Source organism: Falco biarmicus, chromosome 1 (genome assembly GCF_023638135.1).
Source record: "Falco biarmicus isolate bFalBia1 chromosome 1, bFalBia1.pri, whole genome shotgun sequence".
Taxonomy (NCBI): Eukaryota; Metazoa; Chordata; class Aves; order Falconiformes; family Falconidae; genus Falco; species Falco biarmicus.
Window position 1 is genome coordinate 120522165 of NC_079288.1, and position 72089 is coordinate 120594253.

General features: G+C 38.8%; 2 long non-coding RNA genes across 3 annotated transcripts; both read left to right on the forward strand.

Annotated features, from left to right (window-relative positions):
* Window positions 1–6251: 6251 nt before the first annotated feature.
* LOC130154035 (uncharacterized) lies at window positions 6252–11399 on the forward strand. Of its 2 annotated transcripts, none has more exons than XR_008823589.1 (4): window positions 6252–6698; window positions 7481–7544; window positions 9247–9376; window positions 10343–11399. It is a non-coding gene; the product is annotated as an uncharacterized LOC130154035 (long non-coding RNA). The 2 variants fall into 2 exon arrangements; XR_008823590.1 differs by lacking the exon at window positions 10343–11399 and adding an exon at window positions 9926–10207.
* A 221-nt stretch (window positions 11400–11620) lies between these two features.
* LOC130156959 (uncharacterized) lies at window positions 11621–27009 on the forward strand. The gene is made up of 3 exons (XR_008824660.1): window positions 11621–11701; window positions 20061–20260; window positions 24291–27009. It is a non-coding gene; the product is annotated as an uncharacterized LOC130156959 (long non-coding RNA).
* The last annotated feature ends 45080 nt before the right edge of the window (window positions 27010–72089 follow it).

A 72089-nucleotide genomic window follows, 5' to 3' on the forward strand; every position in this document is an offset into this window, starting at 1 on the left:
TCTTTTGATAATGTATATTAGAATTTATTTTGGAATGTAAAGGTGTTTGAATTTTATTGTGTGAAATGAAGGTTTATTTACTAGTCTGGCTAATGTTGACAATTTCAATAACTCAACATTTGAAATTTTAAAAATGGCTGAATAATGAAAGTTAAAATAGATCCAAATAAGGTTAGTTAGTACATATAATTATTCTTTTTTTTTCTTTTTCCTTTTTTTTTTTTTTTTTTTTAGTTAGCATATATTTTGTACAATCTCCAATGTATTTTCTCATTGACCTGGTGATGATCTGTGGCAAACTTGCACATCTTCAATAACTGGAGAACTCAGCAATACGAGGAGCTTCCAGATTCTAAAAGCAACTGATCCTATTAATTTAAATAAATTGGTTGTGGGGGTAATTGTTATCACAATTACACGTGCCGTAAGGATATTGTTTTCACAAATACTTACTGCCAGGTCAGTGAAACTACACTTAGTAAACTCTAGACACAGGGGACTCATCAAATTGTTCTTCATGAAAGGTCTTCATGTTGTTATTGGACAAGGCATAAATCTCTTGAGGAGGAAGCGTTGTTGATACTGAGAAAAGTACTTCATTCAGCATCATGTATGTAACATATGGTGCTGTGAGAAGTGTCTCTGTCAATATATTATTGAAGCGATACTATAAATAGTGCTGAAAATCATATGCAAAGATTCTTGAAATTAGGAGGATAAGAATCATCCTTTGCTGAATTACAGCTGAAGTAAAAACCACCAGAGGTCTTGTGTCTCCTGTACAATTGATCAAGTGATTGGCTAACTCTTAACTACAGTCTTTTGGGGACGATTCCTCATGTGACAAAATGAGGAACAAATGTGATACCTTATGTCTGTGCTGGAGACTGGAGACAAAGTCGCTCTTGGGTAGCAGTGAAGAAAAAGGATAAAAAGTTAGCTGAATCTCTTTGTAAACTGCCAAGCTTAAAGACTCAGGCTACAACTTGAGATGGGTTTTCTGTTAACCCAGCACATGATTTATTTACTGTAAACAATTCTGAAGCATGGGAAATGGTTTCAAGAGAACTGAACATGAGTTTTCTGGACAAATTGAAAAACCTTTTTGTAATGAAAGACCTGTGGATTGAAATTGTTGAAGGAGATTTTATTTCCAATTTAGGTATCTGGCTTGACAGGATCAGTTGACCTTTTCCGCAGTCCATTCCAAAAACATGAACCACTAAGCATATATACATTAATCAAGGCTTATGTGCTTAGTGGCTCATAAGACTGTAAAAGAAACATTTTTTTTTCCTTTTTGGATCCTGAAGCACAGAAAGCAGGCAAAGTGTGGTTTTGTCTCACCAGCCAACAGCTTTCTGTGTCCGAGTAATAGTTATCGTGAATTGGGTATAGCAAAACTGGGTAGCATCATTCTGTCTGTACAGGTCCAGGTGTCTACAGAAATATGACATATTGATCCATCATATAGTTCTTGAAGAAAGCATTGAGAACAGAAATGAAAGCTGTAGAATGTGGCACATGATTGAGGAAATGAAAGTTCAAATATCCTTGATGCCCTGCTTTCTTTAAAAAATGTCATCTGATAAAAGGACATAAAGGATGTTCTAAAAAAGTCAAGTATCACTTTTTTACAATTATGCACCCAAGTTGTGTAACTGGAGGAATAATGAATTTAACCAGTGGGCTAAATGACTAAATCAAGGAAATGAACATGGACATTTTGAAAGTGATCCGCTCAGTGACAAGCAGATTAAGAATGAGACATCGCTTCCTGTGGCACTGAAACTTGCAGTAAAGGAGTTTTTCCACAAGATACTAGGATTGCGGTCAGAAAATGATACAGTTGATTGTTAATACTGTTTGTCAGAGAATGAAACATTCATTCTTAGTCTATGCTGATGAAAGTAAGATAAAGCAATTTGCAGTTTATTATGATGGTGGTGGTGCTTTGTGTTTTTTGGTTTGTTTTGTTTGGGGTTTTTTGTTTTTTCTGGTTTGTTTTTGTTTGTTTGATTTTTTTTTAGTAAAAAGAAAATATCTTAATCCAGCAAGACTTTTTTTTTTTTTTTAATAAGAACTACAGAGGTCTGATAGTCAATCTAAATATCTAAATATCCATTATAAGAAGGCAGACACAGTGGTTTCTGAAACAGTTGATTAAAAATTTTAACATCTCTTCTGTTGGTACGACAGTCTCCTTTCTACATAGCTGTAGTATATATAAACAGGAATGTGGCTGAATATATTTCAGTATGAATCGTTTACTGTCATTATTAGGTAAAGTAGAATTTTTATTCTTCCCCTCTTTTTTCCTCTCTATTTTAAGTGCTTTCCTCTCCAGTTATTTTGTACTATATCTTGCACATAAAAACATCAACAGAAAAACTCCCAGAGCCATGTACTTGTGCACAATCTGTTCAGTGGAATAATAATTCTGTTCCTTCAATTTTCTTATCCTGCACTGCTTCATTTCTTCAAGGAAGTTTGTTCCCTAGCTCTAAAGAGAGGTTGGGAATGTATAGATAAAGCAACTTTGATGCTTGGACCTTTCTGCTTTGTCTTTAAGTAACTACTCCCTTAGAATTTTGAAAAGATTGCAGCTCAGTCTTGTTCTTAGTTTGTTTTTCTGCCTGGAAGTTCCTGCTTCTAGGTCTCACTCAGCAAAGTTATCGCAAAGAGAGGGAAGCACATTTTCTCTCAGTGATGTGCTGCCAAAATTGCTGCAGGAAATTTCCTCAAAACTTGTTTTTGTGATTCATGTGATATTTCTAAGGTACTTTTTTCTTCCATTTCCAGAGTCAACTACACACAACCAGTGTTATATACTTTGCATTATCCTGCCTAATTATTAGCAAGTGCATGTTGGTTTCTTTCTGCCTGTGGCTTTTCTAGCTGGACATTCCATGGGAGCTTTTTAGTTGTTTGGTTTGTTGTTTTTTTTCCCCAGCATTGGTAGCAGCCATAGGTAATTGTCTGACTGCATCTCCTGGCAGCAACATCTTGAAAACTGCTGAGCATTGTGAGGCGGTCAGTTATGTGAGCATGAATTTCTTCTTGGAAGTGTGCTGCATAGTTACGGACTGAGTGGATTTTATTTTATTTTTTTTAATAAATAATTTTTATTTATTTAAAATTAATTAAAAATAAATTTAAAAATATTTTATTTTCTTCCTGAGGTGAACCGGTCTTTCCTGACCTTTGGAGAACTGCTCTAGTCTAGGAACCAGATTCTCCATGGCTGGTATGCGTGGTGGGATGGGAAGTAGCAGCAAAGGGGGGTGAGGGAGAGGGTGATAGAAATACTTGGATTAACAAGGCTGAGACCTGAGCTTGTCTTTTTAATCCTCCTTGGCTAGTCTGTCTTCTTACTGATGTATGTACGAAGGCAATTTGGTGCAAGACCTGCAGCTTAGAGGAATTACGAACCGATTTGTGAAAGGCATGGACAGGCCAAAACTAAGTGACTGGCAGGTAATCCCGAGTTTTCTTCCCAGCAAGCTCCCGAGGCTCCGAGCTGAGGACAACGCACCAAAATTTGTCGGTGATGTACTTATCTGTATGGTTCAGTATATGTGATACATTTACTGGAATTTAAAGGAACAGAACTCCCTTTGTGTGTCAAATACAAGGCGTTTAGGACCTCAGGTCTACTCTAGGACTACTCTAGGAAAAATGGACCACTCCAGGAAAAATGCCTTGTAAAGTGTACACTGGCAGATGAACGTGGCTCTGAAAAAGGACCCAAACTGAAATTAAATGGAAGAGCTTGAGCTCCTCTGGCAGTGGGATGGAGCACAACCCCATGTAAGTACTGCCGTTTTGGACCTCTGTAAGACAGGTGGGTACTAACTGAGGATCAGTTCTGACTTCAGCTCCTTTGGTGATGCCAGCTGTTGCACAAATGCTAAAGCCCCGTGTAAGTATGGGGCAAAAAAGTCATAGATTCAGGTTTGAATTAAGGCTGTAATGGGATTTTAGCTGAATATAAAGATGAAGTCAAGTATTTGTACAGGAAGCTGGCCATTTACCTTCCCATGTTTATCCCTCATTACTGCCTGGTTGTATGCAGCAGACGTTGAGTTGGCAAACCATAGTTTTTCAGAAATTTTAAGTGAACTTACTTTGGCACTAAAATACCATATTGCTTCATTTTGCACGCTTGAGTTGTACAATTCCTGGCGGTAAAAATTGCACTTTGGGGTTTTTGTATTCATTCTACTTAAGACGCAGAAATCATAAGTGGTTATGTCTCTCCTGGCAAACTATAAGCCGAATGCCTGAATTTCCCCTTTCTCATACACCAACAGAAGGTCTCCACTGACCTCCTATTAATAGGATTCCCTTGATGTAAAAGTGGTGTGAAGGTGGATTGAATCTCAAGTGTCTTTGCGAGTTGAACTGAGATTCATCAGACTTGCATCTAATGAAGTACAATAATTATGTATATGTTTGGCAACATTTGTCTCCTGGTTAATATTTTTATGTTCAGATATTTTATTACTTACAGATGTTTTCTTACTGCTTATTTAGCAGATTTCCATTTTTAAGCAATTTCATGTAATTTTGCAAATATTTAGTAAACATTACGATACTGGGATTTTTCAAATGGTCCAAAATGGACTAGCTCGCTTAAGTTAAAATCTTATTGCACTGTAAAGTCTACTATTTCTTGTTTTTAATTAAAATAACATTCTTCAATTTAATGCAATTATGTATTTTCTTGTAGATACATAACACAGAAACAATGCTGGTAAGTTCTTCGCTTACATTACAGTTTACAAAGTTATTCCTAATACCTGAGGGTAAATATTTTAGCCTTGTGTTCAGAAAAATGAAATAGTAATCAGTAAATCTTATCCAAACATTTAGATTTGTCCGTTGTAATACCCTACAAAGTTTTACTAATGTCAGTGTATAAATGCAGGTTGCTAATTTATTAAGAACTGTGGCAGCCAGGTTCTTTAGGTGGTGCTTTCTGTCAAGAAACTTATATTCTGTCTATTTGAATGATTAAACTAGCACTAAACCCATATCTTTCTCTATCAAGCCTTTCAGGTTGACTGCATTTGGGATTCATTCCCAACCCTACCATTTTTTTTTTCACTTGAACATTAAAATGTCAGATAGAAAGAAAATAATTCACAGCTGTCTTGGGGCTTGATTCACCCGCCTCTGACATCAATTTTATGCCAGCATAACTCCATCAAAAAACCATGATATTACTCTGGTGCTATACTGGTTTAATAGAGTAGCAAATCGGGCCTTAGAGGGGCTTCTTGGTTACTTCTAATTTTCTGATTAAAGCAGAGTTATTGAAACTCATAAAATCCATGTAACATTGTTGCTCCACTGTGGGCTATCTGCATCAGAAACCTCACATCATTCTAGGGCTTAAGGAAGGTCCCAGCTGGCCTCAGCTCAGTGAAGGTACCTTCAGTCAAATGCTTCAGCCGGATTTTTAATTTTTGAGTTGCATATTATTTTAACTATGTTCCATAGCCTTGCAAAGACAGCGGTTCCAAATATTCCATGGATTTCGGATTCTTAGGCAAAGGTACCATGTCCAAATTCATGCTTCTCTTCCTAACCTCATCCTTCCTCTCCATGCAGCCAACAATACAGCAGATTGCTACCTAAAATATTTTCAGGATCGACTCTTTGGGCAGGAGAATGCATTATTCACCATCTATGGCCTGTCACTGGTAGTGTGGTTGTGTTGCCATAGTCTAAGGGCTTCCCCAGAGGAGTACTGGCATTCATTGGAACAAATTGGAACATCTGGAAGAAAAGAAAAAGGATATTTTTTTTTTTTTAATGGCACTGCTGCTATTCAGATTCTGCCCCTGAAATAGAAAAAATAAAATAAAAATCTCCCAAACTCTACTACCCTAAGCAGAACTTCCCTCTGTTAATGCATCACCTGCAGGGGTAGTCAGTCGTGCGGCATGAGCAGCGCCAGCCAGCTGACATTCCCTCCCCAGCGTGGGGCTGCAGGAGGGCATCCTGCTCTTCCCAAGCCCGGCTGAGTGCACGTAGGGCACTGGCTTTATCATCTGGGGGAATCAATGTAGCATGCACATTGCCACCATTAAGTAGTTCAGGATCATGACTCAGAAACTCCATAATAAGTTACACTGTTCAAAAATCATGCAACTGTTAAGAATTTTTTTTTTTTTTTTTGGGGGGGGGGGGAGGGGGAATTTTGTTTGCCCCTTTGCTGTGCTATTCTAGTCTTTGTTTTATTTTTTATTTTTTTCCTCTGCAGTCCCAAGGGTTAGAAATTTATTATTTATAAATAAATGAAAACTGAGTTTCCCACATCATATACAATTCTGAAAGCTGGACCTTAACACCACCGCCGAGATACTGGGAGACTCTAGGCTGGACCAGAAAAATTGGCAGCTCTCTGACATATTCATCTGGATTGTTTATGTTTTCCCCACTGGAAGCAAGAGCTTTCTTTGAAGGCATTGCATCACTTCTCTCCGGGAGGAACATTTAGTGATGGGCAGCTTCTTGCAAAACTAGCCGGAGAGTTTTCAACAATACGTAGCAGGGCTAAGCTTTCCAACACCGCATCCAAACCTCCTGTACGGCAAGGAAAGAAAAGAATGGATGTAAACAGAAGTGGAAAAACAATGAGAAGAATGATTGCACAAACTCTTTTCATGTCTTGAAAAAGGTCCAGTCAGGTCTGGTCTGACTCACTGTTCTTGTTTGTAATCGTGTGCGTGGCATTTGACAGAAGGAAGGGGGCTGAGGGCTCAGTTCTGTATGCGGGCAATCTGAGAAATGCTAATGACTTCAATTTCTATAGATTAGTGTAGTGAGAATAGAAATTGTTCTGTAGCCTTTGCCTGCAGGGGCATAGAGGTTGTCCGCTTCAGGAAAGTCAACCCAAAGTAACTCCTGAAGTGTGCAGTGTTTTTAGGATCAATCTTCTTATGCATAACTAAAATGGGTTTTCATTTGATTCTGCTTTATTCAATACATTCAGTCCAAGGGATAATCAGAGAGGTCTTGTATTTCCTAAGAGTCTAAAACCTAGAAGTGCGGAGACCTAGGAGATACTGAAAAAAAAAACGGTTTATGGGGTAAAAGAAAAAGAAGAAAGGAAAAAAGCTTATTTAATTTCAGAATAGTTCCTGGTATGCTTAGAGCGCTGAATGAAGATTTATGTTGGTCCCACTTGATCCAAACGAGTTGCCTCTCCTTAATAACAAAGCTTTCTTTGAGAATGTTTAATGCATATTGCTGCTGCCAGATACAACCTCCTACTTTTTCTGAGTTTTGAAATAGACTGGGCAATTCCTAAGCTTTCTTTGGCATGTGAAGATAATTCATGTGTTGGACTACAAACTGACTGCTCACCCAAAAGTGCAGGAGGCCCGGATGATATAGATTAGAAATAAACAAAAGGAACTGGAAAATTCTGTAGACGTAACATTTTAATAACATTGCTTCTGCATTGTAGGATGGAAAATATCTTGTGAAAAGGAATAGCCTGTGGAGGATTCTCTGCCCTCGACTATAAAAAGGTTAGTTTTCTTGTCCCCTTACACGTGTAGGCAGAAGATAACATAGAAAATGCTAATCCTAGTTGTAGCCTGCTGGGAGGGAATGAAAAAAGTGATACTTTAGTAATAAATCTGCGTAGTATACTCAAAGAGCAGTGGCACAGCAATGGCAGCAAATGCACAGGAGAGAGTGTTCAAGCTGCACTCTATCACACAGAAGCATCTCCAGAAAAAAACACACTCTGTCAGTTTGTTCCAAAACTCAGCATTCCTGCTGGAGTGTCAGGGGCTGCAGTGCCCCAGAAATACCCTTTAAAATCCCCAGACATAATTGCTGACCCTTGAAAACGTCATGCCAGCACTGATGTGAATGGAGGAGATTCCAGCAATATGCCTGTTTCCATGGAGTACGCCAAAGAACAATGGAACAGAAGACAAAACTTGGATGAAGATACCCCCAGGAAAGGTTTGTTTTTGTTTGAAAACTAAGACAAAATGTACATAAATGAATAAACTGAAACGGCTGTAAATAGCCTATGAAAACATGCTATAATAAAATTGTTTAGAATTCTTCTTCATTATCCCACTTCACATTTGAGAGGATGACTGAAAAGGAAGATCCCATGTTTTTTTAAGAAATCCACAGGCATTACAGCAAATGAGCGTGTTTTCCAGTTCAAATATTTTGAGTATTTTTTAATGTTTGTGCAGGCTCAAGATTTCTGAGCCCATATAATAATCTGTAAAAAATCCCACCATTTCTTGCTTTGCTGAGACTCACCACATGGCATACAGTTGAAAACACTTTGCTGTGGCATGTTTATTACATTGCAGAGTAGGCAGTACCTCTAGCCATATGTGGTTCCTTACAGCAACTGGGATGGGAGCAGATAAAATATGTCCTGCTTTCCCAAAGCAAATTGCATGGCTCTGTGGCTACCTGAAAGGAAAGACCACTTCCAGTTTAGCCACACAAACGTAATCTGCGTGTATTCTTAAATTTATGAGTGGCTACATTACTGTGCAATTAGCTTGGATTACCCGAATGTTGGATAAGAAGGGGAAAAAAAGCTTTACTTCTCATTATTTTTTCCCTCTGAGCGTATGTCTCCTTTACTCAGAGTTTCCTATACCTGATTCTTCAGTGTCTGTGACCACCAACAGAGTTTCCCCCACCCCTAGCAGTCTGGTTTAAATGCGTGTGCTGTATATTCTCGTGGTCCAGAGGGTTCTGGTAAAGACATTTATCTGTTGAATGACGTGCAGACTGCCAGATTCAACAGATGACAGCTTAAGCACAGCACTAGTGACCACCAATGGTGTGGGTTTTATTTCGGGTTCCTGCTCTTACTTTAAAAAAAATAAAATGTTGTTGTTATTGACTTTTTTCTCCCCACTTTTGCAAGCTGTTTCTTGTGAGCTCGTGAATCTTTCTGCTCTGTCCCATATTAAGGGCTGATCTTGATTCCACGTGCACTAATTTCGTGCTGCTCCTCCTCTTGCCTTCAGCAGTTGCTTGCGGTTTGTGCTCACATGAAATCAAAAGCAGGAGTTTGGGAGCAGATGTGAATAAACAGGCATGGGCACAAACACATGCCTTCTTGCTCCCTCCCTCTTGCTCACCTCCTGGCCATTTGCTAACCTCTGTTGCATTTAAGACACAGGGCTGTTCAGAAAACACACTGATCATGACTCCTTTTTGGTTTTCTCATCCTTTCTACAGGTGGAGATTTGCGGAAGGGGAAGGCAGACGCAGCAGGGGGACGCAGAAGAGGTAGGCTGGAAGGGCAGCCCTGGGTCACCCAGCCCGGACCCTCGGTAGCAGCAGCAGCCACGTCACGTAGGTGCAGTTGGTGAGTGTAACAAGCTGATAACTGCTTGGCAGCATCGTTCTCAGAAGAGTGCTGTCCTGTCCTGATGAAGTTGAATGCAGTCCAAGTTAACCTCTTTAGGGGTGGCACACTGTTCACGTGGGATGGCTTTGGAGACCCAGGAAATTAAAAAGTCAGGCGGATGCAAATGCGCATAGCGCAAATGCATCCTGCCACAATACTGCGTATCACCACAACAGTTCTTAACAGGGATTTTCTTAGCAAACAACATATGCAAAGATAATAACCTCCCTGCTGATACTGGCAGATATCCTCCTCCTTTCTGATGGACTCGGTTTCATTCACATGCACAACAGGGGGGGAAAGGATTATTTTAGCATACTTATTTTCTTTCCTGGTTCACATCATTCACTGAGTATGTACAAATAAGAGGGATGCCAAAATTGTTTACAAGAAGATCAGAGATTACTTGAGCCAAAAGTGTCAGTCCAAGTGCCCTCAAACTTTAGGGATTTCCTGATGTGGCTATGACTCCAAAAGCTGTGACTCAGCCCCATCTCTGCACTGCAGTGAACGTCAAAATTAATATTAAGGACAAAAGCCCATCCTAAGTTGTACTACGAGTTCCTGCTGAGCGCAGACATGAGGAACCACCCCGACTCCGTCAGCATAAAACTTTCAAGACACAGGTAATGTACGTCACAAATTTGAGCTGAGAATTTCACTTTTAAGTGTTTTTCCTTTGAAAATCTTACTAAGCTTCTATCTCCTTCCCCTCCCAGACCCTTCACCACCCACAAGCCAGTCACTTTGGTGGTCTTCAGAGGTCATCTGTTAGTCTTAGTATCATTCTAAAAGCGTAAGTGCTAAGCCAAAAAAATAACTTTAAACAGGTACTTAATATCAAAGATACAATTAACGTAATTAGAATGTAATTAGAATATAATTAGAAAGAATATTGACATCTATGTGTTTACTTCCCACTAGACACCTGAATCTTGACTACATATATAATAACAAAGAGATGCCTCCATAGAGATATGGAAATCTGACGTCTGAGGGAGGGAGCTCTGCCATAAAGCAATCAACAGGAGGTAGGTACATCATCAGCTCTGACACACCGGCGTGATCTAGGGATGCTTCTGTAAAACACTCAAGCCAGTGTCATCATCCAACATGAAGCGATGGATCAGGGAATATTGTAAAGACATTTCCAGTACTTCATGTTTCCCTTTTTGGTTTTTGTTTGTTTGGCTTTTTTTTTTTTTTTTTCCCCTCAGATTATATGTTATATGTTGATTGAAACCACTGAGTAGATAGATGAGTGGTAAGGAAGAATTTTCAAATCAATCAAAGTAAAAGAAAAGGTTTTGGTGATTTCTTATTATAGTTATCCTCAGTTGCATAATGTTGTATTTTTTTAAAGTATTCTTGAGACTAATACTTTCCTGCTCATGGAGCTGAGACCTTCACCTATGCCCTTATCATCTCTGGCTTCGATGATGGTCACATTTTCTTCTCTTATCTAACGCTCATTCAAATACAGCTGCCATAGATGATCTTCCTTCCTTGCCACTACAGTTAGGATTACCCCTCCACTGAATCATCATTTGCAGTGCTAAAGGAGCTTGCTTCTTGTCCTCAGCTTCAAAAGATGAACTCACCTTCACCTTTTCTTGATTTTTTTTTTTTGTCATCTCTCAACCTGTTGCTCTTTGCTCTCATAACATCTTTGCTACGGAGATATGTCTGTAACATTTTGAGGTGTGTTTTTGTCCAACGTTGTAGAGTGAGCATGCTATTGGAAACACTGTCTTTCAACAACCTGAAAATCTGCTTTGTCCTTATTTGGGTCCATTCTCAAGACTTATGTCCTATGTCTCTAGGTATCTCCCTTTAAGAAGAGAAAATGATTTGTGATTGGGAATTCGTTTTTACACTTATTTTTAAAACATGAAATATGGTGTGATGATGGTCATGATATACATGTGTCTTAGATTGATTCCACAATATTATTACTGTTTATTGCTTCTGTCATCCTCGATTTCCCCTTCTGTTGCAGCTTTCACTTGTTGAAGCTTGTCTTAATTTCAGACCCAGATCCTACAACTTACACATCTGCTTACCTTTAGTCATCTGTGTATTCCCATTGATTCCTGTGAGAATACACACATACTTTAAATTAAGCACATGTGCAAGATTTTTGGAATTAAATCATGGGAAATAAAGTCTACGTGTTGTTATTTTTCTCAGCTTCAACAGCTAGCAGCTTCTGCAGGTGGTCAAACCTGAAGAGATTTAAAAAACATTGTAACTGAAGAAAAGATGACAGCCGGCATGAAATCGGTAAGATTTGAGTAAAGGTCTTGACAATATTAAGATGAAATTTTTTTATAGCAATCACAGTGGTGTGAGCTTTCATGGCAAGGCTTGTTCCAAGACAGTAGAGCTGGAAATGGCCCAACATTTTATTCTTTTTTTTTTCTCGAGGCAATATTCAGATCATATACAGTTTTTCTCCTTTACATAAATTGGTGTTGTCAAAAGTGTGGGGCAGGAAGGATAGGGGAAATAGCACTTTCTAATTTTTGATGGGAAAAGATCCCCAGCGTAACTGGTGCTGGGTTGTTTGGCAATTGGAAAGGACTTTGTTTCCTGAAAAACAAACACCAAAAGGACAGCAGAAGTTTCTGAGAAAAAATCAGGTGGAAAATATCTGTACTGTGAAGATTGACTAAATTATTATATATTGTGTTTCTTATTTCTGTGTATTTTCTTCATATTTAAAATGTTACAACAAGGGCTGAAAACAACTCATATTTCAGTCTGCATTAAGCAGCATTATAATTGCACTTCAATTAAAAATAAAAAAAAAGAGAATTTGCAAGTTATGGTATTTTAAATTACATGCCACATGATATTTAAGTTTTTTTAATTAATTTTAACCATTAAAATCATTACCTTTATTTGAAGAAACTCCACCCCCACCCCCACCCCTCACCTTGGCTAATACAGGCTAGCAGTGTCAGAGTAAAATATGAGAGAAAATGAAAACTGTGGGAAGATCATGAAATGATAATTTAATTTTTATTTCACATTTCATTCTTCCAGAAGTGCCAGTTTCAAAAACATGGTCCAAGATGTGTGATAGTTAAATAAAATGTTTCATTCCTGCATACTTTAAACACCGGTCTTCAAATATTGTCATTCCCAAAAGACAGAAATTCTGGGCTACCACCGTCTGCAGGCCTGTGTCCAATGTTTGCGTTATTTACTCAGCTTGGAAAACCCCTCTGAAGGAGCAGGATCACAGGCGACTCAGATGATAGGGCCAGATGGGAGGATGGGAGGCTGAGCCCTGCACTCGGCTCATCCATCCCTTGCAGCTTTCCCCAGGTGACTGCTTGTTTGCTCAGCAGCCGGGGAAAGAGCCCCTGCAGCTCCAGGTCCCTGTTGGGAATAGAACCCCAAAAGACAGAGAGAGAGAGAGAGAGAGGAAGAGAAAAGCAGTGGGAGCAAAGAATGTAACCTAGTGTTTCCCATCATTATCTCCCGACAAGAGCCCTTCAGTCTCAGTCTTCTGGCTGCACAGAAGTGTATGAAGTGATCTCAGCCTTGGAAATCAGTAAATTAGATAAGCTAATTAATTTCTCTGCTTGCTTAGAATTATTTTTGCTGATGTGTGATTTTCTGGTTTTATTCTTATAATCTGTTGGTAACTTAAATTCTTTTATGTTTTACAAAAAATGTTTCTTCCTTGTCTACCTTTGAGCTGTTAGTATAAAGTAACTGCGTGTATGAAAGGAGCACAGAAGCCCACAGGGGTGAATGCACTGGAGACCCAGAGCCACAGTTTTTTCAAATTTCTGCCTTCTGATCTCTGACATCTTGCAGGCAGGGCAACAGTGATTAGCACGATCTATTCCCCCTTCAGAGAATATGTATATTTGCCGTACAATAGCGCACATTTTTTTCATTATTCTATGAATATGACACTATCTGCAAACCATCCTTGTTGTCTCTGACATGTGCTAAATATTGACAGAGAAACAAAAAAATATGCACGCTGAAACAAGCTGACCTATAGTACAAGAAGAGTAAATAAGTTAATGTCCTTGGAGATCTCTTTTAGTATTACTAATTGTTTTTTAAACACCACAAGTCTCTTCTCAGTTGAAAGTGACATGTGCTTGGCCCAAACGGTAAATTTCTAAGAAGGTAGAGCAGGCTGGCTGTGTTGTTAGTAGCTCTGGTTTTACTGGAGCTGATGGGTTTTGGAGTGCTTCTACCCCACAGCACTCACCTATATCATGTACCCGGGGAGAGCAGTTACTTGACTACGTACAGAGGTATTAGGTAGTACCTGAGAGTATTCAGCTGGTTTGGACCGTGTCTGGAGTCTACCTCTTCATAAAACTAATCCATATCAAGGCCCAAGACTCTTCCTCTGTTGCTTATCCAGAAACAGTCCATGAGTCAAGAAGTTGAGAACAACCAAGAGTACGACAGTGCAGGTAAAAGGGCACGTGATACACACGGAGGCTGTATGGGAAATAGTCGTGGGAATTGTAAGGCTTGACAGAAAAAAACCCGCCTTGCCCCAAGTTAGGAGTGCTTGGGAGGCTTACTTAACCTTCACCCTAGCCATTTGCACACAATTTTATGTTATTATTTCAACATTGAACTGAAATTCCAATTTGCCATAGCAACCCAGGCTTCAAATGGGGCATACGTTGCTTTCCAAAATTACAGCACCTCCTTAAAAAGGAGTGCTCTGTGTATTCTGAACTCTTGCAAAATGTTAGTAACAAAACATGACTTTAATAAACAACACATTTTTTCCCAATTTTTAGAGTACATTTAATAAGGAGAGTGCATTTGTGAAAAAAATCATATATATTTATAAATATATAGATAAATAAAATGAGCTATTTCAGCTTAATTCATTTCTGAGAAAATAGTAAGATAGGGGACATATGTCTGGCAATGGTAAGACCAAGGCCCTGTGGGACATTTGCATGTTGTGGGTGAGGGTTTCTGTGCCGCTGCACGGTTGTTTCACTGTAAGAAAAACAAAATAGTGACAGGTCATGCATTCATTCATGCATTTTACTCTTTCCACTTAATCAGTCCTTTTGCCAGAAAAATAATGGAGCATCCAGCAGATGACATAACTGTACATAAATAAATATTTATTCAAATCCCCTACTTGCAGTCACTTCCCACTAACAAAATACCAGAGTCAGCTGGCTTTCTGGAAAGCAGAATGTATCCAAAAGTTTTGCTAGGTTATGCAGAATTATGCTCGTTTAACTGAGCCTTTGAAAGTCTCATATGGTTGTAAATGTGTATGTGTACCTGTGTGTGTATTCATATTATGTGACACAAAACAGCGGACTTGCACATCCATTTAATTTTTTTCCTGTTATTCTCAGGTAGACATTACTAACAAGACTTATCCTAAGCATAAGTACACATAGGGGTTTCTATTGTGGACATCAATTTTATGTAACTGATGGGGCTTTTTTTAAGCAGAGTTTGAAGAGATTCAGCCATGTGTATGTTTCTTTGGCATGAGAAAAGAGCTATTAGAAAAAGGACCAGCCTTCTCACCCTCTGTGCAGATTATTTCTTGTGTTTAAAGTGACAATGAAAGTAAGGCAAATCACAGCTCTTTGTTACTATCTTCAAAAGCAATTCAAGAACCCGAGCCCTGTAGAGAGCAAGTACTACAAGGGGGGGAGATAATCCATGTCCCTCCAAACGCTTGTAGAGATGTTTGGGAATCTGTTTTCAATAGGAGATAAATGGGAGCCTCTTCTGCACCTAACTGAAGAAGAAGCCCCAGGCCTCTGAATTTTGGAATTGCTACATTACCATAAGCTTTCTTTCACAATGCAGGCCAGAGTAAGGATAGAGGAAACCTGGGGCACACTGGCTGCCAGATTTACTTCTGCGCATCTCTAGTATTCGAGCTAGTAGTCTAGACTCAGGAGAAACTTAGCTTCAGAGCTCAAAAGGCCAGTGGTGGGACCTATTTTGGACCTGCTTCTTGATGTGATGCAAGTTGCACCAGAAGCCTTTACTGGCAATGGGAGATGCCTGGAAACGGGGCTCAGAAGAGCTAATTCCGATTCCTTAACTGGGCACAGTTAACCTATGGTGGACACACCAGCCCTGCTGGGTATCCACAGAGTCTCAGTCTGGCTGGTTCAACTCATTAACTTTCAGAGTTTCTGTTCATTGTAAACAGAGACCTGGGAATCTGGGCACAGCATTTTTGAAGATACTCTTGTCTTTTTCCGCTTTATTGCTAGTTTTCTCTTTCAGGATGTTACAATATAGCATTAGAACATGCTTCAGCCTCAAATATCAGCTTCACATTAGCAATTCACGCTATTAACTGAAAATTTCACAGGACAAAAGCACATCCTATGGACTGGCTTAATTCCAGTATCCTTATTCTAGATTCTTGTAAGTTAATGAAAACCACAGCAGGTTTGAATTTTGTTTTCCTTTTTAATCTAAAGATATTATTTGTTTTGGCTTAAAGAGAATTGTGAGAAATACCAATATACTTAAAGAGAACACATTTAAGTGCTTTTTGAGGACAGCAAATGAACCTTAGCAGTGAGTTCCTGCTGTATGTGAGCCTCTAAAATTGCAATGTACAAGTCCTTGACTGGGATGTAAGTATAGGAGTGTAAAATTAGTTACATGTCCAAATGTGTGTAATCCAAGATGATATCCAGTCAAAAATGTCTAATGCATAAGGAAAAAATTATTCTCAAAATTTAAAGAAATCAGTTTATACTCACATCCAAGATTTCTAGTGACATCACACACCATGAAACAATACAATCTAATAAAGCTTGTTCACTTCAACAGAAGTTTTAAAGTACATTCATAAAGACCCTCCCTCATCACTGCTGCCTGACTTCAGCCTTGAAATCCTAAATCTGACAGTCATTCACTTCTTTTCTACTTCTCTTTCTAGCACACAGAACAACATCTCTGCTTTCCTTCTTAATCTGCACCCACAGCGTGCATCAGCCAAACCAACGCTCTGAAATATTTTAGGTAGAGCATTCCCCACAGTCAGTGGGAAATACCAGAAACTGATGCAAGTCCTGATGTAAGTTTTCAATAAAATCATGAAATTAGATCCTAGCTAGCTAGGAACAGTGCACATTTGATTTCAGAGTTCTATAATGACATGGCTACAGGCAGTATAATTTCATAGTTCTCAGAATATGTGAAACTCAGAAGCTACTCAAAAACATAAACTGCAACTCCTGGAGGTAAAGTGAAATATCTATTAGTTGTACCTATCAAAGTCTGTCTTCTCTAAAAGAATATACATTACAGAGAGATACTTCTGATACCTGACATATGGTCTTCTTTCAGTGCTGTGTAAGTATTAAAAGAAAAGTTCCATTCCCAACCTTATGCAAAGGCAGAGTCTTTTTTGGCCTTGGTCTTTACAGAGTAAATTCATTACTTTGAATCATGGTTTTATGAATGCTAAAAGTTAGGACTGAAGCCCATAATGCCTTGTTGCACTATTTGGAAAAATTTGCTTGTCTGTACTTCAAGCTCCTTGGGACAAAGTCTGTCTTTCCAGCAGTTTCAGACTGTGTATAAGACAATAGAAACAACGCTGGAATATAATAAATGCTTAACAATATTAACAGTGCCAGTGGATTCAGTTCTGGTCCATGTAATTGCAAAGTGTGTCCAGATGCTGCAATGATGCATACCTTGTAAATGCATATAATGACAAACAGATAATAAAGGTTGAATTAAACAAGTCAATGGCTTTGGCCTTGTTGCTGGCTGGCAGTTAGGGAGCATATGTGAAATAAACCATCGCCACACTTAACACTGATTGGCACTCTACCATCTCCAAGGAGATCCAAGATGTTGACTCTCTCACTTCTAAGAATGTTCCCTCTGGGACAGGATTCAAAGCATTGACAGGTTGGTGCAGTAAAGCCTTAATGTGTAATGCCCAAACTTTTTATGATTTGCAATTAATTTCAACTTTGGGAGCCGTCAGTTCAACCCTTTTTCCAAAACATAAAGAAGAAGTGCTCTTAAAACCATTTTCCTCACAAAATAATTGCAGAAGGATGGTCACAAAACTCAGACATAGCTTTATTAGGTACCTAAAAGGAGATATAGGCCTTCCTTCTAATTCATCATCAAAGTGTTTATTTATCTCATGCTGTCCCACGTCTCGGGCACTACACAGACTATCCTCTAAGCTCCATAGTACACCCACCTTGTAAAAAGCTGTCTAACTCTATTCAATTATATAGAATAGCTTAATCTAAAACAACAGCGAGCAGTGTAACTGTAGGGTAGCCTGGGTAAAAACAATCTTGGCTGTTCCAAAAGATTTCCCATCTGTTTCCTAACTCTCCATAATTCAATTCTCCTCTGTAAGAACATTTGTCTGTTACTTAGCCTGAAACGATAGATCACAGGGTTTTCACAAAGGTGTATCGATACCTACCTAATGTTGAAGATGAACACGGGTGCTTCATGAAAATGGGATGCACTTGATAACATACTTTATTGATGTTTCTCTGGAGGTCAAAGGGTTCTGTGATGGAAGGTAACGACAAATCAGGGTATTTGCAGTAGTAACTTGGCAGTATTCCCCATTTTCCTGTTTTCTTTGAATTACAGTACATGCAGGTCTATTTGAAATGAAAAGTAAGGGCACTCCTGGTACAGGGATGTGCCTTTCTACTAGGACTGGGCATTGATGGGTAGGGGTCTTTTGCAATGAAAGGAGTTAGAAGACAGCTGAACGAAACCTGAGACAAAAAAGCAAGTTCTTTGTGCTAAATGATTAAGACAGGCACTTTGCCAAAGCACGTGTGCATGGAAGCATGCTACTTATTTGGGTGAAGAAATCCTCAAAGTTCCACTTCTTGCACAATGACAGATCAGCTCTGAGCCATCACTTATCCCCAGTGATGTGCCCAGGACCACTGCTGTCAAACGCACAGCAAAGCCTGCTGCCCACCAGGCCCATTTGAGGATCTGGACTCTGCTTTCTCCCGGAACTACATTTTTGAACACGTGTGACACAATAGACTGCATTATAATGAGCGCAGAGTTGAAAACTTGGCACCAGTGCCTGCTCTTTTTCCAAAGTCAAGTGTAAAGTCTTAGGGCCCTATTAATGAAAAATCAATCCCATGGCTGGATCACAGAAAAAGGAGGGCCTCAAATTATGAGCAGGATCTGTTATAAAAGCCATGTGTTCATGTAAAAATATGATGGAATATGGGCACAGAAAGTTGCATGTGGATTTCACTAGATGCACAGGGATTCTTGGTATGCACGTAAATTTATATGTTATACTTAGAGACACAATGCAAAGGGTCAGGAGGCTGTAAATATGTTTCCTTGCTGCATAAAGTAGGGTGATAAACAATGACATGTCAAAATCCCTGAAAATCAAGGTGGAGGCCAAACTACAGCTTGAAGTAGGACAGCCAAAACCAACTGTCCGTGCATGGATGGTAGAGCTGAAGAACTCAGCAAATCGTGAAAGATAAACCACATGACATCTAGCTAAGATTTGCTTTTCTTTGCCCTGCCTAATATTGTTGTTTCTAAAGAATTAAACCAATTACTCTTGTTTGATATACCAACCATGCTTCCTGAGCAATCTGGGCACCTGTTAGTAGCTTATACCTATCAGACTATTTGACGTAAGCTGTGGGAGTAGTTAACACCTGTTATTTTTACAAAGACAGTTTAGCAGTTCTAAAACATAAATGCATACTAGGAGCATGTTATTGTTCTCAGCAAAAATAGCTCTTTTGCCAATGGTCTCAGCAAGTTAACATACTTTTATTTCTTTGTACTGTTTTAATCAAAAAGTTCAGAAAAAGATAAGACAGAAGAATTTTCCATCAGAAAATATTGCTGTATTAATATCTTTAGCTTTAGCCAACTTACGCAAAGCAGACTACTCTCCTTTTTGTAATATATTAAATTTCCCATACATCTCTGCTCCTTCTCTCATGGACAACCTTGATTACAATGAAGTATTTTACCTTTTTTTTTTTTTTTATAGCAAGGCAGACTGGGTTCATGGTGCTCACTTTTTGCAAGATATACTTGCAGCCTAACCTGCTTCACTCCCTTTCTCTCACAGCTGCATGTGTGCAGTCTTTGCCTACTGTTAATCCCCAGTGTGATGGGCTTTGTGAAAAAAACAATGCAGAAGTCATGAGAGGACTCTCTGGGAAGGAGATTTGAGGCTACTTTTGTAAGGCTGCTTTCAGAAGAGTCTTTTCTCCTTAGCATATGCATCGTCCTACTGTCAGGAAAGGCATGGAGAGGAGTGAGGCCAGAGCATATGGTCATTTGGCGGTTCTGGATAAGAGCTTTGTTCTTCAGACTACTTGAATTTGCCATAATTTATGCCATCTGAAAGCTTCTAAATTATGTCTAAAGCAACTCCATCCTCTTTGGTATGGATTCTCATTAAAAAGCATGAAACATGAGCCATTGTGACTGAAAACTAGTCTTTCGCATTGTCCTGGTGAGTGAGTGGCTGCATGGTACTTAAATGCTGGCTGGAGTTAAACCACAACGCTCACCAACACGAAAACCTCACTCTATACATGATATATATTCTATACATGAAACAATGTGGCAGCAGCTTTGTTTTTTGCAGTGTAAGCATGGCATGGCAACCGGAGGAAGCGTTAAGCCACCTGATTCAAGCAAGGCCATCCAGGATCTACACAGAACGTTGTTGATGCTGCCTAGATTTTACATGTGACTACAAGGATGAATTTCACCTCCAGACGCAGAGCTTCACATCACATCATGACGGAAATGCAGCCTACCTGCACTGCCAGTCAAAGACTGCTGGTAAGGACCGCTTTAATGCTACAGAATTAGTTGTGTCAAAGTGCAACGGCCTTCACCAAGAGAAGATGGGAACTCAAGAATTTTTGCTTAGATTCTACTTTCATACTACTGGGGTCTCCAGGCAGAATGTGGGCAGGGGGGTCTTGGGACCTTAAAAACGGAGGGGAGTAGAAACAGTTGTCATATGCATTGGCTTCTATATACTTTGAGAGGTCATTAAGTGGTCTATTAATTGCTGGGAGTGAAAAACTAACGGTCTGTTTGTACAGTCAACAAAGAGGAGGAAAATAAACACCACCAAAGCTGTAAATATGTCATAAAAAGTTCAAAAATGTATGTTTCCAGGGGAAGAGAAGGTTTCATTACAATTATGACTTCATCTCTGGAAAAGAATTCAGTTGGAGCACAGGTGGTTGTCATAAAAACTGTGTATATTAGGAAAAATCACAGTGTTGTCTGTTGCGAAGTAGGAATAATTCTGTCCAGTACCTTCTAAGCATCCCAACTGGCAGGTTTTATTTAATAAACTGGGGTAATAAATACACTGCATAACCACATGGTGTATGTGTAATATTACTATACATGTATAAAATGCTGTAAACATAAGGGGTTTTTTTAGTATCCTCTATGAAAAATCCCCTCCATCCTCTGAAAAAGTTTATCATTGTAAAGACAAGATATATTACAATTAATGTGCACAGACTGACATAAAGTCTGATTCTGCAAGATGTTGCAGAGCTTTCTCTCTTACTGCTATCACTAGGACTACGAATTCCTTGAAATACTTGCTTAAAGCATTTTGCAGGAGGTGAGTGTTCCTTACATCCTTAACATGAGTCTGTATTTACATGGACAGATGGCTCAGACAACATTGCTAATGCTGTTTGGGATTGATGTGGGACAGCAGGATAGACGAGTTCCCTTTATATATCACCCAGCTAGAAAAAAACATAAACTCATTAAAAGGCTCTCTCTGTCCCATCTTGCATAGGAGATAAAAGTGAGGAGGAGATGACATTTGGGTTTTCTACTAAGTGCAGTTGCAGACTGGCTGGAAAATGACTGCTCTTGCATGTGCATTAAAGAATACATGTACAGCTATGTAATTTTTTCCCTTAGCTACTAGGTAGGTGTTAACAAAACAGCTGAACAATTTATGAAATTGATTTTGTCCATTTTTAGTTTTCCCATCCACAGGGTCTGCACATTCTGTTCTGTAAGCTGTAGATGTTTTAGCTGTGACTCTCAGTACAACATACACTTCTGTTCTGAAAACCAAATATTTTGTACTATCGTTGCCAAGAGGTCTTAAGTAGAAAACAAAACAAAACAAAAACATGAACTGTGATAAAAAAACAACAACAACAAGAAGACAAATGAGCACTCTTCTCTTGCCATCTTGCAAAACAAAATCCTTCAGGCATGACTTATTAGTAAAACCAGCTATGGACAGTTAATAGGGTACATCTGGATCTAATGAACAAATGCACAGCCAAAATCAATTATTTTTTTTCACAGGGTTTAAGTGAAGTAACTCATCTGTACTTTAACAAAAGCCTTTATTTCCACATGAAGAGGTGGGCAGCCATTCAATCAGACATGATTGAAATTGTTTCAGTCAGTTAAATTGCCCAATATTTTCACGTTACCTTGAAAATAGAGGAGAGCACATGCATGCCATTTTGACATAAGAAAACGTATGTTTTTACCTATGTTTAATATATATAAATTTGTATACAAATATTTATGAATCTATTATAAACAGAGAAGGTAATACACTTCCATTAACATGAAACATCACAATGAATTAGGCTCATAAATAGGAGAAATTGTAGGTGGAACAAAAAGGCTGGGTTATTCTTTACTCAGCTCTATAGCCTTCTTGGCAGAAAAGCTCATTTTGACAGCAGATGCTCCTGTCTACTATAACAGAATTTCTGTTCAAGTTTCTGAGTGGGTGATCACTGCTTTCAGCTGGCAGCAAGGATTTTTAGCAATGCCTCCCATCATTAATTGCCCAGATTTTGTTCCATGCACATCAGTAGAAATGGGAGGACACATGCTTAAAGAAAAAGCTCAGTAAGAATTTCTCTCTGGCATGTATACAATATACAATATTTCAGTACCTCTGAGCCATGCAAGAAGGCTCACCAAAGTCAATAGAACTACTGACATGTTTAAAGTAAACACGTGTGATGGTTGGTAGAACTGGAGTTTGTGAATTTAAATCTGTTTAACAGTGGCTTAACTCTTAATATCATAGAGCTACCAGGCTGATTTGCTTTTACTCTTTTTTTTTTTTTTTTTTTTGGAAACATACCACAATTCTTTTAAAGGAGTTTTTGAATTAGTCTAGCTTCACTGCTAAGCAGCACAACAGAATATCAGGCACTGTTGTAAATTTTTTCCAATTAATTTAGAATTTGCAGTTAAATTTAGGTGACAATTTAATATATGAATAATTCATGAGCCATCAAACAGCAAAATTTCAGTGGAAGGGGTTGGTTTTTTTTTAAAAAAAGTGTGTTTCAAACTATGCTAAACATTGACAGGATTCTTAGCAAGTGGCTGAAGGAAAGCTGAGTAATAGCAAATAAAGCATCTTTAGCTGATGGATTGTTTAAATCATCAAATAACAGCTGATGACTTCTTCATATTCAGGTAATCTTTACTGACACTGTTACAGTCTCATGCTCTTCTTAGTTTCTGAAAATCTCTTACAACAGGGGACCATTGATGTCTGAAGGAGGTGGACCTAGTCAGTAATTTTTTCTTGATCTGGAACTTAAACTGACATATTTTTTCCATGCAAGCAATTTAATTAGAACTTGCAACTCTACAGAAAAACAAATCTTCCCTAAGACATGTTTGTGCCGATAATTGGCATGTCTCCTCTTACACATGATTCACTTTCTATGAATTCTAGAACAAATAGGTTAAAAAAAAACCCTCATGAAGAGAAAAAATACTATCATCCTTTTAATTTAGCTTCCACAAGTCATAAGGCAATTAGATATGACAACAATGGAAACTGAAAAAAAATGACATAATAATGAGGCATTTATATCCAACATATACATAAAAAGCTAAATGGGCTAAATATTGTCTTAACCGCCTGTATTATTTCTAAATGTTGCCCAGAGTGGCACACAAGACCAAGAATTACTCATTGTCTAGTAAAGGGAATTCTGCATGCCTCCAGCTGGCCCTTCTTTGTGAGTAACTAAAAAGAATCATATTTGGGTACTATATCTTGTTTTGCCCATAATTTGTCTGATCTTGGCTAATGCCCAATGGCTATTTTTCATATGCAGTTTTTATGCTGTATTGGAAAGGCTTGCAGTCTAGCCTTCCACGCTACCAAACAGAAAACTGTAAAGGTACGAGCAGGGTCTAAGAGGAGCTACTACCATTCAAATGGTTGGAGAAGTCTTCCTTGTTCCCAAAATAATATTTGACACCATTTCCTGAAGTTATATTTTCCTTCCTTTATCATATATCTTAGATACTGAGATACCAAAAAAAAAAAATGGTGTATGAAATATCAGATTCATTTCCTATTTGAAGTCCGGAAACACTGCAATAGGTAGAATAGGTTAACTGCTTCCAGCCACTGCTTAGGGATCCAATGATCATAAGGTGCTCTCATGAAAGCTGATTTATAGTGAATGCACAAAATTATGTATCTTACAATTACAATGCTTTATAGTCGTGACTTTTTTTAACAACCAAGGACTCCTATTTGTTGGGGGTGGGGGGGTGTCCCCCCATTTTTTTTGAAAAAGCAGCATTGACATCATTTGCAGCTTTGACGGCTTCGAAGGACTAAATTAAGAATGGCAGGCATTTTAGTGGGGGCTCAGCTAATTGTATATCTGGAGATGTAATGAAGCTCTGAAATATTTCTTCCCCCTGGGAGGTGAGTGCTGGCTATTACAATAGCTTACTTCTTTCACACTTGACAGTTGAAGGGCTTTTTTAAATAATGGCAGGAAGTCCAGAGCTTTTCTCTGTACTCCTTTCCTTTCAGTATGCCGGATGCCCTGGCACCACAGAGCCTTTGAAACCTTCTCATGTTTCTTCAACACCTGATGGTGATTGTTCAACTGGAGATTTACAGCTGACCTGAAATTTAAAGCTTTCAAATAGCTGAAGTTACAGGAGCTTGAAACGGTGATGGATTCACCAGAGTGATAGTGTTATCATCATCTGATGGCTGCTGAACAGTGAAATGAGATGGTAATTTCTGCATTCCAGCCCTTAAATGTTCCTACCACCAAAAACACCAACACAACTCAAAGAAAAAGCTATTTAGAGTCCTTATCTTCCGGACACATTTGCATATGTTTGAGCTCTAACCACATCAGTAACATACCAGCTTTAATGGAATATCTCCTGTGATAGTTTATCGAATGTGTAAGAACTTGCAGGATGAAGGCCTCAGTTATCTCCAAGAAAAGAGACTTCCTGCCCCCTGCTCTTGGAGACCATCCCATCCTGTCAAGGCTGAGATGAACTGATGAGGCCAGATGGTGTGTGTGTGGGGAGGAAGCTACTCTTTCAAATGTCTGTGGCCTGGGCAAGTTTTCTTTACGGAATGGCAGAATCACAAAGTGGCTGAGGTGGACAGGCACCACTGGAGTTTGCCTAGTCCAACCCCCCTGCTCAAGCAGGATCAGCTATAGTAGGTTGCTTGGGACCCTGTCCAGTTGGGTTTTTAATATCTCCAAGGACGGAGACCATACTATCTCACTGGAAAACCTGTGCCACTGTTTGATCCCCCTCACAGTAAAAAAAGGTTTTTTTTCTTATGTTCAGAGGGAACCTCCTATGTTTCACTTTGTGCTGATTGCCTCTTGACCTGTCACTGGGCACCAGCAAGAAGAATTTGGGTCTATCTTCTTAACTCCATTAGATATTTATTGATGAGATTCCCTGAATCTCTTCTCCTCCAGGCTGATCAGTCTCAGCTCTCCCAGCCTCTCATGGGGAAGATGCTCCAGTCCCTTTCTCATCTCCGTGGCCCTGTGTGGGACTTGCTGCAGTATGTCCTTCTTTCTCCTGCACTGGGGAGCCCAGCAGTGGACCCTGCACTCCCATGTGTCTCAGTAGGACCGAGCAGAAGGTAACGTTCAACCTCCCCTTGACCTATTGGCAATGCTTTGCCTAATTCAGCCCAGGGAGTTGCTGGCCGCCTTTGCAGTGAGGGTGCATTGCTTTCAGTAAAGGTGATACAGGTCCATCAAAATCTGGGGTCCTTTCAGGGACTAACTGCTCAGGCATTACGAAGGTCCAAAACTGCACATAAAACTCTGTTGTCTTGTCTCCCCATGATCCACTGGTCCTAAGAAACCAGTAGTATATGACAGCCAAGGGGAAAAAAAAATGCAAGCTCTTGATAAGAACAACTTCACATCTAACATTCAGAAATGGAGGGTTTCATTGCTACTTGTTCCTTTAAAATCACAATGCAGCATTTGAAGTGACACTGCAAAATTGCTAAACAAGTGTTCCTGCAGTTATAAACAAAAGGGGACACAAGGTTGGAGATTATTTATACCTGTGCAAAGAAGAAGTTACTATAGATACATAAAAAGAAAGTTGTGAAGCTTTATTAACTAAGGCATAAAAGAATTGCATCAGGGATCAAGTTTCCTGATGTAGTAACAGTGAAAAAGGAAAAGTTATTCCAGAGATGAAACTAGTTCAACATCTGAACAATATTATCAAACTGTAAAATGCTCTCTTAGTAGGGATTCTTTCTCTCATTAGTCTTATTATTACCCTCATCAGCAAAGTCCCTATTCAGACCTGAACATGTACTGATAGTAATTTCTACATCTGTAAGAGCAGACATTATGTGGAAAAGGGAAGAATTAAAAGGAAAATCCTGTGTCAGGAAATGTCTTTTATTCTTTTTTAAATTAAAAATAATGGTTGTATTACATTGTCAAAAAAAAACCCCAAACCCAAATCTGAGCAAAGAATGGAGTAGAATTTATTTTGTGAAACACTAAGAAGTAATAAGCTAGGAATAAAAAGATTAAGAATGTCTTTGAGAATATTAAAATATGGTATGTCTTAAATTATCTTCTTGAAATCAGTAAAATATTCTTTAAATTAATTTAGTCTGAATTATTGTAGCAGAAAACCAGTATCTAAGAGTAACAGACTATCAACATCTTGCTCTTACTCTGGTATATACAGTTTGCTGTAGTAAATCAGGTACACACAGAGGCATACACAGGTACGTGTGTAGGTATACATTTAGCAGGTATTTATATTTTCATATTATTAATTTCTATTTAAATTTCTAACACAGATCAATATACAATTTCCAGGAACACTAGCAAGTCTAGCAAGAATGAACCTCTGCTTAGGAAAAAACCCTAAACATTATTGCCTAAAACTGGCTTGGCAACCTAATTTTTAGGCTGAAAAAAATATGCAGCAAATACGAGTCAGAAGAGCAGTTGCAGAGTTTTCTTTAAAACCAAAAGCAGTTATTTAGATATTAAGATGTTTAATTCTTCAAAATAATAACCTGTAATTTCATTGGTACCCTCTATTTGTACAATAATACTGTTCATGCGGGTGGATTGCAACCTACCTTCCCAACTTGCTATCTAGTCACATGCTTTAAGAAAGGCTTGCCACCCTTCCATCCCTGGTCGGTGCATTTGCAAGCAAGATGTACCATGAAAAATTACTGAAGCTACTATTTACCAGAAATAGTAAATACAGTAGAATGTTGTAGCAGAAGCCTATAAATAAAAGATGTTGGTGGTTTTTTTTTTTCACTAAGACACCCTTCCCCCCCAACCTTGCAAAATTACTTGTAGTTCAAAACATGTTACAGTTTATCAAGTTACATTGAGAAGAATGTTTTTCCTGCTATTTTATAAGTCCATAATACAGAGTTTTATAAGACAATTTTAAACTAAAGCATCTTCAATAAAATATAAAATAATGTCTTAGGAGCAAATATATATATAAATAACAACTACTTCTGCAATGCCTGTGAACAGGTTTAACATATCAATGTATATGTAAGCGTAATACAGACCAGTCAATAAAACAGGGAGCCTCTAACTTTTTCATGCTCAAACAGTTTAAATGTTGCTTTTTAATAGCTCTTGACTCATGCTTTCTTCCTTCACTTCTGTTTAATGGGATAGGAGTTTGCACTATTAATAATTGCTCTTAGAAAAATAACAAAAACATATTTTTAGGTTTAAACCAACACAGATTCTTGGGTAGGACAGGTTTAGCCAAACACTTTATGTGACGAGTTCAACACAAAAGACGGTAGAATTGTTTTAAAGATAGGTTGTTTGAAAATTATTCCTGCTTATATCTTTAATGCAACACTTGTTTCAGTCATAAAACTGCACCCTGAAGAAAATCCCTTGCAATTTTCCAAACAGAATCAAAGTACTACATTTTCAAGGGCATTCTTTAAAAAGTAGATAAGTTTCACAGTGGTGATTTTATATCAGCTGGTCTAAAACCAGAAGTGGTCCTTTTGGCACCAGGGAAGCAATGTTGAAATCTGAAACTGCAGTTTGCTTCTGCTTGCAGAAGTTGGTATAGGTCTTCTCTTTACTTTAACAGTGTCTGTATTATGTTACAGCAAATGAAGATGTAGCTTTTCATTTCACTAAATAGATGGCTCAGGAAAATATAGCCCCCAAAAGGATGATAACTATATCTTAGTTCAAACCACAGCATTAACTGTGCCAGTTCGTCAGGCAGACGTTGCAATGCAAGCCGAAACATTTATTAACATTTACATGTTAATATGCCTCAAAAGAGGCAGGCATCTGCCAGCACTCTCTGAGGAGCTCCCCACCTGTAAATATCTAACTACTGGATTGATGAGCACTGCTATGTCTAAGCCACTTGAATCTTAATGTCCAAAGATATTCCCAGCTCCAGGCAGCTGAACGGGCTCACCAGGCAATCTGAGCCCTGAAACCAGGACAGCTCTGGCTGGAGTTGCTTAATGAAGCACTGAGGTGAGACTCAGAAGGAGCTTCAGCTGCGAAACGGGATGTTTGTGGGTTTTCATGGGTTTTCCTTCTTTATTCTTCATGTTTCATAGAGTGCTATTGTGGTATCCTAAGCCTCAAAAGCAGAGAATGAGTAGCTTCCAAAAGAATTATGAAAATACCTGAACTGGAGTATGAATTTAGTTGAAGTTGAAATGATCTGTATACATGAATGATTTTCTGAAAAGTAGTCACTTTCCAGGATTCATGTAAACAAATTGAATTAGCATGGATGATTACAAGTAGGGCTGTGACAATGAATCACTTAAGAATCTACTGAAGCAATAATTTGTGACTAATATTTCTAATTATTTTCTCAGCTATAGTCATGACAGTTCCAACCCTTTAAGTTGCTTAAAATTTATGACTTTAATAGTGCTACAGACTACATTTAAACATTCATTTTAATACCAGTTATAGATATGCTAGTAAAAAAGGGCATTATATCATTGCACTGGTGAATTAAAAAGTAGATCTATATAAGAAAGTGTCATCCCTTAAAAAAAAATAATTAAAAATAAACCAAAGAAGAAATTACTGTTTTTTTCTGTTCTTCTGTTGAACCTCATATGGAAGGTAGTAAGTTACCAAAAAAGTGTATTGTAAGAGTCTAAAGAATTTTTTAAAAAAATCATATTAAAAGTATTCACCATTATTACTATTTGAACAGTTTAAAAGGAGTTCTACATAACTCTGCAGACCTCATCCCCATTACATTCTATAGAAACTTCTTGATAATGGATATCTACTTTTATATATATTAATGCATATATTTATATGTGTATGTTTGTATATGTGTGTGTGTGTGTGTATGTATGCATTGCCTTGAGGATTTATACTGGAACTTATTTGTTTTAAGAGATTAGAGAAAATACTCATGCGGTGGTTGTAAAACCTTATCATCGATTCACTCGCCATCTGTTCGCTACAACTGACTTTTAAGGAAAAAGAGAGGGTAATACAGAAAAGGACTATTGTAAAAAAAAATAATTGCATTTCATTAACCATATGAGTAGTATTTATTTGTTTAGAGCTTTAAAGTGATCTAGAACACACAATATAAAAGATTATTTGAGTATAGAACCTATTATCAGTCACGAGCCACAAGACAAGAAGCTGGTTTTCTCATATTGCCCTCTGTAGACAACTGAGTTTCTCCATACCATTTACTCAAAAAGGTATATTTTCTTTTGGCATCCTGGCATGTTAGAAACTTCTATCAAGCACGTGAAACATCTTGTTTTTCCATTTAATCTCTCTCTCCGCTACGTGAAAAAAACACAGTAATAGCTGGAGACTTGTTCCTTGGAGAAGGAAGTTTTCTGTATTCATTTGAAACAAGCGATCTCATGACGCAAGAGGTCTGTATGATAAATAGTTTTTGGAATGAAAAGTTTAATGAATTCAGATATTATTAGAGTTGTTTGTTAGCCCCACATGAATATTAATGGCATGTGTTTGGTATTTTATGATACACTTCTTGAGAACTCGTAATAGAAAATGCTTCAATTCCCAGAAATAAGCAGTGCTTGCCATTCAGTAAGATTTTCTGTAAAAGCAATGCGATTTGAATAATTGTTTTTTGGCTCTCACTGTGAAGCTAGTGTGAAGACCTCAGCTAGATACTTAATGCATTCGGTACTCATTGTTTTGAAACTTTTGCTATCCTCAGTCAGCCTTCCAAATCTAAGGGCACCTTAAAAATGAGATGAAAAGCAATAAACATAAATAAATAGCAATGGGTTTTGGTCAATATCTAATAACTCTGCTTTTCTATAGAGATGGTAGCCATTGGATGTTGAGTTCAAAACAAACTGTAACGCTCTATTTCCTAATTAAACCCAAGATCACCAAATGGCCCTCTCAGTTATGCATTCCTTTTCGAACAGTTTGCTTTTCTTCACTCCCAGGTTGTTTTTCTCTTAAAACCAGAGTTATGTTTTTTTAGATCATATCTATTTTCTCAATAAGCCCAACATCACCAAATGTTCCTCTTTATTATGGGTTCTAAGAACACGTAAACTACAATAATAAATAAGAGGTTTTAAAATATGACAACCAAAAATGATAAACTGATAAGATAAGTTAGAACAAATCTGTGCCACTGACAACACAAATAAGGATGTAGGAGCTCAATTCAGCCAGGCATTGTAAAAGCATGAGAGAAGAAAGCTGTTATAGAGTCCCTCTGCCAGCAAATGGATCACTTTGATCCATTAATAATTATGAATATAGTTTTGAATAAATTCTTGTAAGGAAACAAAAAAAGAAAAGCCACCAAAAAGAAAACCAACCCACCACCTAGAAGTATATTTTAAGCCAAAGATTTTAATTACTTAGGTTTTGGTAATTAGAGGCTAAGATTTTTACTTACTTTTTCATATTTGGATTTAATTATTTTCCTTAATTGCTTTCAATAAAGCTCTTAAACACCCTACTTAAATTTTTAGTAAGTTAGTTTCTATTGCTTTAATGTGACAAATGCAGCTGGGATTAATCAGAGTGAGCAGCGGTGTTAATGGCATTAAGTCAGGGTGTATTTATCTCCCAGGTTATGCAATCTGACACTGTGAGGATCTACAGGATACTCCTCACCTTGCTCGATGTTATGGAGTATTCAACAAACTCTGGTTAGGCAGCTCATCTTACTCACTTTCTGAAGTCCCTCTTACTCACCACTGACTGGTAAAGAAATAACAGAGAAGTTAGTCCAAACCCACCACATTCTTGCTTATTTCTAGGGTTTAATTCTGCCATTTCATGGCAGTACCTGAGGTGGTACTTAGCTAACAGAAAAAGAACTAATTCCAGAGTAGAGTATGAACCAGAATAAGCTAAATTGGCAAAACATAACCAGAAAGTATCAAGGTCCAGTTGACTCACATTGAACAGACCTTATTTCACGACGCCTGACTCATTTCAAAAAGTAATTCAGTCATGAGGAACCCCATTGAAATGCTTTGTCAGGAAACATGTCTGCTTAAGATAGCTGCAATGGTGACTTTTGGTAACACGTGGGTACAACGTCAGTCACTGCCTGGATAGCAGATAATTGGAATTATTCACTAAACCCATCACAGCAGACTGAATCTATGAGCATGCACATGCACCCACAGAAAGTTGGGAAATATTTCACCATCAGCAGTTTCAAAATAGACAATGTTTTTCCTGGTTTATAAGTGTCAAGGCCATGATGAGCTACTTTCTGTTCAAAATAAGCTCACTTGCTAAAACCCCTCAGGTACATCACTACCGCGATTCCTGTATTACATGCTCTAGAAGCTGCCCCCCAAAAATCAGAAAACAATGATCCTGTACAAAAGTCTCTCTAAGGAAAAGGATGTCAATATTCTTTTAGAGATGCACAAACCCCAGGCTTCAGGGATAAAAGACTGCATGAGTGAGTGAATGCTATGGATGCGGGGCACAAAGTTTTCAAGCAGATTGTATGGTGACAGACTGTCTCATCCAGTAGTGGCAATCCTGTATAGATAAAGTATGACTGAAAAGTTGCCAGTATATATCTGTAGAACTATGCTAAATTTAATCTTCTCTCCCACTACTTACATTCTGCTTCTATGCCACTGCCTATAAAACAGTGGCAGCAGCACAGATAATTGTTTAACTACAGCAGCGTAAAGCATCAGCAACAAGAATTTCTTTCATGAACAAGAAAGTGTGAAGCTATCTGTATTGTTCATAAATCAAACAATTTTCTGTAAATACATGTACTAGAAACTCTTCTACACACTGTGTGTGCATGGGGAGCTAGTGGTAAAAAGGGGGGGGGGCTAGAGGGCAACACAGAACTGAAATGCCTTTATTGTCACTGCTTCAGAAAAAAAAATTGGAGATCTCTTCATCCTCAAATGGAATGCAATTTACGTTAGAAATCCAATGTCTTCTTGTTATGGACGAAGTTCTCAGTTTCCTAACAATATTCCTATTGGAAATTAAAAACTGAAAAAGGCCTTGTAAGTGTCAGCCTCCTCTTTGATGCAAAAAGAGAGAAAGCACATCCGTGGCCACGCATTCCTCCTCAGTATTTTGCCCATCCTGCTGGTGGGCTTCTCGGTGGTACTTTAGGAGAAGAATGAGTATCACCCTGGCCTCTGCCCTTGGACAAGACGCAGGAGGGCAGAGGTCCGGTGCCTCAGCGCAGAATGCTGGCCTGCTGGGTGGGAATACCTCAGCTGTATTTAACCTGGCCTGTGCTCTGTTTCCCACAGGCTTCGCTTGCGATGCCAGGAGTTGGTAATGTACATGGCAGGATGCTCTCTGCTGCCTTAGACTTCACGGGAGGGATGAACTGTAATTCAACAATGTTTAGTGGGAGGTAGACCCCACCTGTGGGGCTGTCTTGGCCACCGCTTTCTGTGGTGTGACAAGAGCAGAGAAAGTTTGGAAAGCTGTGAACTGCTCCTCCGAGACTCAAAAATACCTTTGTAAAAACCCTGGTTTTCTCTCACACTGCCTGCTGCTCAGACTAATAGAAGCTGCTCAAACAAATACACATATTTTTATAGACTGTGAAGTTAGACTTGTTCTGCAAGGAAGTGAAACAGGGAATATTAAAAAAATGGGAGAGTTTTGTGTGGCGAAGCTGCAGCTGATTATCCGTTCATTATCACATTTTCCAGCGGTTTGTCTCGATAGGTGTGAAAACGTCTGAACAGCACTGCAGTTCTTCCAGCTGTTGCTGACTGAAGCTTATGATAGACTACATAGAGAAAGTTTGGGAGAGTGATTTGCTATTTACACACTTACACTAGCAAATTTATGATCCATGCTCTGTAGCAAAGAGACCAAATGAAGGTTATTTTTATGGAGTTCAACCAGGAATACAGAAGAAGGAAAGATAAAACTCATGCCTGTGAGATTTCGGCACTGAAAGTCTTACACATGTACACAGATGAAAGTGCTAATGGGTATTTAATTTTTTTAAAGATGCTGTAAATATACCTGTGGCATTTTATAATCATTACACAAAGATATATATTTCTGCAAAGAGTGATAGAAAGATGCTGGCAGATGTAAAAAGTGTAAGAAGTCCTTTACCATTTGAACTAACGAAAAAGTCCTAACTTTTTAGGTTTCTTTATAACACTACTTTCAGTAGTTGAAATTCAACAGATTCAATCACACCACTGAAAGCGCTGTGTGGTTTCTCTCATACAATTTTCAAACTGATTATTCCAACATAACTAAGCTTAAAAGGGCAGCATGTCTGAGCAGTTGAGTAGGTAACAAGTAACTATAATCTTTGGTTATAGCACTATAGCATTGTGCAGTCTGAGATGACAGAAGGAAATGACTTTGGTAAAGCAGCTATTGATGCACAGTTAGATGAGCATTATTTTAAACACACACACAAAAGAATTTTTAAAAGTAATACGAGGAAGAAACTAATGCAGTCGCCTCCCCAAAACACTACTCCAAGAGGAGCTTTTGCAAATCAAAGTTCCTTGTCTCTCCTCTCACACACAAAATTCCACTGCTATAGTCCTTTTGGGAGGCCTTTTGCCACAGATTAACATTAGATGAATGCAGAATTATCCCTTGAATTTACAAACTAAGAGACAACAGGATTTGCTGACTGATTGAATTATCTTCACGCAGTCTAGCACTTCTGCATGTCAGATACGATTGTAAACTAGGAAATAACATTTCTCAGAGTATCCCTTATGCAAGATACTGTGCTAAAGGAGTGAAAGAATTAACACAAACAACTTGTGTTAGGAAGCAGTATAGTTTGTGCAGTGCACATTTTTCAGACTTCCAGTATTTTTTGTAAGCCTCATACTGCATTACTTAACGTGTTCCTGCTGAGACAGACAGGCTCTGGGATTTTTTCTCCTCCACCCCCTACCTGTCAAGATACTCTTTGTTGAGCTTTGTGTCATGTGGCATTAGGAAAGCTTTGTTCTTAGTTTAATTCTCTTTTCCCATGTCTGCTGCGGTGTGACATTTACAAACTAATGCACTTGCCCTTTATGTAGCCCCTAATATAAATCCCATGCCCAATAGGAATTATGGACCATTTTGCTTTGAGAAGGAGTTTCATTTGTGCTCAAGGAAATTCAGAAATAAACATGTACCACAAGACTTAGTGCCTTTTTCTACAGCAGCTTTAATGTATGCAACTTTTCACTCCTTCCTATTAGAATGTATATTCAGCATTGCATTTATGGTTTAACCGAGGGGTAAAGGATCTTTCTTCATGCTCTTAAAGACAGCTATAATAAAAGATTTTTTATTTTTTTTTATAAAATTGATAATATATTTCTGTATATCAAGACCAAAATCAGAGTCATCCAACCAATTGCTTGTCCCTTTCTTCAAACATATGTTAGTTCACTTAATAACAGCTACTCTCTTTCCCCATCCGAGTTCTTTTGTACTTCTCTGAACAACATGTCTAAAATATGCTACCGCTATTTTCTTTGTAGCAGTATTTTATTATTTTCTTTTAAAACAGGAGCCCACAAATAGTAGTAATTGACTAAAAATTTGTTTATACAAACTTTTAATTGACTGTTATGGACAGTCTACTTACTTGTATGACATCATGCTTGGGGTCCATTTGTGTTATTAGAAATTCAAAAATGAAAGGGTGAAGCATGTAAAGCACCATAATCAGAGATAAATCATTACCACTGTTCCCTTCTACATAATGCCATTCCCATAACCTGAAACAAAACAAAAAACCAAACCAAAACAAAAAAAGCATATTTTTTTTTGTTAAATATACAGAAATAGGATATAGAAGTGAATCATTCTATAAACAAATGAAAATGCTTCTTGGAAAATGAAACACTCTGGGTATACTTGAGACCTGATTGTTTGAAAGAAGCAGCAGCCTGTTTAACACGTGTTTTTTCCACAAAGCCATGGTGAGTCTCCTAGAACATGATATTAAAAAGCAGGGCAGCTATTAAAGACTGATAAATTGCTGTAAGTACATATTTTTTATTTGAGAGTTTGGCTTTATTCCTCCTTGTAAATGTCTCCTAGAAAAAAATCACTGCAGAATAAGAAGTAGTTTGTATCTGATTCTTATAACGTACAATGCAGAATGAAGACTTTGGTCTAATTTTTAAGTAGCCTCAACGGATACCTTCTTTTCATGTTTTTCACTGATTTTTGCTTAAAAAATCAAGTGGTTATTTTTTGCTTTTTTCTGCTGTTACAGTGCCAAACCCAACAGTAGGTGACTACCAAGATTTTTCTCCACTGTAGAAAAAGCTCAGCTCCAAAGAAGAAGAAAACAGAGGTCTTCTAAAAATTGCCTGGGCAAATAAGTGGTTCAAATCACTAGAGCAACCCTGGCAGCATTTCTAGGTCATTTGTGAATAGCAATATTAATCAATCAATGTGGTGAAATTTTCATTCAAATTAAAGAGAGATTCCCCAAAGCCATCAGCAAGGCTTGGACATGCCGGCTCAGGATGCTCTCCTGCCACAACTGCACCAGCACTACCCCCATCCCGTCCCACGCTGCCGTGCTGCCAGCAGAAAATAGCTGCTACTTCCAGGGCTGTTACGACATTAAAATCCCTGCCTGTGATTGGTTGTGGCCACCTATAAGTAGAGTTAATCTGCTGTGGCACAAAGCTGAGCCCGCTCCTGCGACAGCCCCTTAGGATAAACAGTCCCTCCCGCCGCAGTACTGCCTGTCACACGGATCACGGCACCTGGGCCCTTTCACAAAAGGTGGATTTTGCACTGAAATGTGCAGCTCGTACGGAAACAGAGCTACTGTGGGAGAGGCACAGCGTTCAGTCTGAGGAGAAGGGTACAAGGAAAGGTTTAGGCACCTAAAAGTTAGACCGGCATCTGTTTCAGGTAACAGGCAGCGGCAGACAAGGCTGCTGTGAGGTGAGTGGTGTCTGCACTGGGTTACCGAGCTCTGCTCTCATCCACATGTCTTTGGGCAGAATGGTTGAGTGCACAGCAAATGCTCATATTTTTCTATGGATTGATTTTAAAAGCAACAGCATTTAGCACAATGCTATCCTTGGCAGTGGGCTTTCCCCAAGCTGAGTGCTTGCTTGGCATCCCCTGTACTGACGAGGGCTTAATGAAGCAGATGGGAACAGTACCTTTGGCTTTTCTGCATCCACCGTTTAGTTCCTGATGCCATGTCAGCCTAAGTCTCCTTGAGGTTGCGGCTGCTGCAGCCGTGCCTGGAGATGCAACTCTGCTGTCCTGAGATCAGGCTCCTGTGAGCGGAGTGGGAGGCCACCAAGTGGGTGTCCAGGATTGCTCAGTCTGGTTCATCATCAGCACCTCGTCTTCCCCGAGCCTCTCCACGCATCTGGTGTTTAATGGAGTTCTTGCTGCACATCGCAGACATTCACCATTACAGCGGGTCTAATACCGTATTCCCGTGCTTTGTCACAGACTCAGTCTGTTCGTGCATACTGGCGTTTTTAGCGGTACATTTTTCAATGAAGGTAAAAGCTTTTAACGATGAAACGGGAAGTACTAAACAGAGCGTTTACTGCAGTAAAGATCTGCTCAGCGTTTACCTCCCAATTCTGCCATCTTCACTAAACTGATTAATATTTTATTTTCCTGCTCTCCCCAGTTCTTTTTCCACTGAAGTCCTGATGACTGCAATGGGAACAGGAACAGGCATAGTGACAGGACACATTCCCCCCAAGAGAGTCACCTCAGTTTATGCTCGATGAAAATGAATGAGGGATACAGAAGCCTCAAAGGATGGTTCATTGTGCTTTTGGTGTGACACCAGGAGAAAGAGAAGACATAAGTCACAGTATGGATACTGTCATTATTTAGAACAGCATTGCAAGTGTGACTTCAATTGTGACCAGTTTAATTTCTTTCTATGAAGGCAAAACCCCAATAACAACTTCTTATAAGTAATGAATTATTATTCATTAAATATTTCCCCCATATAAACATGGGGGGAATGCTGCTGCTATGCTGAAATCATGCTTCAGGTAGTGGCCGTTTTCAGCTCTCCTGACATTGTCTCTATGCTCTCATTCATTCACATGTACATGCCATTTGGTATCAGTTTTCTGTTTGATGCCACAATAAAAGTCACCTAATTAGGTAACAACAACTTAATGTATTAACTAGATCCTTGTAAAACCACAAGAAATTTGTGGGACAGGTTTACTGCTGATGTTTTACTACCATTTGCTTTCATTTCCTTCAGATGTATTTTGACCCTTAGCAATATTAGAGGTGAAATTCTGATCCATTGTAGAAGTCAGTAGCAAACCTGAAATGACCTTAAAAGCATTGGGATTTTGCATCTGGTTCTTCAAACAGCAATAAGAGGGCTTGATCGCATCAGAAAAACCCTACTAAACCAACCCTCCATCTACAGTAATATTTTATACACAGGACGTGTGGATACACTACTTTTTTTAAACACAGTTAGAAAGACGACAGCAAGCTAAGCCAAGCAGTCAGACTAGGGGAAGCGACAGAAGAGAGATTCTCTGTATAACTTCACTTCAGACCCCTTGTGTGCTTTGGTAGTCCTACTGGTTACTGGGTTATTTTTGGTTTTCCTCAGACCTCACTGAATCACAGGAACTCTGGCAGGTTAGCAAGCAGTTGTTCAGTATTTTACAGCGTGGACTTTAATGTGTGCTTGCGTCCCTCCATCCCCAATGCTATTTAAACACAGTTAAGAGAATGCTTTATTTCCTCAGAATTTATATCGTGGCACTTGTCATTGCTTCACAGCCTATTTATTCTCACAGGACCCATTATTCTCAATTTGCTCACAGAAGCTGGACACACAGAAGAAAGAATGTCAGAGGGGATAATTTAGGGCGTATGCTCTGAAATATTCAGTAATACCAAGACCCTGATTATTAGAGTTCAACACCACGTGACAAAAGAAGAACTCACAATGAAAAGGTTCAGTGATTTCAGATGAGAGTAGAGTCCCTAATGTGTACACCAACATTATATGTTGTGAAATAGCTGAGATCAGTTTAAATAATTAATATCACAGTAGAAGCCAGTTAGTCAAAGTAGGATAGAGCTCAGTGACTTCTGTGTTATTCTTAATTAATTTTACAACCTGTCCTCTGAGTGAAGCAGTGTAAATGTAAGCTTTGTGCAAACAGATCTATAGTACCAGGCACCTTGTTAATATGTCCTTATAGACAGTAATTCTTTAAGAAGAATAAAATGGGATTACAGAAAAACCTCAAGTGTTGTCTAACTCTTGTGACTCATTTTTTCCCTCTTGTGGAAAATGTTTTGACTTGTGAGTGCTTCTCTAACAATTAATATGGATTTCATTTAGTCATCCATGTCTAGATGTTCTGCCTGATCAAACAAGTTATTTGCTGGATATGTGACAGATGTCTGAGCATTGGCAGTTCCTCCTCAAGCAAACAGGGATATAGAGTTGGTAACAAAAACGTTCCATTTGCCTTGGGGGGCATCACAGAAGTCAGGTAGAAAGCTAAAGGGGAAGGACAGTTCTGACTAAGCAGTGTCCTGATGATGTTCAAATGCCATTTCTGATGATGATTCCAGCCACCCAAAAAAAGATATTCTCAGGTTCTAATATAAGACCACAATTAAAAGATGGATTTGTGCAGCAGTATTACCTGTGTATCAATAGTTATCCATTGTATTTTACATATAATCATACATTTAACACTTAAATGCAAGGTTGGGGGGGGGGGTATTTTCTATAAACATTTCACTAAAGTTTTGGAATAAAATATCTACAGCAAGAACTTAAACAAAATTAACTTTACTACAGTATTTTCCTGAGTACTAAAGCCAAATGAATTAAAGAAAATAAATGTTGTAAGTAGCATGAAGTAAATCAGATTTTAATAGAATTTCTTTTACAGTTTATGAACAAGAAAGGATTTTTTATGTTTACCAGAAATACAAGGGGAACTAACAGCAAAATAAAGACCAAAAACCCCAGTCACTATACAAATCTAGTTTGATTGGCATTTAACACTCACACAGCTGGAGGGGCAGTTGTTTTTACACTTAGTATAGATTTTCAGGACATCTGAATTTTATTTAGTTGTACATTATGTAAGGGAAGAAAATTTAAAGCCATATAATGAATGTGATCTTTGTGTTAAATGAGTTTACTTAAGGGTAGATTCAGTGGGAACCTGAGTCCATTCCCACCAAAACTGTCAGCATATATCCCTTTGACATTAGTAGGAGCAGGAAAGTGACTTGGTAGGCCTAGCATCTTGTAGAATCCAAATATACACTTATGGCTTGGATCTTGTTTATCATAAACTCTTTTGTTTTCTTTTCAGTTACCAGTTATCCATTTTCTCAGGCTTGAAATTCTCAGCATGAATGACTACATCATAAGGCCCAAAAAGTTTGAAGATAGAGTAGCCTCCCTAAAATGTAATGTAGTACAGATGCTTGCAACATGTCACTCCTTCAATTCACCGATAAATATCTATTAAGTTTTCCCTGAACCTTGAAATCTAGTCTAGCCACTCATTTCAGGCATCTGGGTAAAATAAATCTTAAATTGAAAGTTGACCTCATCACCAAATGTCATTTATTTATATTGGATTTCATCCTTTTGAGTGGCCTCTCTGTACATATAAGAGGACGAACAATTAAGGTCTTTGGTTCAGAGAAAGGAAGGGCATTGGAGGTCACCAGCACTACGTATCAGATTTTAGCCAAGAAAACTTTTTAAGTATGTTATTAAATCACAAAAATTACAGATTAATGCTCCACTAAGAAGGCAAAAAAAAATGCTGAGTTTGCTTCTGGACTGTTCTCTGATGCACTGTAAGTAAGGCTGGAGACGATTAATCTTGGGACTGAAATTCAAGGCAAAATACTTATGTGAAGGACCCTTAAGACACATTTCTCTATGTCTTTTTTTAACTTCTCCAGAAGTTCTTGTAATACTCAGAAAAGTCTTTTAAATCATATTTCTTGTCTTGTACAGCTGTAAGATTATTTTATTCCTCTTGGATTATATAGAGGAAAAGTGTCTTCAGCATTAAGAAGAATTTGACTACACAGCTATTATACAAAATAACCTTTCCCAACCTTTTTTCACTCAAAGAGCTCTCTAATCTTTTTGGGGAAAATAATGAAGATAAACTTACAGTGTACTACTTCTGTTCAGTGGATGAGATGGAAGATTGGGTTGATGAATCAATAATGCACTTAGTAATAACAATGGACATTTTTTCAAACTGTCACAGGTGCAGTTGCAAAAATTTTAGCTAAACCTTTGAAGCCATTGTGAACTGGCTCTCGACTAAGCCTGCAGGTACTCAACTCCCTGAGGAAATAAACGTGTGCTTACAGCATTTGGATTTTTGATTTCTGTTGACCACCTCTTTACAGACCGCCTTTGGAGGCTTATGGAGAACACTACTGTGGGAGGAATAGGTTAACTAATGTTGAGCCTGATGATGAGCATGGTTTTACAGTTCGCCAACATACCAAATTATAAAAATGAAATAAATTACATCACACCATTTAGAAGTCAAACTTCACAGAGAACAAGTAGCCATACTGCCTTAGGACAGAAGAAACTGCTCTGCCGCAAGACATACGTGGTGTATCTTCAGGACTGGAAGATGACCTTTCCACATCAATCAATTATGCAATTAAGACATATCCTAAGGTGGGGCTCATTAACAGAGCAAGGAATTGAACCCAGGTCTGATTCTTTGTTCTTTGATCACTTCCTTCCCTCAGACAACAGATAGAGAAAAGCTGGAGCATTTAGCTGAGTTCCGATCACATGAACATTTTCTTCAGCACCATACTCATGGTAAATTTGGCCTCATATAAACGAGTTAAATGAGCAAGTACTCATTTCTGGGCTGCCATAAGCTGTTTTCCTTCTGAGCCTCTTTCTTACATGTATGTCATTGATAAATGTACTGAGGTTGTGAGACTGCAGTAACTGGAGGCATACACTTAAATAGACAAGTTTGGATAAAGCTATCAAAATTATACCGATAACAACATTTTTTTTCTGAAGCTTATATCAGAAGGCCCTTCTGGTACTCAAATACTCTTGAACGCCAACCCATTAGTTTATTGCCCAGCTCTGTTAGGCCTTTTAGCCATTGTGGCTATCACTGCTCTCTGTGTATCATTAACTAGACCTTTGATGGCACAGTAGTTTACTTCCAAACTTGAAAAGACGTCTTAAACAACCTTACACCAGGTGGAAAAAAAGTCACTTCTCCCTGTCCAAAAGTCTAAGATCTCCAATAAAGAATTACAACTCACTGCTCATTCTTGTTAGACTGCTAAAAAAGGTTGGAAAAAAAAAAAAATCTTTCAGCCTTCATTAACTAGCCAGGTTACCAGCAGAAGTCCTAGCAGTTTCTCATACTGCACTTTTGCTAGTATGCCACAAGAACTCACCTTAAAATGATAAAAATATTTAGGAGAAAAATAAAGAAGAAACGTTCATTTTATATTGACACAAACTAAAATAACCCTCATAACTAATTCCTTGAAGAACACACTGTGAAGCACTGTTGTGCACATGGACTAGGCACAAAACTGCTGTCAGCACTAGACAATTGCCTGGACTTCATACACGATGACGTAGATGTACATGAAAGCCACTTGAAAACCAAGACGGAGTTTGAGAACTGTGCAGTTTGCCCCTATAAACATAGCTGACGAATAGCTAGAGCCGAGAACGTGCTTTTGGACTGAATCTGTTTTCAAGCTTTCAAAGAAAGAAAAAAATTAAAAAAAAAGTAAAGAGTTTTGGAAAATTATTGTAGCTGTTCTAGGGCCTGAAGCCAACTCATCTTTAAAATGCCCTAGAACCTTTTCAGACTCTTATGGGGTAACAGTCTTCAGAACTCTTCTGTGGCTCTCCGACAACACAAAATCAACTTTGTCAACAATGACAGGAACTACCAGGAAGGTATGCTAATCTTTAATTAGCACACAGCACATGCAGGTACAACGTGGAATCTACCTCGGTCCCAGAGCAGCCAGTTTTATGCACTTAGGAGAGCCCCAGGGTGTATCAAACCAAATAGGAACACAGAATTTAGCGGTTGCAGATTACCTGTCCACAAACATATAATAGCCAGAATTAGGTAGCAAGTTACGATGGTATTGTGTGCATTAAAGCCGCCACAGGCAAAACTTATTTCAATTTAAGCACTATTCAGATCTGACATGAGCAGGACAGAATGCTTTGTGGAAAACCAAAGGTGTGGAGTCCTGGCCCCACAAATGCACTGGGAAATTTGCCGTTGATTTAGTGAAGCCATTATCTCACCCCAGGTCTTGAAAACATTTAATAGAGATAGCACTGCCCAGTCTGTTCTCTGGGGCCAGTCAGTACAGTAAACATACACCAGCTTTAGCAAGAATAGTTCTTGCTGAATAGCTGTCCCTTTAGACGTACAGGAGGACAGTCTGAAACTCCACCAGAAAGTAACTACAAATAGCTGTCACGTCAACAGCTGATCTGGTGACAGGCATAAAGATCCATTGTTACCAGGCAGAAGAAGAACCATACTTTTAATGTTTTTACTATTGCACAGGAATTGTGAAGAGAACATTCATAACGATGATGTAGCTGCACAAATGCATCTTAAGGAATGAATGAGTGAAGAATGTTACTGTCTTTAACCTTTTTTCACACTGACTGGCATGCCTCATTCATGAGCACAGAGTTTTATAACAAAGTATTATACAATATAGGTGCCCCTTGGTAACTGCAAAAACTCATGATCTATTTGTTACTTCAGTTCTCTAGGATGAGCATAAATACACCAAACTCCTCAAATGCTCATAGTAGTCAGTCTTTGAGCAGCTGTTAAACAACACTTAATAAAAATAAAATACTAAGCCTACTCATCTGTCACAGCACTAGCAAACTAGCCGGGTGCACCAAGGCTTTTACCACCCCAGACCAGGTTAACTTCAATAAGTAGATCCCGCCCCTCGCCCCAGCACAGCCACCAACCCCCCACAAGGTTTCAACAGTCCATCTACTGTCCGTGCTGTTTCTTCATACCCTTCAGGCCACTCCACCCTGCTTCTTGCCTCTGCTGCATCCTTCTCCTTGTCTCTCCTACCTCCAGGGCACTCTCTCTCCTCCCTCTGCTTCTTCCAGGTCTCTCTTCATCCCATGCTCCTCTTCCATACAATCCCTAGAGCTATTTAACTACTTAGCAGGAACCAGCCACAGCTGCACCTTATCCACATCAGCCAACCCACCGCCCCTGAAGCCAACCCATAGCTGTATATTATCAATGTTAATCAACCTGCTTTCATTCCCCTACATCCATCCTCCAGTTCTCCATGCCCCTCTTCTCACTCTTGGGAAACTTCACAGTTAACTGGGAAATCGGATGTATGGCAAAAGAGCCACGCAAAAGTGCCATGCATAAGATAATGTAAGTGTACCTTACCTGCAGAGTCTCGTGCTCGATTTATGCACTGCCCCCCCCCCCCCCCGAGTATTATCAAAGCATCCACTAGAAAATCCTACTTTTTTCAGTCATCTAGCCTTGACTTAACTTGATTGACAGAATATGTTTTTCCAAAATATTCCTTGCCACATGCAGGATCAGTGGCTGCAGTATGTGTGGTGGGAGGTGGATGTATGAGGTAATTAAGAGTCAGGGAAATCCAGTTTCTCCTCTCTCATGCATGTGATAGGATCAGTGAAGAGAGCAGTGAGATGTTTCTTATTTCTCCCAATGGTTCAACCTTCTCCCTCTGTGTGTGGGTGTGCGCCAAGATATACGTGTGTGTGCAGGGCTCTGCTCCTCTAGAGGAACATTAATTTTTTTCTTGCTGCTCACTGTGCACATTCGGGAAGCTTTACATTTCTGAGCTGGTAGCTAAGAACTGAAGCATAGAGAAAGCAAATAACGTTAGGACTTGGGAGTGGAGCTGAGGAAACATAAACTTGATCTGCAGGGCTCCCAAGTACCTGGGCAGGGGGTGGCGAGCGAAAGAGAGAGAGAGAGAGATGTGAGAATTATTTGCTGAAATGAAAAGAGCAGTTCTTACCTAGAATTTATTCTTTAAAGTCATATAGTTTTGTAGGTCAAGATCTGTATCTTGAGGAAAGTGGGCGAGTTCTCACCTCTCATAAGCAATCTTTCAAAGTGCTTGACAATTCACTTTGCAAGATAAATGTGTGCCTCATCAGGTAGATCGCTAATCCTTACCTGGAGACATTTTGAGTCAGAGCTTCTCAAGACAAACCCTATCATCTTTTTTAAAGTGAATACACTCTACTAGTGAATCCTCTGCTGAAGAAAGGTATTAACCCAAATCTCAGAGTAGGCTCCGAAGGGTTTGTCCAACATTTACTCAAGACAACATATATGTTCTCTGGGAAAGAATGCTGACCGTAGAATGAGGCTCAGAGTATCGCCTGCCAGATGTATGGATTAGTCCTTCCCCTATTCACTCTGTTAAAGTGGAGAGAGTGTGCGTGTGTTTAAGTCTGCCTGTAACCAAACCTGGGAAAGGCAAGAGGTACCACAGACAAGTGCTTGATAATGAGATATGTTCTCACTAAGAACAATCTCATTGAGAGTGTACATTCGGAATATATTTTCCTAATCCACATTTCATTGCAAATGAGTCAACTAAGTGCTCAGAGTTAAAACCACAAGCTGGGAAAAAGAAACATTTCATGATTTTTATTTCTGCATGGCTTAAGCCTATTTTTTCATTTAATATTTTCCAATTTGGGCTGCGTTTTCATTTCCTAATTTTCAACAGGAAGCTGAAAGCAACTTCCCCCAACATTGTTCCTCTGACTGTCTAGCAAACAGGGGATTTGAATTGCTCCATCATGGTGATAAAGAACAAGTATAGGCTCTGATGTTACCACAGGCAACATTTTCAATACTTGCAAAGAAAATGGATCTGGATTTTAGTTGAAACATGGGTCAATCTGACAAAAGACAGGTAAGCTTTGTGGCTTTAATACGTAACTTTGGCCTAAATTTCAAACAAACCTGGGGCAACTCAAGCTTTGGATTTAAGTGGTTTCATATGTCTCCCAAGTGCAGGTCATTTTGCTTAAATTTCAGTTGAGAGCCTGAGTTTACTCAATCCTGAAAGTCAGAGTTAAATTTAGGGGTGTGAACCCATCTGGACTAAAACTGAAGGAAATATTGGCACAAACCAAAATGAAACTGCCAAAACTTGAAACAGCTCTGATATGCACATCTACTCAGAAAGAAAGAGTTTAATAAAAGTCAGTAGTTTGTCATAATCATAATCAATTTAGTCTGTTTCACTCTGAGTATGAGGGAAAGGAAGTAAATTTAAGTCACCTATGGCTTTATAGGCATTTCGACTAATTTAAGGAAAACAGAAGTTTAAATATTCAAATTTTTGCTAACATTTTCTACATGCTAATCAAACCTAAATTAGGTCAAGAAAAATTAAGAGGCATTTGGTGTAATGCTGCACTGGGAACAGAAAGAGGAAAGAAGAGAGGAGAGGCAAGGAAACAAGAAAAGAACTAAAAAAGGAAAGAAAAGCTTAACATGAAAAAAGGAAAGAAAAGCTTAACATTAAACAGAGTTCTAAATTCCTTAAAATACTAGTCATGAAGATCTGAACTGGAAGAAATTTGATGGGAATTATTAACTTTTCAGGAATTTTATGGCTTGCATAGGTTAATTTGTTCATTATTCGAAGGGTGAGCTCACCCCATGCTAAAACATCATGCCGAATTGGGTTATTAATCTCCAGAATTCTTTCAATTTCAAGTTTATTTTAAAGGGTTAGGGAGTGTTACTCACATTGTAAAAATGCATAAAATGATACTATTTATCAAATGTAGAGAATTTCCCAAGTGTTCTAAATAACTGCTTAAAATTAAAGCAGATTGCAGAAACTGAATAAACTGTTTGATAAAGCAGCATATATAACAAACAGCTCTAACTGAGCTTTTATACTGAAAAAAACCCTCCTCGCAAAAACGTCTGTGTTATAATGTGACCATTGTTTCTCTGGCTAATTACTGCTGTCTATGCCAGGGGGAAGCCTTGCTGTAAAGCAGCAGGACTGTACACCTCCCATATGCATGGACTTTTTAGAGATCATATAGGACCAAAAGCAAACTAGGAAAAAAACACAGAAATGAAAACAAGGATCTAATAGTTTATTTTTCTAGGAATTAAATCAGCAGAGTCCATAATACACTTTCTATATTTGTTGGAGTATGCCCTCATGCATGAGTTACTAATCAAGGATAAGAGTGTCAATGTGATAACCAGCCTTATGTGCATAGTCCCATTCAAAATAGCCTCTTTGGACCTTGGACCATTTCCAAACTGTTCAAAGAAAATATGTTTTAACTTACGCCATTTTTATTTCATACTTTAAAAGTATTGTTCCATTTCATAGTGGAGCTAGCCACCTAGCCAAAATCTTCCAGATAGCTTATGTGTGCTTTGGAAGGTAGAGGAGAAAGTGAGCAACACCTGAATGAAATACAAGGAAAAGATACATAGGGAGAAGTAGTAAATTCCCATTATTGGGAACAAATAGTTTAGAGATTCAAATGTGTTTATCGGAACATATAAACAGAAAGATCACACACTTCTTGTCCTAGAAGCAGCAGCATAGCTTTCAAATTTTACCTATATATTTCTAGTGTTTGCTCTCTATTGTAATTCTACGTTAATGCTGACAAAACAGCTGAAGTAACTCCTTAGAATGAGCATTTCCCTGAAGTCTTCATTGCAGTTTGAGAACAACTTTCAATGGAAAAATAGAGAGCAAGATTGAATCCTTTTACAATGTAAATCCCACACTAGTTAAATAAAAAAGCTTTAAAGCCTTTAAAATTAAAATGACAGAAAAGCTGATCATTCACATATAAACTTTTTTTTTTTACATTGCTTGTATTCATTAGATTATGTATGAAATACAATTTTGAGGAAAAAATACCCAGGAAGCTATAATATTAAAACCCTGTATATTTTAAAAGCTGACAATTTAAAGATACACAAATCATTAGCTTTACCAATTTGTTCTGATCGCTTCCTGCTGACGTCAACAGAAATGTTGACATAAACTTTGTCGGGGAAAGGATTAGAACATACATAAAAGTACAGAAGTTTAACAAAATTCCTGAAGATTTTGTTCTTTCAAATGAAGAAAGAACATATTCCTTTTAGAACTTAGCACATTTTTCTTGTGCATGCATTAAACGTATTTTATAGTTCATTATTAAATCACCTGGCTAGTTATTTTTTCTATGCAAACTCCCTCAGTAATAATCTTCATCATAAAACCTAAAATTTTGTTCTTATTTTGTGATCTGTACAGAAAATCTTACATTTGAAAAAATATTGAAAGTGAATAGCAAGTGAAAATGTCTTTTAAGACTTTCAAAACACTACATTTAATATGCTAAAACATTAAGCAACTAATACATTACATGACTTTATAACACATGTTGACGTTTCTATTCAACTGTGTTCATAGAATCATTTAGGTTGGAAAAGACCTTTAAGATCATTGAGTCCAGCCATTAACCCAGAACTGCCAAGTCCACCACTAATCCACATACATAATTATTATTTGTTGACAAGTGGATTAGTGCTCTAATGTTACAGTTGCTGATATCATTGTTTTGTGGTTTTATAATACCTCTAAAAATGTCCAGGGGAACTTGCGATACTCTTAAGTTACTTTTGGAGTTCACTGTCCTCAAACAGATCGATAGTTCAGTAGAAAGAGACCTGTCATCTTGTATCACTTTGTGCAAATCTTTCAGGTTTTTTGGAAGTTTTAAAATGCAGTGAGTACTGTTCTAGTTAAAACACAGGACATATGTGTTTGCTCTGATATCAGAGTTGTGCCTGAGGTCTAGTAACAAATATAAATCAATCTTTCTTGGACTTCATCAGGATCTGGCATTTCTGTAAGAGTTTTTCCTTGTCTTCTACACCCGTCTTGGGCAGATATGGACAGGAGAGAAGACAGACTTCTGAGACAATCAAATTCATCAACCTTCATTCTAATTTTGAAATCCCACTGGAAATAAACTTAGAAAAAATTACCCCAGTTTTTTCATTACATTCCCCTTGCTAAAAGCCTACTAAGAATTTCAGTGAAATGGTTTGAAAAGGCAGTGATAAAAGAAAATTGGCTATCTAGCTATCCTTATTTTATCCCAAGCACTGAGGGGAAGGAAAGATTTTTTGTTATGATCATTACAGCTGTGCAGAGCTGTCATGAACACAAATCCACTTATAGAAAGCTCACTTAAAGATTGATAGTATTTTATTGACTTGAAATGCCTAATCACCCTGCACAAGCAGACTTCTTCAAGGCTGAGATGTACTTGTTTATCCCACAATAAAGGATAGAATAAGCTATACAAGAAGATAAGGTCCATGCTTAAGGGATTAATATGTATGTAACTGGCAAACATCAAATGAATGTCCAGAATAGTTTGGTGAGGTGGAATTAACAGAAGAGTTAATTTGAAAAGTAATGGAAAGAGCTGTAGTCCAGTCCTTGGTGCAGAAAACACTTTCTGAAGCACAACAGAAAATAAAAAAGAGAATCAAAAGGATGATGAAGAGATGGAATATGTACTCATAGCAAAGTAACAAAGGAAAAATGAGATTATTATTGATGAAGTGAAGAACTGTGGAGAAGCTTGAGAGGGAAGAGCAACAACAGAGAACCTGGCAAATTATGAGAAAGAAAGAAGAAAGTGAAATGGTCTGAGGGACCCACAAGGGGCCAGTTTTCATTTTCACTGGCCTGTACAGTGAAAGTCACAGTTGTCCATCTAAATAAAAACAGTCCCAAATGTGGCATTAATTCTGATAACAATGAATGAATGCTACAGTCAAAAGTGTAATTCTGTCTGGAATACCACTGGAATGAGGCAGCTGCTCCACTCTATCTGGTTGAAATGTCTCAGAGTGCTGTTACTTAAAACAATGCTAATGGTCTATTTGTAGTTAAAGTAACGTATATACATATATATATATCTATCTTTTAAATCGACCCAAAATATGCTTAAAAAGTAAAAGTATGTTTTAAACTTCATTGCCTGATTGGCAACGGCACTGTTACAGCACATGGTGATGTTTTTGCCAGTTAAATTTGTCTCCAATGCCAACAGAAATTATTTGAAAAGGAAGGGTCTGATAGAGATCATATTGCAGTTTACAGTCTGTGACCACAAATCCTCTAGCATCTGATCTCCAGCTGGGTTTCAGTGGGGTGCTTTGGATCAATCTGTATGCAGAGAGCCACAGCAGCGATTATATCTCTGTTGTCTGTTGGTGAACTGATCAGGAAGCAAACTGGAGCACAGTGTATGTGCACAAAGGTGGTTATGAAAAGTCTTTACTGCAGCAGCCACCATATGCTTTCCTGCCTTGGGGTGGAGGGGTGAGAAGGCACCTCGCTGACTTTGTCTGCTGGAGGTTGGTCAAATGATATCATCACATGACAGTGTGAGATATGTCGTGAAGAACTGTTTCTTTGGATTCTTTGCACTGTGGGGAATAAACATGCAAAGAACCACGCTGAGGGCTAGCGCATGACACCACTTTCTCCTCTGGCATGGTCTAGAACACATCTAAAAGCTCTAATCCAAACAGTCTGACTGTGAAGCAAGCGTGGATTTCAGATCACACTCAAGGAATAGTATAAATCTATCCATTTACTTCAGGAGGCTTTCAAACATTGTTAATATCCCCCTAGCCATTTTGTAGATAAGCTACGGAGCTATGTTTTGCATGGAGAATACTATGAAGACTTGCTGTTCATGGAGGAAGGACCCAGGCTTGACAGTATCAAATCCTGTAGCAATTGGTGTCTACTGAAACACACACATGAATGAAGATATTGAATCTTTAATAAGTCTGATGCACTTAAAAAATAGATTTTTCTTCCTTTCTGTATATTATTTTCTGCATTTCTTCACTGTGGGTAGAAATGACCTCATCCCTGAAATTCCTGTTTTGTTTCTGTAGGGAAATACTAGATATTTTAGGCCCATTCCACCAGTATCTCAGCATATAAAACTGACAAAAAATCATGTATACTGTTTAAAGTTGATCAAAAGTGGGAAAGATACGCTTGACAATGTGCTGAAAACCCAAATCAACATACTTTCCCTTTGAGAAACATGCCACTGAGACCTTAGCCTACGTGGGATTTGTATGTTGAGGGTGAGCTCCATGTCTATTCCCTGCTACCAAATACTTGGGTGCCCACATGGATCTTTACTTTCTGAGGAGACCCTCTCAACAAAGCATAGAGCATCTGCTCAGCTGTCTATGACTAAAATTTATAGGAACAGAACACCTTTGAGAGCATTGTCTATCACATTTAACTACATTTGGCTAAATTTAGGTGATAGAGACAATGGAGACAAACAGGATGTTCCTACGAGACTCATTTCCCCATGAAGCAAGGCTGAAATGAGGAGCTCCTCCAACACGTGTTTGGTTTTGTGGAAGTTAACAAATATTCATGTGGCAGACTAAACAGAAAGAGCAATACTGTGTATGTCTTGTCAGGTTTTTGCATATTTCTCTTTGTTATTTTCAACAATTCTGTCCATTTTTCATATATAAGAATAATTTTACTTTTCTGTAGACCATCAGCTCAGATACATTATCAATTATGGACTTAATCCAAAATCCACTGATATACTTGGCAAAATCATACTGATTTGAATTGAATTTTGAGATCTTAATACTCCGCAAGCATGTAACTAATACTTGTGCCAGTTCCTTTGGCTGCTATTAATATATGTCTTTTCATCTTTGTTGGTAGATGATGCTGTTAGGGGCACAAAAGTAATGGAAAATACAAGCCTTTCTCAAGAGACATAAATAAGTTCCCCTATTTTTGTGTTTCTTTAGATCAAGAACAATTTCATTTTCTCATATTACAATACCAAGAGAGGGACAATATATATGCCTAAATGGGCATAACTGATTTCTAGGCAAGGTGTCAAGTATTTGTAGTTGACACATATAAAATCAAGTAAAGAAAACAAAATAGTGGTAGATCTCAAATAAGCATTAACTATAAAGTTTAACATGTATTTCTAGGTAAATTAGTTTATTTCATTGTGTTCTGCCTCATGTTTTAATGTGACAATCATTCAGGGAATCCAATATTGCAATTTTTAATCACCATATTGTTGACTCAATTAGATGAAATTATGCTGAAAAATATTACTGACCTTTCATTTTTTGACAGAAAGGAAGATTTTTTTTTAACAGTTGCCTGGAACGGCAGTTGCTTGGAATGTAAATTGAAGAAATACAGAGTTTCCTCCAATTCTCCTGTCGAGCTTTCTGGGGGTGTCCCAGAGCAGCCACTATAGTCACACTTTGAACCATACTGTTTAATGATATGGGGGAATTTTGGACGATTTAACTGAGGTAGCTTATTTTTTATTTTTATTTTTTTCTACTTCTCATGTTGCTTTGGTATACCACATACAATATATATTTTCCTTATCCTCCAGCATTTGATGTTCTAGTTAAATTAAAAAGAAATCAATTCCCACTATGCCTAATTTTCAAAATGAAAGTGAAGAAAAGTGTCCCCCCTAACCCCCATTATGCTAATAGTGACTGTGGGGAATCACCACAGCAAAAGTTGTGAAGTTTTCATGGAAAACAACAAATCCCCTGCCAAGTATGTAGGATATGCAAAGAACCCTTGCAAGTGAGAAGAGCTTGGCAGAGGTACAACTAGTCTCCACTGAAGGGTTGCTTTCTGCTGCCTCACCAGGAGACAACCATTAGCTCAGGTAATGGGAAAGCAGGTAATGGAAAAGAACACACACAGGTAAGGGAAACGCAACATTCCAATTAGCTAAAAGTAGAGCTAATTGATTACTTTCAGCCTTGGAAAAAATTGTTCATCAGAAAATACAGTCTCATCTGTGCAAACGTATCGACCTGAAGTTGTGAGAAAGCTCAAGCTCTGTTTCCAACAAGCTTTTACTGGCAAGCTGCTGGTGAGCCTGGGTTTCTGTCCTGCTCCCGGGCAGCCCTGCCACATGGGCTGCCATTTAAAGGGGTCCTGCCTGCACTGAGTTTGTCTAGTCCCTCTTTGGGCCTGCTTCTACTTTTAGCATGTGTAATAGACATGCTAAATTATGGGAATTATGTTCTGCTTTTTTTTTTTTTTTTCATATGGTGCACAAAACCAGACAATTCCTGTTCTCTGTCTCTTCTTTTCCACAAGAGAATTTCATTGAGTGTTTTCTCAGTTGCCAGTTATGACAACTAATCATCAGAAACTGCTCAGCTTCTTAATAGCACTCATTACTGTATAGACTGCTATCGTGCATCCTTCTATTCAGCTCTTTCTCAGCTGAATTAGTTTCATGTTTCCTCTGAATTTCACCTGTTTTGTATAGAACCTATTTTCCCTATAAGACTTTTGCCTGTGAAAGATTTTTTTGGCCTTTGGTCATACTTGTCATCTTCTTTATGCCTTCTTAGCTTTGCTAGAGCATTTTTGACCTAGGACACCAGAGCCTAAGTTTCAAGGCTTAAATTAAGTTTCAAGGCTTAAATTAATTTGGAAGCTTTCCTCACAATTTTTTTCTTGTGTTCATTTAAAAAAAAATTATTTACATTTTCCTTTCACAAAAAAAAAAAAAATATAAATGACGTCTTTTAGTGTCTGAGAAGTCTAGCAAATCAGCTTTCATAGATTGGCATCGTCCAAGCAAGCTCTAGATCTACGTCTGACATGCCAAACATTATGTTGTACTTATGTACTGCCAACAAATCTGTGCTCACATAGCAGTAACCTGCTGAAAACATATACAAGCATAGAAACATGTCATCTTGGTATGGCTGTTTGCCTCATGCTTGATGCTACCAGTGCTACAGACGCAGTTTCCATTTGTTTTTCGGGTGCAGCCAAACTGAGAAATGGCTCTCAGGATTTCTTTTAAAAATCAGGTTACAGAGAAAGAGTAGGCTCCTGCAGTGCTTTGAATCCTTAATTATACCTAGGGTATCCCATCTGAGAACAGTTCTTTCACACAGGTATAAACCTACACTCCAGATATGGTAGATGTTAAAATAATCCGATAAATATTAACTTAGATATGCCTTGAACTTTCTTGTATATATGTGCATGAAACTTTGCAAGGTCAAGCTCTTTCAGAAGAATACCAATCAAGCCACAGTGTTTGGTCAGAGAGAAATCAACATTTCACATGTTCTACTTTGCTTCTATTTTTTGCTCCTCTGTCTCTAGAGTCTGAATTGCTGTTAGTCCAAACTATGGAAGCTAAAAAAACCCTCTGCTTTTTCTTTTCATGCACAGAAATGACAAATTTCTTTACTTCAACTAACTGCTCACAGGTGTGCATTTCAATTTCTGAACATCACCTTCTCCAGAACTTACCAAAATTAAAAGCATTCTGCTTGAGGGAAGAGATCTTTCAGTCATTTGATACCATATCTATAAAATCTCAGTTTCTTCCACACAAATTTCACTTCAAGTACACACAATTACTATTTGCTACAAGTATCATGAAATGAAAGGGAATTCAATGGGAGCCATAGACAGCAACCTGCCTTCTCCCCTTTACTCCCTTTTCTTTCTGATCTCTGTTGAAATGGAAAAAATGGTGAAGCATAAAAGATATCGATGGTTGTACTCAAAAGGCACAAAACAAATTTATAGCAGAAATCAAAATCACTGAGATTAAAAACAGTTTGGAGAATTTTTTTTTTCCTTTCCCTCCTCTGTAGCAGATGAACAAAATGTGCACAAAGGAGAGAATGTGAAGTACCCCCGGGCTCAGCCAGGTGTAGCAGTCAGTCTCTTGTTCTCCAAATAGAAGCGTAGCCATACTCCCTTCTATGGCTCCATTCTTGTATTTGCTGGTTACAGTGGGCGTACACATTTACCAACTATTTCTGCTACAATGACCAGAGAAACATTTAGAGATAAATTGTCTACCCTGGATAAATGAGCTCTTCAGTCCATCAGATGGATCTGTTTGTCTGGAGACTTAGGTAAATGGCATATGGCTAGCAGATTTTCTTCATAATTTGTAGTGCTATAATTCCATTTTAAGAAGCCGTGCAGGAAAATTCAGTTTACATCTACTTTATCAATACAACTGAAGAGTTTCAACTATGGCACTACATACTTTCTGGCTTCATCCATATCAGGAGTTGTTTAAGAAGGACCTTTCCAAGTTATTTCATTAATTCCTCTTTCTGAATGAGGAATGAATGTCTGAATGACAGCTGAAGAGAGACAAGCAGGTGAAAAGAAATCACTTTTCCCAATTTTAAACTGAAGGTTTTTACTGCTGTGACTCTTACAGAACCACTGATCTGACAGCTGCTGATAGTAAGTCTAGCAATAAGGCATACAAAAGTTCAAGTTGATTCTGATCTCAATCAGTTGACTTAATCCTGCCACATATCTAAAAAAAGGTAGAATATATGATATGTAGGTTGAAAAGGAGCAGTCTACTACCTAATAATCTGCAGTTTATAGCATTTTTTGGTTGGATTTGAATTTTGCAAATCCAGATCCAGGCGTAATTCAACCTGAGTTCTGTTTCATTTGAATCCAGATTTCAAGAACTGAATGTAGGATAAACAACTTCTGGTTTTTACTCATCCCTACTGAGTAGTAAAAAAAACCCACAAAACAAACAAACAAAACCACCACACCACAAAAAAAACCCAAAACAACAAACAAACCACAAAACAAACCAAAACCCCCAAATCCCCCTTTTCTTTGTCAGATTGCATGTTTCAAAATTCTTGACCTTGTTTGAATTGGTTCAGTTGCTTTTTAATGCAGCATATTCAAAAGAAAAAAAAAAAAAAAAAAAAAAAAAGAGGAATATGAATCTCTCTGCCTTGGTAGAAATAAGTCTCAAAGTCAGAGGCCATTTGTATCACTGCACTCTACTGAACTGTATCTCATCAGGTTTAAATTCTTCTTTATTAATCTCTCCAGCTCAGCTTCACAATCTTATCTCTGCTTCTTTTATTCTAAAGTGGAAATAAAGGAAAACCATGGTGGGTGGGTGTGTGTGTGTGGGGGGGGGGGGGGAACGCAGCAACAAAGAATCCAAACCATTAATGAAATATGGCTGTGTCTGTCAAAGCTTTTGTCTGCTGTAAACGTCCGTAAGTTAAATTATACACATTCATTGATTCATGGTTCAAAAGCACAACAAATGAGAAAACTTGGGAAGCTTTGGAGAAAGAATAAGAAATAATCTGTGCTATGTTAACGGCACTAAAAAGCTATTATTTGATATCATAACTAAATCATGTTATAATTACCAGCAGTTAAAGCCTCAAATGACATTTTATCCTCCATGGACAAAAGTATTTTCATTTTATGTTGTTTCTTTATTTTTTATTAAACAATGATCAAAAGCTATATATCTGTCAACTTCAAACCGTATCTATGAATTACAGTAAGGGAAAAGAAGTCATCACCCCTGAGAGTTCTTCAATGAGAAAGAGCAGATCAGAGAAATAAAATGGAAATAGACTGTACACATACTTTCCCGGTTTCTGGCTTTAAATCTGCACAATAATTGAAATTATTGAATGCACAGAGAGTATTAAATCATTGCAGTTTACTTAGAAGTGTTTTTAACTTAGAACACAGGGAATACAAGACCTGCTACCTACATTTATCTGCAGATGCTGGTAATTCTTGAGATGTACAAGGAAAATGGATCCAGCATTTCACATATTATGTAATCGAGGTATCTGTATAAATCAGAAGGTTACTTCAAGCTGGCTATGGGACCCAAGCCAAGGTTATGTATCAAGAGATAACACACAAAGAGACTTTCAGGGAGGGTACATAAAAAAATGTTTTAAGCCTCTACGAACATGAAGAGCCGTGCAAGATCCTAGTTAGGTGTCATTGCTTTTAAATGAGCCTACCAATTCACCTTAGTATATTCTTTCTACGCAGTGAGAGAGAAAAGACATTACTTGGATTACTCCCCCAAAGTGCATACCAGCTTGGTATCACAGAAGGGAGGATATGTTGGTTTTGCTTTGCATAGATAAGTAACTCACTTTTTAAATAGGTACATTTTTTTTGTGGTTAAAAACTTTCTTTCCTAAGTCTTAATTTCATTCCAGCCAAGTTCTCCATGAAGAGTTTTCACTGGAGGCCAGACAGACCTAATGTAGGTTTGCAGCTACAAAGAGGACAAGAGCTGTCTCTTCACAAGTTGCCACATGTAGAAGACAAGGGGCAAACAGGTACAAGTTTTGGGAGCGGTTTTATCTTGATTTAAGAATTTATTTTTTTTTTTTACAGTAAGAACAATCATCCACTGGAACAACCTCTCCAGGGACATGGTAGAGTTCCCATCGCTGGAGGTTTTCAAGACACCTTTGGACAGGGTGCTAGATAATCTCATCTAGGCTCCCTTTCCCACAAAAGGCTGGACCAGACATTCTTTTGAGGTCGTTTCCAACCTGGGCTATTCTATGATTCTGTGATATGTGGTGTTCCATGGAAAGGCCTGATGGCACCCTAGACACTGATTTTAGGAGCTAGTGTGCTCCCAAGGGCATTTCCCCAAGGATTAGGAACACCGACAGGAGGAGTCTGGATACTTTCAGAGGGATTACTGGTGACTGAAGGCTCTCCAGACCTAGGTGACTGAAGACTTTTTAGAAGACAGTGATCATGGCACACTGTCCATGTGGAAAGACTTGCCCTGGCTTTTAACATCCCATAACAAAATGCAAGACTTTCAGACTAGATCTCATTGAAATGAAAAACAATTTCAATATTTATTTGATTTCACTAAAGAGCTTCATTCAAGTTTAAGCAGAGGCACTGGAAATGGTCAACGGTATGACTGTTTTCTGAGGAGTGACTCCTCACTGGCTAATGATGTCAGGACCAATAGGACATTTTCCACTATAACTTATACATCATATTGCATGATATATCTATTACTACTTTTAGAAACTACAAAAAGCACCATTCTGCATCTTCTGTAAGTTTAGAGTACACATTCAACAATTTCTCATTCTTTTTCCGTTGCAGACATTGCTCAGGGTCTGGCTACACACTGTAACATATTGTCCCATAGAGATAGCCGAGATCTCTCTCTAAACAAATCAACTTAATGCGGATAGCACAGCTGTGTTAACGCAGTACTCATCCAAACTGACATTTGCTGGTTTGCTACTGCTGCATATGTGATATCCTGCAAAAATTTCTAATGCAAGATAAGGTAAAAGGGAATTGTGGACATAAGATCAAAAATCTGATCTAGACAAGGATCTAATGCCCTCTCTTTAGTTTCAGGATTCCAAAGACTGATGTTGTGATTCAGGATTTTGAATCTTCCCTTAGGGGTTAGCACTGAGATCCAGCAGTTTTTAAAAGCAAATTTATTTTTCTGAGGTAAAAACTATCTCTGAAAGGTTTTCCTCTCTCCACCTCAAAACCAAATCCTAATTACCCATTAAATCTAGTATTTCTTCCCCTTTTATTACAAGTCAAAATTATGGGATAAAGGAAATAACAGAAATTGTCCTTTTTCACAATTTACTCCTAATGGAAGCTAAGAGAAGCTTCCTGAAAAACCACTTGAATTTTAGCATCTTTTAAATGAACTTCAATCAACTGATATGTTGCTATAAAATTATTTGAAACTAGTAGTTCCTCTGAGAAATACAAGTGATCTTTGAATTATTCTTGGTAGAAAGCTTGAGAGGCTTGACCACAGATGCATCAAAACTGGTGGCTTTTTTTTTTTTCATGAAATTATAAAAAGTGAAATGGAAAAATCTGGGACAGTACTAAAATCCTCCAACAGCAGGAAACATAGCAATATTATTTTGAAGGAACATCACACAAAGAGGGTTAACAAGCACGTGGCCAAGATGTGTGGGGTTTATAAATTTTTTGTAAAGATGTTAGGCCAAAATACTCCAGCATTTTGAAAAATCTAAAAACATGTATCTTTACAGGTAATTGAACCAAACCATGTCTGCCTTAAAGGAAAATATAAAATATTGATTCATATTTCAGAAAACTCATCTCTAGACTTCCATGTATTATCTGTAGCAGATGCTGACTGCGTGATTTGCCATGCTGTTCATATTTGGTTAGAGTGAACATTCATAAAAATATCTTTGTGTTGTGTCAGCAATGCCATGCACGCACGTGGAGTTGTGTGTTTCGAGCTACTCAGATGTGTAGAAAAAGAAGGTATAAGGCAGAACACGAAACACCACTAGTGACTGGGACAGAAGTGTAAGCATTTCATACATTGTTATTACTGCAGAGGCCTCTTGGTCAGAAGTGTGGAATGTCATTAGATAATGGTTTAGGTGTTGCATTGGGTTCAAATTTACCACCAGCTGTAAGTTGGTAGGTCGTTTAGATCCCTACCTCACACAATGAGTGCTAACTCCTCTTTTCATGATATCTTGCTTACTGGCAACAGGATGAGGCTGGGAGCTTAATAAAAAGCCAAGTGCTAACAAGAGTCTCCTCAAAACTGTATCAGGACAGAACTAAACTCTGGATGATATCTGAATGCCAGACCAAATATCGCTGACTTCAAAAAATTAAATACCAGACAAGAAACCAAGTGTGTTGCTCTGAAGCAATGCAGTTGCCTGTAAAACAGTTACAAGTTTTTCATTATCACGCAGTCATCATCAAAATATGTGTCTTGGCTGGAAAATGCAGCCCACCAGCAATATAAAAGAAGGGAAGGGGAGAAAAAAGCCCTTTCCATTCCTTAAACGCAGTGTCTTTGTGGTTGTGTCCCTGGCTGTCAACACTTTCCTTCCCGGTTGAAAGATTATTAGAAAAACAGGGTTCTGCCAGTGCCAGTGGCCTCAAGAGCCTCATTATATCACGAGGATAACCCCAGAGAACAGAAAATCTAAACACTGGCCGTACGGAGTCCTTTTTAGTCAGGGTACGCACACAAACTTCAGCCAAGTTTACCAGCAGGTGAAGCTCATATGGCTGTACGTGGCCAGAATTAAGAAAAGACCATGAGAAACTTGGCAGCTTTTATCAGATTTCCCATGAGAAAAAAAAAAAAAAATAATTAAAAAACTAAGGGCAAGAAGGGGAAATGATCCGGACCCAAATTCACTCCCTGCATTCCCTTTTCTGCCTGAGCATGTGTGGTTTTGTCTTCTGGAGGGGGAAACTGAAGCCTATGAGAAGGGAGGCGAATAAAAAGGGTGAAGATCGCCTCCTTGGAAGCTTTTCTCATGAGATAACTAAAGGTCTTGTGGTCATATCTTAACCCCATCCCTTTGGAAAAAAGCTTACAGTGCTTTTATGGTTTTTTGCTCTTAGACTAAAAGCCTACAGCTGTTTTGAAGTTTGACATAGTTCTAGCATATAATTAATACCATTTCCATTTAACTCGCCAGTTAAATCTTAAACAGAATGCACAAGCTGTGACATATTACTGAAAAGAAGCAATGCATATTGGACAATTGACTTGGTGGTGGCCTTTAATGCTGTGCCCTGTTGGTGTGGTGTCTGTGGTTACCATTTTTCATTGGAGAAATGTCAAACAGTTCACGGGCCTGGCAAACATAACTATCACAGGCAATTCTGCTTCTGCTTGCTTTCTTCTCATGAAACAGTTGCATTTACTTACAGAATACACACAGATTTATAGGCATATATGCAACTTACACTCTGTATACATGTATACCTATTTTTATAGAAATTCGCAAAGGATACAGAGTAGGTCAGGTTGCAGTCTGCTGTAGTTTATCTCTACTAGATAAACAACAAACAGGTAAATTAGTATACTCCAAAACTAGCTAGTTTAAATCTGTCATGGCTATCTGCAATACTGGAAGCCAGTTCTGTCACTGCAGTGTGGATATATTCTGCAAGTGAAAGATTCATTGTGAATACCAATTCATGAATGTAGAAATTGTCTCTCATATGAATTCTTCACTTTTTGGTGAAATTGTTGCTGTGATCTTTCAATTCTTTAGTGTATTAATGGAAAGCAGGTATGAAAAGAAAAAAAGCACAGCAGAAGTAAGAGGTTGACTACCCTTTGAAACTTTTTTTTTTGTATTTCCATTACTCTAGTCAACCATCTTAACTGTAAATTGCCCTATGTATTTGAATCACATGTAAGGTTTCTACAGTGAAAGAAGCCTTTGTTACTGAAGTTCTCAGCAGAAGTCTTTGTTAGTGCAGATTCAAAATACCACTTCATGTCATTAATCAGGTCTCACTAACATTAACCAATCAGCTGGCACAGTCTATATCACTGGTAGACAAATTTGTCATGACTAGGCTAAAAGCAGCAACAAAACAGAACATCCTACTCGTAACAGCAGGGATGAAAAATACACCAGCAATAGCCTTCACACAGGGAAATGTTAAGAAACACACTGAAGTGCATTGATTCCCATTGTTCCTCTTGGCTTTTTTGTTGTGAATGTACTGTTTGAGAGAACTTTTCGTCTTTCCAAATCTTTGGTGGAATATGTCAGTGATTGAGTCCTGTCCAGAATGCAATCAGTGTGGACAAGTACTGCTCTGAGCAATTGTAATCACATTATGCTCCCCTTATGTTCTTTCCATCAACTGACTGTAATGGGGCTGGTTGGCTTTGAATTGGGATTATTAGTTTTGAAAGACTTTAAAGTGTTGGGCCTGGCTGAATTTTAGACACAGAGTAACATAATACCTGCTCTTTCAAGAATCTGCTATCACTTCTGAAATTGGCAGGTGACTGTATTTTTAACCGTGGGGGGCACTACAATCCCCCTAAAAACTGACTTTATTTATTCCCTCCTACCTTTTAAAACCTACCTTTATATCTTTCCTTTAATTTCCAAAGGTGTTCTCAGATTGACTACTGCTGGCTCTATATTACTACTCCCCTATCCAGTCGTTTTTATTATTTTTCTTACTGGATCCCTTACACTGTTTTTCACATTTATATTTTGAGAACCTGGCATTATAGTTTTGTTTTATTGTTTATAAACTTATACAGTGCTTGTTCTGTTGTAAATGATCATGTAGACAGAGCAAGTGTGGTATGATGGAATAATATTGGGATTCGGTAATTAGGGATTTTTCAGTATAGCCTTCTCCCTTGGATTCCAATATCAATCTATGCATTTCTTCAGACATGAATATTTCTGCTTGTGTAAGACTTGAGAAGTGACCTTCTTTGCCCCGCTGTTGCCATAATGAGAAAATGGCTCCCTGAACAATGCAACCCGCCTGACTGTATCACTTTAAAAGTTTGCTGGTCTTTAGTATGAGGCCAATACTGAAAGAATGACAAATGCCTTTCAAACTGTTTAGACATGTCTGTTGCACACAAAAGAGCTGGCATTGCTTATTTCATTTTTTAAGCGGTCTAACTCTTCAGCTCCAAATGGATATTTTTGGTTGGTACTGGGTGCAAGCTGGAATAGAATTTGAAACAAATGGTTTCCCACAAAGAAATGAATTGAGAAAGACTGTGATTGTGAAGGCAGCCTCAACAACATCTGGGAAAATGCAAACTGGTTACTTAATTTTACTTGAAACAAGGAATATGGTTTTTTCAGTGGCAGAAGGTCTGATTGCAATTTTTGTATTGAGAAGATGCTTATGACTTGATAGAAATTTTCAAATTTAGTACAGAATCAATGAATCATAGAAATGTTGGTTGGAAGGGACTGCTGGCAATCATCTACTGCAGCCTCCTGTCTGAAACAGAACTAAAGTTAACCTTAAATTGAGTCAGTTGTGTCTTTGTCCAGCCAAGCCTTGTAAACCTCAGAGGAAGGTGAGTCCAAGGCCTGTCTGAGCAGCCATAAGTGGAGACTGTAGCTATCACACACAAGATTTAAAGAAACCAAAGAAAAAATAAAACCCCACCCAACAACTCAAAGAACACTTCCAGGAAATGATAAGACCTTTGCTACTACATTGTTCTCTCCACCCCTTTAACCCCTGGGAAATGTTGGGGTTTTTTACTTAAGACCACAACTTTTCTGGTGCGCCACCATTTTGTCACCAAGAAAAGAATGCAGCAGCAGCAGAGAGTGGTTACTACTGTTTTATTAAAGAGAGATCCTCATGAATTCCAGCTGTTGACCATGTGTTCCATCTTTTTATGTGCAAACTCACTCTCATTTTAAGAAATGCTGAGCACATATGTGAGTACATGCTCTTGCAAGTCCCCAGGCTTTATATTTGCATTGTGCATAAACCTCAGCATGTGACTTTAGCATGAAAGATCTGTTGAACATGCCCCTGTCACCTCATAATCACTGGGTGGTTTTTTTTCCTAAAAACGAATATGACTTTAAAAACTGATCAGGTGATCATTAGACTATTTTACTCTAGCATTATCTAGCACAGATAATCTGTGGAGATAAATGAGGAGATAGAGATTTCAGCCTGTAATCATAGTAATTTGAAGGGGAAAGGATTTTGCCCTAACATCTGTGGCAATGCAGGATTGGAATTCAGAGCGAATGGCAAAGGGCAAATAGGGCTTTGTTCAGAAAAGCCCCCAAGCTTTTCATGGAGTATTTGTACTAATGGTTAAAACCCAGCAGGCATGACACTAAACCTAATGTCTAGCTAGTATTGCTTGTGAATGCTAGCAGCTGCTATCCTCAGGAGACACGTGGTAATTTTTTTCCTAGTTAACTTCACTGGAATTTGAAGGTGGTATTTTGTAAGGGGATTTGATCCTTTAATAGCGTAACTTTTCTAAATTCTCCCAGAGGCACAAAAGCTCTTATCTGGGCACTGCTCCCCACAAAGAGAATAGGGATAAGACTTTGGAAATTGTTATTAATACATAAGTCAAACCAACACAACTTCCAAAGTCCTATCCCTATTCTCTTTGTGTAACATGGTGTAGATAACTGTGGTACCTTAAAGGCCAAAGTATAAACATCCCTCCACTCCAAGGAAGCTGGCAACTAACACTGAAGTACCAGCACCTCGGTATAAGTAGTTGAATTGCAATTTAACAGATCATCAGTCATACTCACAGAAAATATTCTTTGAATTCTTTTGCCTATTGCTTAAATAGAAATGCCTATTTAAATCTTATCCTTACACATACTCAATGAAGTCATGCATATTCAAGCACATCAAAGGAACAAAGCGAACCACTAAGATAGGGAGTCATCTGCAGCCCTCAATGACTGGAGTAAATGCAGCCCTGGACAACTTCAATGCCAAAATGAGCTGTTGCTTTTAGTACCCCTAAAAATATATAAGGGATAGAAATACATATATATAAACAAGGAAGGGAAAACATACAGTGCAACACTTGTGTAACCCATGAAATTATTGCCTGCCAGCTTTACAAGACAGTAACGAGGAACCAGAACTATTTGAATATGACTAAACTGGATACTCAGTACTCGCAGGGCTTCTAGAGAGTGGAGGCAAAAGTCAATTTCTCCAGGGAATAGACAAGAAATTGAGGAAGAAGGCTACATTCATATAAGTGATGACTGGGCAAAGAGAAATTGTGGTTTGTCTCATGCAAAATTGTTTAAAAGCAAGGGCAATTTTCTGCTTACAAGTTGCGATACCGGTCTTGAGAAGGGGTTAGTTAATAAAATATCGTAAAATTCTTCAGAAATCTATTTAAAGATCTGTTTCTACAATAGTGGTATCTTGTTTATGTACAAGAGACTGAGGCATTATGTTTAAATGACTACTTCAAAAGATATATTGAAATACTTCATACTGCATTATTTTCAACAGGATTTATTTAGGATAAAGCTGAGTGTTGGTACTTAAAAGGAAAATTTATTTTAAGGAGAAAAAAGAAGGAAAGACATTTTTGATTAATTTGATTAATACTAGTAGAACTAAAACTAGGCCAAAATTCTGCCATTCTGTGATAGTAGTGGGTTTAGAAAGGACTGAAATACAATATTTTCTGAGGGTGAAAGCAAAGCATTTATACAAATGACTATTTTGGGATTTTAGTCTTAGAGCGACATTTCAAACAAGGGCACTGTATTTTTGTTGCAGCATGACCCTGTTGCTAGAGCTCCTGGGGGCTGTTTCAATGTTGCAGGACCCAAGATCTTTCTCAGTTCTTGTGCAAAGAGTGTGCACCCACCGGCCACTTTCTAACCCCATGGTGGGATGAAGCGCCAAAGGAGGGTGGTATTACAGCCCGAGAGCAGCACATTAGGGCATGCACCACCCGCTCTCCGGGGGCCAGATGCATGGAAGACTCACCAAGCCTGCTCAACATAGCCTAGAGGACACAGCAAACATGGCTCATAACACATCTGGAGTACAAATTAGTATTTGAAGCAACAGCTAAAAATCACTTATACCAACGAGTTTAGGTGAGGTCAGTTTTGGATTATACGTAATGAAGATCAGCCATTTAAAATAGCTCCTCCTACTCCAACCTGAATAATTGCTATATAAGCTAGAAAGGGAAGTTATTTTCTGGTTCTTCAGAGTGACAAGGTCAGAAGTACACAGAGAAGAAATAATATCTAAATGCAGTGTAATCTTTTGGCAAGTAAAACAGAACTAAAATAATTTATTGCGGATGCAATGTGAGGACATTTCTTCTTCTCATTATTTGCCAGAGAGATTTGTATAATACGTGACTATTCATCTGCCAAAACCATATGCAACTCTGACAGAAATCACATTGTGTTTTGTGTCTTTTTTCATATGGACTGACAAATACAGCTTTCCTCATTACTTTTCAGTAGTGGAAAAAATTAATTGGGCTAGTATTTTATGAAACCTGAGACTGTTCCATGCCTGCTTTTATTTTTTGAAAAAAACTGAACACAGGCTTTTTTAGAGATCACACTTTCCTCTTCTCGGCAATTGTGTGCAATGTCACTAATTATATGCTGGGGGGGGGGGGTTGGTTGGGGTTTTTGTTTTGTTTTTTTTTAGAGTAGTACAAAGAAAATCTCAGTAACTTCCACACCTCTGCTAACTTTTAAGCCTGGTTATTTCTGTACTTGAATTGAACTTACAAAGTGAGGTAAACAGTTTTGCTAGAGAGAAGAATCTTGGACACTTCCTAAAATAAAGTGTCAGCTGCCTAGAGAAGATTACTGCTGAAAAATACGTAGTTCAACCAGCTGGTTATAGTCTTTACAAAAAAAAAAGAAAAAAAGACCCAAAACAGTAGTTTTGAGGGATTCCCTGCTCTATGTCTTATCCTTTCAGATATGGTTGGATGGTGAAGCACTAGTGTCTTACTCCACTCACGTTAAATCCAAATCAGGCTATCTTTTTGCCTTTCTTTCTCTTGAAGACATGAAAGATTTTTGCAACTTTTTTTTGAGACTGTTGTTTCTTTTGCAATAGTTTTTCATTCTTGAAACATTATGAGCATGTGCGCTGCTGGCATTTGTTTGTTACACTAGCCTCCCCTTGTAAGTTCGTGCAAATTGCTTACTCTTAAGATGGGACTGAGGAGTGCTAATTTCTTCTGTTCCCCCAATGTGCCCTGAAGAAGGGTCTGATTAATGAATAACTCTTTAGGAGGGAAATCCCTCTAAAACAGATTTTATCTGAAAACGCAGTTAGAGATGTTGTTAACCCCCAGCAAGCTTCCTGAGACTTGGCAGACATCCTCACATTCCAAAAATCTTTAAGAAATTTGCTATCTCATCCCCTGCAGAGTAATCACATGTTTAAGAGACCCCTCACACGAAACAGATCAAAAGAAACAACGTACAGGTCTTTATTTATTGGAGAAACTGAAAAACACAGGAGAAGAGGTGCCAATATGAAAGAAAGCTTAGAAAATACAAAAAAAAGTTGGAAAGAAATGTGTCTTCGGTTAACCCTCCCTTGTTCAAGAATAACAGGATTTCCCTCTGTAGGAGTTTCGCTGAGAAAGGTCAGTACAGCACAATTGGGCACTGCCTAGGGATGTGAAGGCTCAGTACACAGCATTTTTCTAGCTGAACTTAGCATAGGTAGTATCTAAACAGCTATTAATTAAAAAAATATAGTTTGTATGTGTTTGTTACTACCAAGACAGCTTGGGGTGTTTGGGGTTGTTTGTTTGTTTGTTTTTTTTCCCAAAGTATCAGGTAGTCATAGTGCAATATGTTTGTCCCTTTACAGATACAGTGAGTATATTCTGATTACAAAAACAAACCCATCAAAACCATAGATCTTTTTGTGAAAAGTGCCGTCTTCTCTGTACAGGGGTAGTTTTTCATCAAAACTGCATTTCTGTATTGCCATCAATAACAGTACAACTGGCTTCAGAATTTCAGAAGAGACTAAAAAGTGAGGCTTCCCACCTTGCCTCACAAAATGCAAATTCCACTTCAGATTACTATGATTTAGTTGGTCTTGGGAAGAACTGTTGGACATCCAAAAGATGCAACAAGATGTGACTTGAAAAGAAAGGACGGTGTATAAACACATGTAGTGTAATTTACATTGGGAGAAGAAATATTCCTGCAGTGCACATTGACAGCTGTTTGCATTTTTCAAAGTTATTGGACCCTCTTGATTTTTGAGCTTCTAGCTTGAATAAAATGGGCATGATATCACTTTTATTTATTATTTCTTCAACTGCAAACAAGTTTTCTGTTTCATTTAAGTGATTTAGTGCTCAAATGACAGCAAAGACTGGAAGTGCAGCCTTGAAGAGAAAAGCACGGACTATCAGTTGTTGTTGGCTTAATTCTTCCTGTTATACAGGAGTTTAACTAATGAATACAGTTCTCCTGCTCCTGGAATAACAAATTCAACATGAGAAAATTGCTCAGGGAACTTAGAAGCCAGAGTTACAATGTACAAGGCAAAAGACTAACAGGAATCTAAATGAAGATGGTAATCATTCAATGATCCCTTCTTTGAGGGTTTACATTGGAAAGCCTTAGCTGGCTTAGATATTCGAGCCAAGCCCCTTTAGCATAAAACTCTCTGGTGAGTGTGAGGAAGCTGCCGGTTTACTGTGGAGTCCCTTGAGAGAAAGGTAGGATGTAAAGGCAAGTGTTTTTTCAAATATTACCGAAGTAAGTTTCATAACAGACCTGAAGAGGTAGCAAAGTTATTGTTCCCCCTTGTCAGATTTGGAACCTAAACCACTAAGCAATGAGGTAATTTCTGTGAGATCAGGCTGCAAGCAATAGCCCTTGCCATCTTACCTTGGAGCCCTAGCAAACAACTTCGTCTCTTCAATTATTCTTCAAGGCAAGATATTATCCCCCACTTTATAGCTGGAGAACTGATGCCCAAAAGGTTTAGCAACTTGCTGGAGATCGTACAAAAAGACTTTGAGAGGTCTGGAAACTGAAACCAGATCTTTCAAGCCTCAGTCTGATACCTTAAACACATGCTCATCCTGGTTCCTGTCCTTTTGTCTGTTACTTAAACCAATTTTACCTGATTTGACTTCAAAATATTGACATACAGAACATAGTCTGCTCATCACAATTCATTTTGAGGTAACGAGCACTAGGAAATGTGGCTGGTTGGCTAGCAGCAGCAAAGGCCGTGACAGCCCACAGCACAGACGAGAACCACAAAAGCAGTTTGCAGCAGCATTTTGGAAAAAAGAGGCACGTCGCACACCATGTTAGTCCTTGCCGAATGCAAAGAGCAGCAAAGCTGCATACCAAAGGCACTATATAGTGGTTCTCTAATAAGACATGCCTGATTGCTGCTTAAAATATAAAAAAGAACATTTAATGCCAAAGAGAATCTCTGTAATGCATCTTGTGAATGGCACCCTGCTAAGAGAAAAACCCAACAACTCAAAAACCCCCAAACAACAACAAAAAATCACAACAAAACCAGCATGCTGGAGGAAATATATTCTCGCTTTCTCTCTCTCCTTGTGAACTAAAAGGCCCTCTGGGAAGTTGCCTTCATACCCCAGTCAACAAATGTAGAAAATCATAAAGATATCTTAATTGAAAAAATAAATTACTCGCAGCAAGTCCAGGCTATCTCAATCCAAACAACAAAGCAGCTCAGTTTATTTAGGGAAGACGGATTAGTGGAGAAAATAGTTATCAAACCACAGAATGACTAACCAGGGACATCCCTGCTAAGAGATTTACTTTCCTAACACAATGGCCCAGATTGTTTGTTCTGGTCATTATGCTCACAGAGCAGTGCAAGAGAGGGTGTGCAAAATTAGGATAAGGCACTTAAATTCCTCTGTAGTTCTGGTGCCAGTCACATAGTCCTTCATGTACTGTCAGCGAGCTCTCTATACATTCCCTGGGCCATTGCAACAACCACGGTGACCAAGGAGAAGAAATTCTCTGGCTGTGCTACCTTCTTTCCTGGTCACATTCCTGGTACTGTAGCAGTGATGAAAAACATCTGTTGAAGTTGTTTCCCTAAGACCAGAAAAGGCCCGTTTAACCATGGTTGAGCTGTCGATCTGGATGAATGAACAGTGTTTGCGCAGTTGTTTGTCAAGCTTCCAAGAGCAGTGCAAAATAATTTGTTGTCTTACTCAAAAACTGGGCGGGGGAAAGAGTGAGAAGTGGGTATAAGTGGATATAATCTGAAGCCCTGACATTTTGATGTGTACCTTCTCATGGTCTTTTTCTAGAAGTGACTTCACATGCTCCCTGAGATGAGTGAATAGCTATTACTCTGGAAAAAAAAATAATAGTCGAGTCCCTGGAGGGGTGTTTTTGAAGCGTGCTCTATTCTTGTGAGGTTTGACATCTGGAAGTTGATGGCCAGCATTTCTTACCAATAGATGAAATACAACTAATTTTATGAAATACTGTGGAATTATCATTCCTATTTACTGAAAAGTCTCAGCTAAAAACTGTGAGTAATAAAAGAAAGTCTTGGGAAAATCATACAATTTAAATAGAGCCTATATTGCAATCTGTGGTAAATTCACATCAAATCTTAATCTAACTTTCAGATTCATTACCAGTTCATCATGTAAACAAAAAAAACCCCATATACTGCCCTTTTACTGCACTTCACAAAAAAAAATAAATGCGATGGAAAGCACAGGGTAGAAATATGTTTACCAAAGTACTCCACATAATCCACATAAGTGACTAATACAAGTATACATAAAAATGAAGGTCAGAAGAGATTTGTTTCCCAGAGTAATTTGTCTGACATGAACTGACCCAGTAAAACAGATGACTATTCAGTGTGCTGCCTCATGTAAAATTCAACTATTTCCCAAAACATAAGAGGAAAGAAATAAATAAAAACAATATGAGGAAGCAATTGATATTATCATTACCCCATTGTTCTTTACCCTGTAAACCAAAATAACTCGAAGGACACTGTGAAATCCCCTGATAAACTAGCAAGAAGACATAAGCCTCCAAAAAGCTAAAAACTAGAAGACATCAAGACTACCACATAGTTTATTTTCCCAGGAACATTTTTGGCGCTGAGGACATTTTCTTTGGTGGTAAGCTTCAAACACAGGCCATGTCAAAAAAACAGGCTGGAAACCTTTCCACTCAGCCCAGCAGGGCTCCAAACCTAAGTCAGGATGAGATCTGTGCACAAATATTTCTTCTTTGCCCATGCCTCGCCTTCCCTAGGAAGAAAACCCAGGCATGTGGGAGGGAGCTGCAGAGCCGGGGCCGGACCCCCAGCAGCAGGTAGGACCACGGGGCACTAGAGGACAGGTACCCGCCACAGGCCCTGGGATGGGCACCAGCCTCTCAGACACATTCGTAGCTGACAATAACGGATGACTACACCAAGTCACTAAAGCACCTCTTTTGGCCCTCAGTTTGTCCCTGGAAAATAAGCTTCAAATGAAGCAGGGCATGCTTTATGGTCTCTAAAGAGAAAGTTAAACAAGTTCCCAAGCAGCTGGGAGGGAGCCAAACCCGAGCCTTAAATGGGCACATGCAATGCCCTCAGTGTGGCGAAGAGCGCGGATGCGTTATAGCCAAAACCACAGAGCCCGCGCGCTGCCAGGGCAAGCAGGATTTCTGACAAGATTTATCATTTCTCTGTTGTGATCTAGCCCTGAAGGCATTTCATTTTAATACAAAGTAAGCACTTGTGATGATTAAGAGAAATGTACAGTTGGATCACTTTGTTGTTCGGTGGCCAGTCATAACATAAAATTTGCTGGTTAGTGCAGAAACACAGCGTTTCAGCCTATGTGTGGTTACTGTCTGCTCCGGCATCTGGGTTGATGCCGTGAGCTCTTTGACACAGACCAACGCTGTTATTTTATTTTACGCCTTCGTTAGCTGCGCCCCTGGCTACCCTTGTGCTGCCACCACCAATGTGCCTGCACGTTTCTCTCTGTAGAAAGCGTTTAAGCCAAACACAAGAGTTTATCAAAGAGGTTTACACGAGTGACTCTTGTCTGTTATCGTCAGGCCCCAGAGCACATCCCTGGTCTTGAGGGTTTGGCCCAGCAGCCAAGGGGTGGCCCTGAGGCACTGTGGGGTGGCTGCAGCCAGGGCCGACCCCCACTTCCCCACACTAGGACTGATCCTGGCCCCTTGCCCGTGGGCCGACATCCTGGGCTCAGCCTGTCCCCACCGAGGTGCCTGAAGCCTGGGTCTGCCCCCCGATTGGGCTGGTGGGACAGGCAAGGCTGGCAGGCCTTGCCCTAACAGACCCCTCTTGGGGATGCTCTTCGTCTCTAGGCAGCCCTGTCCCTGCCAGCTGCACTCCCTATGCAGGCAGGCAGAAAGCGACGCTGTTTTGGTTTTTTGAGGGTTTTTTTTTGTTTGTTTGTTTGGAAGGCTTGTTGTTTTTTTCACTGGCACTGAGAGGCGCATTTACTGGTTTCACAGCTAAACTGCACCCTGGGAAGTCCTTTTGGGATCCCTTAGAAAGCGAAGCACTCCCCCGAGAGAGACGCGGGCACGCTCATCTAGTGCCCGCCCTCCCCTGAGAGGATGCTCTCTCTGATTGGCCCCTGGGGCTGTCACTCCGCCCTGGCGTAGTGCCCGTCCTCCCCTGAGGGAATCCTCTCTCTGATTGGCCACTTGGGCTGTCACTCTTCTTTGCTGGGGGGCCGCTCTCTGTGACTGCCTTGCCCGAGGGCGTGCGTCGCCCCCCCACCGGTGCCCGCCCTCAGTGGAGGTGATGTTACCTCTTGTTGGCTGGTTTGCGTCTCCCATGGGTGACACCGCTTGTCAATCATCTATGTGCCACCCTCCGGCCAGGCGTGATTGATGGGTCCTGTCCCCATGCCCGAGGGTCTCTTGAGGCCAGCAAACAGCCGTGGGGTAAACCGGGAGCAGCTGTACGAAAGGCTCCAGAGCACCCAGCCTCACATTGGCGAGCGTTTTCAACAAGCTGCATGCGGTATAAAACACGTACAGTGCTTGTAAACAAGCTGTGGTGGAGCTCACGGCGTGCGCAGCCTTGTTAACCACCGGCAGTGCAGCTCCCCTTTGACCACCAGCATGGCAGAGGCCGATGGCGTCTTTGGGGTGAGAGCCTCTTCAGCTGCCACAGCAGGATTTCCCACCCTGACCCTCCCCGACCTGAATATAAAATCCTCACTCTGGCTGTCTCCCACTTCCTTCCCAAATCTGCAGCCCTTCCGAGGCTGGTATCCGTACGTGTGTGCCTCTGTACTCTTTGTTTATTTATCCCTTCCCCTGTGGAAGCAAGCTGCAGGACCTACACTACAGACATCTGATTTAAATAATCATCCAGAAAGGAGGCTGGAAAACTGGCACATTAGTTCGCACAAAAGCAAGCTCCTAGGCAAAAGATAGGCGACATTGCTGAGCTTCGGCCTGCAGCATTGCCGTGTGCTGCCTGATCAAAACCAGGGACCAGGCGGT